Source organism: Notechis scutatus, chromosome 3 (assembly GCF_049901735.1).
Source record: "Notechis scutatus isolate UNSWTSFEM ecotype Mainland chromosome 3, rNotScu1.2, whole genome shotgun sequence".
NCBI classification, from domain to species: Eukaryota; Metazoa; Chordata; class Lepidosauria; order Squamata; family Elapidae; genus Notechis; species Notechis scutatus.
This window is the reverse complement of record NC_142011.1, coordinates 192,632,876-192,704,964: the sequence shown is the minus strand read 5'-3', so window position 1 is coordinate 192,704,964 and position 72,089 is coordinate 192,632,876. Positions and strand designations below refer to the sequence as shown.

General features: G+C 39.6%; 1 protein-coding gene across 6 annotated transcripts; it reads right to left on the bottom strand.

The window, feature by feature from the left end:
* Positions 1 to 18,132: 18,132 nt before the first annotated feature.
* Positions 18,133 to 44,522, bottom strand: MED30 (mediator complex subunit 30). 6 transcript variants are annotated; one of them, XM_087962116.1, is made up of 5 exons: positions 44,401 to 44,522; positions 43,084 to 43,258; positions 41,629 to 41,787; positions 40,610 to 40,744; positions 18,133 to 18,694 (listed from the first exon to the last, which is right to left on the bottom strand). In XM_087962116.1, exons 2-5 carry the CDS (start codon positions 43,255 to 43,257, stop codon positions 18,599 to 18,601), a joined length of 564 nt encoding a protein of 187 aa, XP_087818242.1. In that variant the 5' UTR covers position 43,258; positions 44,401 to 44,522; the 3' UTR covers positions 18,133 to 18,598. The 6 variants fall into 6 exon arrangements, with proteins under 6 accessions (XP_087818242.1, XP_026545414.1, XP_087818241.1 ...); XM_026689629.2 differs by having other exon boundaries at positions 40,610 to 40,720; XM_087962115.1 differs by having other exon boundaries at positions 43,084 to 43,279; positions 44,401 to 44,519.
* Between the last annotated feature and the right edge of the window lie 27,567 nt (positions 44,523 to 72,089).

Below are 72,089 nucleotides of genomic sequence, written 5' to 3'. Positions count from 1 at the left end.
TTTGATAGCAGAGATAGATAGATAGATAGATAGATAGATAGATAGATAGATAGATAGATAGATAGATAGATAGATAGATGAATAGATAAATGGATTGGATGGATAGACAGACAGACAGATAGATAGATAGATATTGATTTAAGAAAAATAATCATCTGATTGTGCAAAGGTAAGATTAGGTTAGATAAATAATATAAATTCTATAACCACCACCATTTTATTTTCATTGTTGTTATCTCTGTTACCTTTATTACTTAAATTTATATCTTCTAGGAGTTCAAGGGAGCTTACATGAAAATTGCCTTTATTTTATTCCCCCAATAGCAATTCTATGAAGTAGGTTGGGCTGAGAAAATGACTGGCTAAAAACTACATAATACGTTTCCTTGGACTAGAAGTCCAGATCAACCTTTTATTCCTTACATTGCATTGTCCTCACTGTCACCACACCCTCTTCAGAATGTATCAATCTATCATTGAATAAAAGCAATAACCAATAAACACAAACTTCCATAAAAAGCAATAAAACAATGGAAATAAATGCCTTTAAAAGCAGGACTAAAAAAGCAGTTGTGGGGCGGTTCTAACCATCCCCATTGATCCTTTGTTCCCAACATAGCAACTCTTCTTACCACCCAGTTCTCAGTTCAATCAGTGAGTTTTTTCTTTTCTTTTCTAAGCTGTTCCCAATTTTGCAGCCAGAAATAAATGAGCAAATGTATGTGCGGACGCACCTACTCCCTGGAGAACTTATCAAATGCAACATCTGGATTTTTACGATCAGAGAGCAGCATTTTTATTTGTGCCTGTAAGTAAATAGCATATGAGACAACACATTTAGTGTAATAAATCAGGGATATGAACACTCAATAAGGGTGTGCTCTTTGCCCTTTCCATGTTTATATAAAAAAACATCACACAGAACCAGATCATAATAGAAACTGTTTTATTGTATAACATACACCCAGTTAATATTTTAATAACAGCAGGCTCTGTCAAATGTTCATTGTGATAAGAGTTACTGATTCTCACTGATTTCTTTTCAACTTTTACTATTCTCATCATCCCTGTTCTTATATGTTCATTGCAAAATAACACATAGCTCATTGATTGGTCTACTCCGTTTTTTGTTTTTTGATTTATTTATTTATTTTATTTTGTCAAGTGATTATAAAATAACAGGTATAAGTATAAACATAGTTATGAATACATGAAATGGATACATATAAGGGGAAAAAAAAGGACAGGGATGGTAGGCACATTGGTGCGCTTATGCACGCCCCCTACAGACCCCTTAGGAAAGGAGTGAAGTCAATAATAGACAGTCTGTTAAAATTTTTAGGGTTTGCGGAAGAAACCACAGAGTCAGGTAGAGTATATTTATATTTTAGCATATGTTAGCCAGGGTTCACCAAGGTGGCTGGCCGCCTTGGTGAAAGGAATTTTTACGAGTGGTGTTACCTTTACCTGCAGGACGCCTGAATGCTGGTTAGGCAATCGGGGGAGGCTCCTTTCTTGTCCCTATGTGGTTTATTCGCTCACGGGAATCGAGCCACCAACCTCATCAGTGCGCAGGCCCAGCGTCTTACCAGCGTCTTACCCAGTCTTGGTATCCTACCGGTTTGGCCCGGTTCGGCCAAGTCAGTAGCGCCAATGAGCAGTGGAAAATAAACTGGTTGTCTCAGCCACTCTGCTGTTGGGTTTGCCCACCCGCCCAGGCTCCCATACTTACCTTTATTCCCTGCTTTTGAAATGCAGCTGCTTTGCGTGGTACAGCAGAGTGCTGCACAGCAGTTACTGAAACGACAGGGAGAGTGCAGGCCTGCAAAAGGTGAGTTGGAACGCCTCTGCGCATGTACAAAGTGTGCATTTGGCACACAAGCGCAAAGTGCACCCACCAAGCAATGCCCACCAAACCGGTAGTAAAAATCTTTGAATCCCACCACTGATCTTACCACTTGAGCCACCGTGGCCCCCTGGTCTACTCCGTATTTGCTTTTCAAACAAATGGGTTGAATTTTGCCAGGATAACTCATATCTCATTCCAGGCACATGGAATTCTGTCCATGGCACAGAATCTGGAATCCCAAATCACTCGACTTTCATTTTGAAAAAATCAATATAGCCCTCATGATAGTTCAAATGTATTTGAAGATATTCAAGTTGTTCTAACAAAAAGCTCTACTTTTACAAAGATAGCTATTTCATCATCTTGGCCTCTAGTCAAGGGATTTACAACTCAAAGAGGTCTTTTAACAGCTGCACAACTGGCCAAAATCAACATTTTCCTGGCATGAAAACCATGCTTTCCAAGCACAGAGATGCAATAATGAGGGTTTCATGGGTCTAATTAGTTCTATGATATTTATATTATATATCTATATTCCTCCTTCTTACAACCCATGCCAGGAGAATCGCAACTCTGTTTGTATTGAAAAATAGAGACTGACAAAGGCTTTCTAGAGATCTTTATTGGAACTTCTCAATCATATAATGTCTATTGATCCAGTATTCCACCAAATATATTTACTTCCACTTTTCATGAAGCTGCATTAGCTTCAAAGCTGTATAATCATATTCCCTCCCCCTTTCTCATTCCATTGAAAGCCTTCTATAGTGCAGAATCAGGACACATTGGACAACAATGACCAGGACTGAATCTGTCCATCTGGTCTTCTCATCTAAACAGGCCCTCTTCAAACTTCATGGGGTTTGGAAACCCCTGTGTGGAACTATCCAAATATTCTCCCAAATGTGCTGGAATATGTCTGCATTCAAAATGTATGTTAAACCAATAAGTCACATTTCCTATCTCCAAAAGATTGTTAAGTCCAGAATAATTGCAAATGGTAGGTTAAAATATGAAGAAGCTTAAGTCGTCCAATAAAGTTGGGAGAATATATATTAGGAGGTAGAAAAATGGAACTGAATAAATTGAAAGATATTTTTGGAAAAAAGACAGAGGATTTGGCAGACTCGTGGGTACATAGGTAGCAAAAAATAGTGGAGATGGAAATAATGGTTGGGTTGAATACGAAACATATAAATAAGGATCCAAGGGAGGTGAGTTAAAAAGAGAAGAAGTGAAACTTCCAAGAGCATGAGAGATGATGGATAGAAAGGATCTTTTTTAAAAGCAAGATTGTCTATACTAAGAATTAGAATAGATTAAGAAATTAGGAATAGGGGGAATATTATTATACATATTTTTGCATAACACATTTAAAGTGAATGGTGCAGGTTAAGATCAGATTTTGAAGAATAGTGTGTCAGGTATGCTCAAGAATAATGTTACTATTATTAGAAGGATGTAGCAAATATTGAATAACTGAAGAATGAAGAGCTATGTGCTGACACAAATATGTATAATAACATTAGAACCACATATGTTTGATTAATGAAGTAATTTTCATTTGTATCAATATGATTTTTGTATCAAAATGAATGACACTCAGATGCTACATTGTCCATGCAATAATACTGATGTATATTTAAAAATAAAACACTTAAAGCTTAAGTTACTCAATAGGCTTTATAAATGACCAGAAATCTGATCTTGGGTAACTCTGATCCATAAAAATTATCAGGCCAATCCAATGAAAATTCATCTTTGCATCCCTGATTTAGAATCACTTTTCAATCTGGATTTGCAGGATCTTGAACCTTAGACCATTTGCAATTAGGGTGCTGCTTTGTGAAACAGTGGTCCTTTATTTGAAATGTTCTCTGCCATTTTGAGTCTTTGGTCAGGCAGGTTTTAAGTCCCATCCTTCTGCAAGCGGGCCGACTTAAATGTTTGCAAAATAGACATGAACATCCAAAAGGCATAATTACTTTCAGGAAGGAATTCCCTTTGAGTTTGTATATATCTATGTGTGTGCATAGCTCCTACACACCCACCCTCCCACACCCTAGAATTACAGCATAGTCATAATGACCCCAGAGACCCCTTCCAAGTGTGTGAGTCTAAACAGAACCATTGATTGATGCTTCCCTCCCAAAAAGCACGGCTCAGACAGAAATGAACATGTCAGCAATGCCGACCTCCTTAACAGTGCATAATGCACATGACAGAGCCCCATCAATGTTAAAAAATGTCTCACAGATTCGGTTCTCAACAATTCTTAACCCCAGCAAATTTAAAAAAAACCAAACAGTTTAAACAGGAAAATTCCAAAAGATTTTGCTGTGGGAAGACAATTCTGTTGCTTTTCTTTTTGCCAAGTTCCCTCCCTTATTCTATTGGATAATGACTTTTCTGGAGGGTGGGGGGTGGGGGGGGGAAGAAGGGTAGCATTACACTCAAGGCATGCTCTTCCACAATTTATGGGAATTTAGGAAAATTCCAGAATGCAGGAGGAAAGGCCGTTTCTTGAGCATGTCAACTTTCAATTTTGGAAAGCAAGTTTCTAGCCCTTATGATTGGGAGAACAGGTTGCAAAATAAGGCCGGCCAAGTTTCCAGAGAAATGGATACATAAGGTTTTTTTTTTTAGTGGTTGGAAATATAAGAGGTTTGCTTCACAGGAAAAATAAAGAACATTGTGAAATTTCTAATCCATTCAGGTTGAATCATTCATTCTTTCTCAGGGAAGTTTTCCCAACATCCTTCTCCTCTCTTTCTTTATCTTTTCTCCTGATTATTTTTAAACAGAATGCTGGCATGGCAATACCTAAAACCATTTACAGATTACAGTTCAGGCCGACTTTTCAGAGAAGCCCATAAAGAGAGCCAGAAGTCTGGCAAAACACCCATATCTCTAGAGCTGCCAATTTCACATGAAAAGGAAAATGAATGCATGGCACACACACACACACACACACACACACACAGAGAGAGAGAGAGAGAGAGAGAGAGAGAGAGAGAGAGAGAGAGAGAGAGAGAAATTTCCAAAGAATAATGTTTGAAAAAAGGTTATGCTTTGCGTTAGGGAACCCTATGTTTGAAAAGCAAGTGGAAGTAATAAAATTGGGGAAATCTATCAACCTGGTTTGTGCTTAGAAATACTTTGACCCAAATTGGGCGGATGAGAGGTTATGGATAGATTGTGTCCTTCCTTATTCAGAGAGAAAAACATTGTGTGTGTATGTAGCCTTCCCCCCTTTCAGTTCCCCAGGAATGGACCTGGACATCTGTTGGATACAAGCATGTACAAACAAGTTGCAAAAAAAAAAAAAAAAAAACCCCCCACCAACAAAAACCAACCACAGAAGGATTTAAAACAAAAAGCAGCTAAACATAACGGAGCTCCCTCCTTGCCATTCAAGGTCTGATCAACAGCAGATTGGCTTGTTGTGGGCGCTGCTCAGCTTCTGAAATTGGCACAAGTTCCATTCATTGGATCAAGCAGGGGACTGAGCAGATAGATTCATGCAACAAAGGATTATTGAGTTGCAATGACAGCTTTGAAGAGAGCCAGACCTCCTTCCTTCCTTCCTTCCTTCCTTCCTTCCTTCCTTCCTTCCTTCCTTCCTTCCTTCCTTCCTTCCTTCCTTCCTTCCTTCCTTCCTAGATGAAGTTAAGATAGAGGTGAATAGTTTTTCTCTTCTTTCTTTCTTTCTTTCTTTCTTTCTTTCTTTCTTTCTTTCTTTCTTTCTTTCTTTCTTTCTTTCTTTCTTTCTTTTTTCTTTCTTCTTTCTCTCTCTATCCCTCCCCCCTCCTGCCCTCCCTTCCTTCCTTCCTCCTTCCTTCCTTCCTTCCTTCCTTCCTCCCTTCCCTCCCTCCTCCCTCCTCCCTCCCTCCTCCCTCCTTCCTTCCTTCCTTCCTTCTTCCTTCCTTCCTTCCTTCCTTCCTTCCTTCCTTCCTTCCAAAAGAAAGTTAAGACAGAGGTGACCAATTCATCTCACCGTTTATACTTGGAATTTAAAGACTGAGAAACACCCCTCCCGAAGGTTGAGTCTTATGTGGATGCAAAAAACACAAAAACCATTAAATCCAACTGAAAACAGCAACAATAGTTAGGAAACTAACAGCCGCTGAAAGACCTCACTGAAGCTGCCATTCAAAGCTGATTTTGGTCAAATAGCTGTAATCTGGCACCAGCATGAATAAAGATGAGTGCCACCTGGATGCCCTAGAGTAAACAATTGTTCAGGGTAGGAACTGAGAAAGAACCGTCTCTAATACTTACTAATACTTACTTCTCCAACTGTCCAAGAAAGGGAACAGTAGGTGAGATGTTTAGAGTAAATATCTCTACAGTATAAATAGAGAAGCCCACTGAGGCCAAAACCAGGTCACAGTTAGCTCTCTACTCACAACCATTTGTTCAGTGTATTGTTTAGCACAAAAGCACTGAAAAAAGTAATTTATGACCATTTTAACACTTATGGCTATGACAACATCCCCATGGTCACAGGTCAAAATTTCATCTTGAGGGTTGTTAACCAGGTCACCATGTGACTGCACCCAATTTTATCTTTCTTGTGGTGGTTTGTTAAGTGAATGTGGCAGTCTTAAAGTGAACGGTGCAGTCATTAAGTGGATACCACAGTTGTTAAACAAACCCATTGTTTGCTATGGGACGTTTCTTGTCGGAAACTAGAAGAATGTCTTTTTCAAATTATTTCGGAATACACTTTTGTTTACGTGTAGGATTAATTGGCTTTTTGACATGAAACTAGACTTGAGGAGAGAGGATTAACCACAATTAGTCAGCAGAAGAAGAGACTTTTCAGGTATATTTTAGCTGAAGGATTTGAGCTTTTAGAAGATAAAATAAAAGTTGCCAGTTCTCTAATCTAGGACCTTTCTTTTCCTCTTCCCCAATTATACCAACCAAGGATGTCCATAAGGCATAGTCAAAGGGTGTCCAACCTTGGCAACTTTAACACATGCGGACTTCAACTCACAGGATTCCCCAGCTGGCCTTGCTGGCTGGGAATTCTGGGAGTTGAAGTCCACAAGTCTTAAAGTTGCCAGGGTTGGATACCCCAAGCATACACAAAAAAATCAAAATGGCAGCTACTATGGTATGAGTGTTGTACTTTTTTAAATAAAGCAGCATGGATTGCTCTATTGCAGTTCCCATTTTTGACTTCTTTGTCCACGCTCTGTGGTTACCATAGAATCAATTCAAGGAGGAGAAAGCACAAAGAAGGAAACATTTTAAATACTCTTATTAGAAGACATTGATATTTAATTAGGCTAGTTCTCTCTTTGAATCCTCCATTGACAGATGGCCTTTTTATACCGTAGGTCTTCTTCTTTTTTTTTTTTGAAATACCTTATTAGTGTACCTCAGAACATTTTTTTAGAGATCCCTGTGCTATTTGGAAAATATTTTCCATTCAAGCAGAGATCCTGGAAAATTGGTGCTCTGTGACATCTACTGACTAACAGAGAGAATCACAGGTTTGCTTCCCACTGATCCTTTAACCTAGTTTCTGTTATCAGGACCTATCAGCTTCACCCTTCTCCGGGAGGGCATATGGAAATCTGGAAATGAAGTATGGAAAGCAGGGAATATATGTAAATCACTGAGTAGATTGCGTACAGGTACTACAAGATCCAGAGACACTCTGAACAAATCCAGTGGCTTCTGCTCTTTGTGATTGTGATGACATGCAGACAACAACACATATGTATACTTGCCCCTTGTGCCCAGATCAGGGTACATTTAAGGACCTCATGGCCTTAATGGACCTCATTAATGTTGCTAGTTTCTGGGCAAGGTCTGTTTAATTTGTACATATTTTAATCTTGTATATCTTAAATTTTGTGCCATAGAGGTAAAGGTAAAGGTTCCTCTCACACATACGCACTAGTCGTTTCCGGCTCTAGGGGGTGGTGGTCATCTCCATTACAAACCCAAAGAGCAGCACTATCTGAAGATGTCTCCATGGTCATATGGCCGTCATGACTAAATGCCAAAGCACGGAATACTGTTACCTTCCCAGTGGTCCCTATTTTTCTACTTGCATTTTTAACATGCTTTTGAACTGCTAGGTAGGCAGAAACTGGGACAAGTAACGGGAGCTCACTCTGTTAAGTGGCGCTAGGGATTCGAACCACCGAACTGCCGACCTTTCTGATCGACAAGCTCAGCGTCTTAGCCACTGAGCTACCACGTCCCTCTTGTGTCATATGGTATGCCTTATTTTAATTGCGATGCTTCTGATACAAATAAACAAACCAATATCTTTTCAGCCTTATAGAGCAGAAACTGTGATTAGGTATAAATATCCTGAATGTTCTAAGTGTCTGTCAGCTAAGTTGCTAATAAGATGGATTGTAACCCCACACATCTCTAATCACTTATATTTTGCATTGGCTGGGAATGTTGTAAATATCACACAATCTCCTAGAGATTATTCTTTAAAGCAATACAACGCTGCATCCCACATTAAGAAAAAGACATTTGATCCATTCTGCTGGTGTTATAGTCACTGGAAAACTCCCCCCCACCAAATGAAAACGGCGAGGAGGTGAGAAGGGAGAAATGGCTCCAGAAGGGGAGGAAATTCCAGTCATCCTCACTCCTCCTACCATCCAGCTGGCTTTTGTATTTCTTTCTTCTTCTTTTTTTGGTAAGAATGGCAAATTAAATGCAAATATAGATTTAAAGTGACCTCCAGTCTGGCTTTAAGAAGAGCTTGTCTCAGCTGTAGGGAGAAGAGAAAGATGACGCGTGTTGTTTACAGTGAGTGAAGCAGCTGGCCTTAAATGAAATCACTTAAGAACTGCTGATCAAGTGCGGTCAATTTTTTAGACACCCAAAACTTTGCAATTAATCAATTGTGCATTACTTAAATTAGGACTACTGATTTCTTGTCCTTTTTTTTTTTTCCAGTGGCAGGCACAACAATGAACATGAGACTCAACGAAGAGGTGGGATTATATTTTCAGCAGTTCTGCATCCCTGTTTTGGGTGAGATGAATCACATTTGTGGGTGTCACAGTATTTACAGTTTTTTTGTGTCTGAAAGCTGAGGTATTTGTGGATTTTTTTTTCAATAGCATGTTTTTTTTTTAATGGGCTGCCAAAAATCATTCAGAGGTGACCTGTGATTTACAATCTGTCCAATCCAACCTTAAACCTAATTAAAAGTCGGTCCCAAGATGCTGATGAATTTGGATAATTATTCTGAAGCTTCTTAAGAATTTTCCTGTAAATTTAGCCAGGGCTACAAAATTTGGGGAAAACACTAGATGGCAGCAAAAAGTTAGTGGTTTGTGATGTTTCCCTGCTGCCATCTTGTGGTCATCCCAAGCTTTTCAGACCAGTATGCCTTAAATCAGGAAAGTCAAACTCCTGCCTCGAGGGCTGGATGCATCATATGCTGGCCACGCCCATGCCTGGTTTAGAGAAGGGAGAAAAAGTCATGATATGTCATGCAACACTGCCATGATGATGTGAGTTTGACATCCCTTCCCTTTCTCCAGTGTTCATTGGATATCTGAGTCCAATTAAAATGCTACTTTTAAGCAATATGCCTTATTAAATGTCATATTTAAAAACTTGGAGGACTGTCTTTATTCATATCAGCCCATCTACATGTTTTAAGGACTATAATAGAAATACTTCTCACTTACTTTATCTGAGATTTGTTGGGTTCAATTTGGGAGAAAAATATCAGCCAGGGACCATAAAATAAAATAGGATTAAAAAAAAAAACTCTAAAGGTTATTATTTTTTTTGTTGAAAATTTGCTGAGATTTTGAGAATTATATGATTGTAATATCATTACCATTGATTTTTATTCATCTCTAAAGTATCCTGCTAGTATTACTTATATTTAATTCTGGAAGCTATCCTGACAGAGTTTTCATCCTTCCAGATGGATCTAAAATATTCAGTTATGGATTAAAATATTTAAAAATCACTTATCTGGTATGAAAGTTGAGACACAATTGTAAAAAAAAAAACCAACCCAAACCCCACAATACAATTAATTCACAATAAAATAAGGGAGAAGCAAAATGGTTTAGAAGAAGCTCTAAGCAACATCAAAATCCTTTGGGAGCCATCAAAGGTCACATCACAATGATGTACACAGTCCACTTTCACTGACAAAGATACAGATGTTAGAAAATGTCATGCCCCATGTATGACAATTTACAACACAATAATTTTTTGTCCCATGCTCAAACTCACTTTCTTCAAGAAGAGGTCCAAAGTTGGTCCTTGCCAACCCTCTGAAAACAGAGCAACCCTAAGTTGCCTCACAACTTAAATTAAAATGGATGGCTTTTAGCCTTCTTTGAGATTTCATCAATTGTTACAGCTAAAATCTCTGTTTTTGTCAGCTTCTTCTGAAACTCTAGGCTGTGGCCCAGGTTGGCAACCAAACCCTGCCATTCAGAAAGGGAAATATGAGTCCAAAGTAGAACTTCCAGCTCTCCATCTTCCATGCCACCAGGCTGCCAAGTCTTCCACCCACTTTAAGCCAAGAGAAGTGACTAATGTGTAGCTTTCCTTCTGTTGGAAAGGTTGGCAGACTGACATAAATTAGAAGGCTGTGGTGGGCAGATCTGTTCCAGCTATTTTTTGCCTCCATGCAAATAGCACTGTGCCGAATGCCAAGCAGTCATGGCATGTGACTGACAGCACTGACAATTCCACATTGCACTGACATTTGGGAAGGCGGAACAAGAGAAACCATTTCCTTTAATGGAATAGATAAAGGGCCGCTGTGGAGAAAGGCAGTGCTGCCTCATGTTGCAGAAAGCAGTTCCAGCAACCCCGTGAGGGGTTTATCAAATCAAAGAGAGACATGCAGCATGCATTTCCTGCCAATGAGAAGCTGTTTCAGATCACCTGGAGCTAACCTAAAGTCATGACAGCCATGAATAATAGGAGTTGTGAAAGCATTTAAATGGTTCCATGTTGGATGAGATCTTTGACTCATGGACATCCCAACTTCTGGACAGCAATAGCAATAGCAATAGCACTTAGACTTACATATTGCTTCACAGTGCTTTACAGCCCTTGTTTAGAGTCAGCCTATTGCCCCCAACAATCTGGGTCATTTTACTGACCTCAGAAGGATGGAAGGCTGAGTCAGCCTTGATTCGGTGAGAATCGAACTGCTGAACTGCAGCCAGTTCACAGTCAGCAGAAGTAGCCTGCAATACTGCATTCTAATCACTACACCACCACGAGTAGCCGGATAAAATAAATACCCCTTTCTAAATCTAGCGGGAGCTCTTTAAATATGGTGGAATGGGATAGAGTGGGCTATCTGGATTTCAACAACTAGTGCACCCCGTCCCCAAATAATTTGAGTTTGTCAGTGGAATAAAAGAAAGAGAATCTAATGCAGGAGATTCTTTTATGCCTTTATTTCTTAGGGAAAAAAAGATACCAAAGGTTCTGCAATCAAATTTATTAAAAGTAGGGAACAAAAAAAAGAATTTTTTCTGCAAATGTATCTCAGCCTTCTACAAAAATTCAAAACATTCTATAAGATTGGAGAAAAAATGGAATAGTGAGCTTGAAATTAAGTTATTGGATAAGTCCCCTATACTGATGGAGCTTAACTTTTGTTTTAGCATATTGACTAAGTCACTTCTAGGTATAGTTCAAGGTTATACTAATGGTTATATCCATGGTTTATGAATTAGCCCAATGAATGAACATGTTATTCAGCGAACAATAGCTTAGCCCTTAGTTAAGTGGATGTGAACTCCATGCTCCTATAGTTCACATACAGTTACTTATATATGAGTTTCTTGGAAGAATCTTAGATAAGATATTTTCTACTGCAAAAATAGGAGGTGAAGGTATCAGACCCTTGACTTTTGCATCAATTATTGGCAAAATCTTGTTTTGTTGCTAGACATGGCATACAGTACCTGAGCCAATGGGTTCAGCAGTAGAGTTTGCCCCATCATTACCAACTTAAGCTAGGTCAAATAATTATCTAGCCCAGACATGAAGGATCCTGCAGAGTGTTCAGCCTGGGCTTGAATACTTAAACTTAAGGGTCAAAGTCTGGCCATTTGTTCCAATGCCCCTCTAAACCAAGAATTCTGTTAACATGGCCATTGTTTCCAAGGTCAAAAGCCTTCTTTGATTTCTATGATGAACTGGGCTGCTTATGCTCCCCTGCTGGGCATCCACATGGTCCAAGCCTGAAGCCAACCAGAACCCTTTCAGTCCTGAAATGTGTGTTTGTAAAATCTCATCGTAGCATGGCTTGCAAAATGCTAAACAGAGAAGCATCCAGCTGAGGTTGGGCTCAGACTGCCTATCCAGGTCATACTATTCATTGCTTTCATTTCCATTTTTTTTTTTCAAGTTCCTGATAGAGTCGAATGAAGACACATCAAGTGAATGAAAGCTTTGTAGACAAATTGGCAATGCAGATTTTCAGGGCAAAGGCCCAAGCACCCCAGGTGTATCAACAAAAGGTAAGAGTTGTGCCATCGTTCTCACTGAGGCTCTTGTTATTTTTAGCATCTGGGGAGAGTCTACACTCCTTCACGGTATTTTTTTTTCCAGACCTTTATAAGAAATGTAAAATCCAACCAGCGTCTTGAAAGATCAGACAAGAAAGAAACCATGTAGGTATCTTTTCAGCCTAGCAAATCATGTGTCAGACAACAGCAAGACCACACCTAGAGTACTGGTTTTGATCACCACGCTATAAAAAATGTTGCTGAGGCTCTAGAAAAAGTGCAGAGAAGAGCAACCAGGATGATTAGGGGACTGGAGGTTAAAACATATGAAGAACAGTTACAGGAACTGGGCTTGGCTAGTCTAGTGAAGAGAAAGACCAGGGGAGACATGATAGCAGTGTTCCAATATTTGAGGAGCTGCCACAGAAAGGAAGGGGTCAAGCCATTTTCCAAGGCACTTGAAGGTCAGACAAGACTTAATGGATGGAAACTGATCAAGGAGAGATTCAACCTAGAAATAAGGAGAATTTTTCTGATAGTAAGAACTATCAATCAATGGAACAGCTAGCTTCAGAAGTTGTGGGAGCTTCATCACTTGAGACCTTCAAGAAGAGATTGGACTGCCAATTGTCAGAAATAGTGTAGGGTCTTATGCTGGGGTGGGGAGTTGGACTAGATGACCAACAACTCTGTTAATCTGTATCTGTCAGGGATGAGGAGGTGGTGGTAAGAGATGTGTATGCCACCAGGATCCTCTTAAAGATCCAAACTGAACTAAGCCATTTCTAACTTTTTAAGAAATATCTGGTGTTTTTTTTTAAAGGAATGAACCCAAGTCAAGAAGAAGGGAAAACAGAATAGAGATAAAAATAAAGAAGTTCAGGACTAGACTCTTTTTTTCCTAATAATTCATGACATGCTTTCTGTCATATCCCATTAACCCAGCAACAGGGGAATTTGTATGATACAACAACAAAAAAGCAGACCAGCTGAAGGAAAAGACAACATTGCTTTTTGAAATTGTCATCAGTTGAGCCTGTCACCTTTTCACTCTTTAGTTCGAAGGGACTGGAGCATCTAAAATCTAGATGCACCAAGAGAAAACATCCTTTTCTGCAGAAGAAATGCATTGGGACATAGAGAGATGGACAGCTTTGTTGCAATGACAGTGGTGTTAATAGTCTGAGACAAGCAGCAAAAACTATTTTAGGTTTTAAAATTATACTGAACAGTACTGACAGCATCCCACTGACCAGTACAGGAGCTAATTTGTACCTTGTAAGTCTTGCAATGACTTCGTAGATCTGACTAGACAATGAAGCACATTGCAAAACCCTCTGGAAATGCTGTTAATTACTTTGAATTTTCATCTCTTCCTTTTCAACAGTAGACAGTAATTTCCAACCTTTTCAGATCTAGGAACATTTCTGAATCTAGTCTCCTGTGTAGCTTCTGAATTACGTGATTCGTTCTGGGTCCCCCCACTACTCCTGCCACCTTTTATCCTTTCCTAAGTATAGGAAAAAAGGGGGTTTCATGCAGGGGTGGGATTCAAATTTTTTAACAAATGGTTCTGTGGGTGTGGCTTAGTTGATGGGCGTGGCTTGGTGGTCATGTTTTTGGCTGAGCATGGCCAACTCAATATCACTCACATCAAGGCTTGCATCTCTTCGCCTGGCCTCTCATGACTGTGGGGATGCTGCAACAGTCGTAAGTGTGAAAAATGGCCATAAGTCACTTTTTTCAGTGCCATTGTAACTTTGAATGGTCACTCAACACAAGTAAAGTACCAGCAAAGGAGGGGAAAAAAAAACTCCAGAGAAGTTCCTGAGACAGGAAGTCTAGTCCTGCCAAGAATGTAATAAGGGTTAATGGAGAGGCAGTTTCTGTAAGCGACACCAGAATGTTTCCTTCCTGCCTTCCTTACAGGATTAGGCCAGTAATTCCTTCTAACAACCAGTTCTCCAAACTGCTTAGAATGTTAACAACCGGTTCTAGAGAATAGGTGCAAACTGGTAGAATCCCATCCCTTGTTTCATGTTAGTGTCAGATTTAGCTGGTCTAAAATGTTAAGAAAACTGGGCCATTCAGTGGAAAATCATGGAGTGGCTCTTCGCGAAGTACCTTTATATATTTCTTGGAGGGGGAAAAAACTTTCAATAACTGCTTCTCAAAATGGCTATATGTTATGTCGAGCATCAAACAGGGAAAGCTTCTTGATAACCAGTTGCTAGGGAACGCAGAGCTTGCTGTCAGATCCTGCTCTTGGGCTTTCCCTAGGCAGTTAATTGGCCATGGTGGAAACAAAGCCTGGACAAGAATGTCCTTAGCATGGACTGCCTGAATAATAGAATAACAGAATTTGAAAAGACTTTGGAGATCTTCTAATCCAAGTCCCTGCTCAAGCAGGAAACCCTATACCATGCCCTTTGTGGTCTCTTATATTTTGAGTGTGGAAATAAGATTCATTTCCTACATTTGTTTGAGAACAGTCCTCTGTTAGTTCTGAAGAAACCAATGGCCTGCTTTGGCTACTTCCACATGTGTATGAAACTCTTCAACATTGGTTGTAGCTCAGAGGTGGTATTCAGCAGGTTCTGACCAGTTCTGGAGAACCAGTAGCGGAAGTTTTGAGTAGTTTGGAGAACCGGCAAATACCACCTGACTGGCCCCTCCCCTATCTATTCTGTGCCTCCCGAATCCCAGCTGATCGGCTGGGTCTTCTTTTGTTGCCCTGCACAGGAGAACAGAGCTGGAAAGCAGGTTAGTGGGGTGGGGAGGGAATGGAGTTTTACAGTATCCTTCCCCTGCCACTCCCACTAAGACACGCTCACCAAGCCACGCCATGCCCACTAAGCCAGGCCCACAGAACTGGTAGTAAATTTTTTTGAATCCCATCACTGTTGCAGCTGCTATTTGGTAAATAGCTTGCCTGTGTGAATAATTGCCTTCAGAAACGATATTCTTCGCCTTAAAGCAGACTGTCCACTATCTGTAAGGCTTAGGGAGATTGATTTGATGGCAGCATCCAGAAGGGCTTAGAACCAATCAGAGGAATTTCCATAGGTCTTAGCCTTCAAGTTTTACAGAGAGGGATAGAGGCTAGTGCTGTCAGTCAGATGCTATATCCCAATTGCCACAAAACCTCATACATTAAGAAAAGAAAAAGTTTCTGGAGAAAAAAGTCCAGATCATAACTTAAGGTTGTAATCTTACAAGACTTACCTGAAAACAAGACCCACTGAGTTTAATAACTGAAGACGCATTCATCAGATTGCATTATTGCACATTTGGCATAAATGACGGATTGAATTACAGGTCATGAGCCCACAAATTATCCATTCTTTTGTAACTGTTTACTACTGACCCGAAGTATTGTTTTTAGATATCCATAGGTAAAATTAATACAAAATACAGACACTTATGTCTTTAGCTTCATTTGTTGAATAGAAGTTGAAATTGTGGGGTCCTGGGTGCTCTCTTGAGTTTGGGTTTTTACTTATAGATGAGTCATTACCTGACTAGGCAACATCCTAAGTGCTGATGAAGTTACCTAGTTACCCAGTTGGATAAGGATACCTTAGAAAGCAAACCATCAAGCTCAGGGGGCTATAAAAATCTGGATTTTACATAGCCCTCTGAGCTTGATTGTTTGCAATGAAACATTTCATTATTCATAATCATTGCGTTGATTCAAATCACAAGGCCTAGAATTCTTCATTAACGAGCCCCTTTGTTGCGTAAGAAGGGATGTTGAGAGCCAGAGTGAGATAGGGATGGAGGTGTTGTACATGGTCTGGAAAAAACCAGAATCAAATCCACTTTGGGCTATGGAAGCTCACTGGGTGAATGAACTAGTCACTTGCTCTTGGCTAGCGGAACCCACAGAATGGGTGTCATAGGGAAAACTACAAAACGAATGTTGCCTGGAGGGAAAAGGAAGAGTATAGATGAAACAAACAAATAAATGGATGCACTTGTTCCAGATATATTATGCTCTTTGTGCAAGCTTATCCCGTTAGCATTTGAAACATAAAATGACTAGGTGGAAATGCATAGCTCTTTGTCTAGTAAGATCTGTGCCTTATGAATAAACAAATGAAGTCAAATTCTGCTCCTAGTTATGCTGCTATAAATCCAAAACCTTGCAGTGCAGTGCTTTATTAACATTTTGAGTTCTGCCCTAGGTGATTCTTTCTTTCTTTCTACATCCTATTAAAAGTGAATAAATATGAAAGTCGTCCCAAACCAGCACACTTTCTCTAGGTGTAATCCCACCAGAATCAGGGAGGCTTAATTCTGAGTAAATAATTGTAGGCTTAAATAGCAAGTTACCTAATGGCAATTTTAAAAGAATCATTTATTTTTGTCTGCTGTTTCATTACTTCCTTAGCCGTTTCAGATTCCATAAAATTAGTTGTCAAGAGGGTTTGTTTACAAATTCCCACAGCACTTCCAGGCATAGCATCCAGACAGCTTGATTTGTATATACTTTAGTTGCAAATAGAGGGAATTTTTTCCCTGATCACACCATCTGTTTTAAACAACTGAAGAAATATATCAGCTGCCAGTTTTCACCCCCAAACAAGATAAAAGGTTTGTCTTGGCAAATTAACTGCTTGGCTTCTTAGGCTGTGAAAGCATCGGTACAAATCACAGCGCCTGATACACAATAGCTGGCGTTTGGTTTGCTTCAACTTGGTGCATTCCACAGGGACAAGACTATATTTCCCACCATCCTTGACAGCTACTTAGGGAGGGCAGTGATTGGACCCCAACACATGCAGAACAGCATCTCAATGAATTATGAGTTCCAACAAATGGAGGACACATGAATGGAATTCCTACATTCCATAAGTCAATAAACTTGGGGTTTTGGTAACAAGGGAAAACAGTGAGATGATCTCCATGCCACACTTGTACTGTCCAACTAGTTTTCAGTCTCTATATCTCACCAGTCAAAAGAAGATCAGTTTCTGATCTAACCACACTTTAAAAGGAAGCATTCTAGCTGGTTTAGACGCCTGAAAGAAAGTTATTAGAAAGGACCAAAAAGAAAAAGAAAAACCAACAGAATCACGGTAAAAGATACATAGCAATATTTTTCCCATTAGGTGAAAAGGGCTCAATGCATTAAAAAATATATCAAAGACATTCCATTTCCAGAAAGTTCTACCAAAATAGTGTTAGGCACTTTAAAAGGCATCCAATTAAGAAGGCAATCTTGAATGTATTTATTAAGGTCAGGCAGGATGTCATTAATCAACTGTAATGAAAAAAAAAATCATTTTTACAACGTTAAGGTGGTAGGTTGATGAGAGGCTAGTATTTTTTTCTGAAAGGTTTCTGACCATCTTGGGGAAGAGAGGATAAAAGGGGAGGTGGGGAGGCAGCCTCTGCTGTCGTGTTCTGATCCCATGGGTGATGCAACATGGCTGGCCTCTATAATTCTGAAGTCCTTAAATAAGTTGTGCTCTCGTGTTCATTTGCCCATTTTAGTTGCAACAAAGAAAGATTGCAACCGTTGGAAATTATTTTAAATTAAGACAAAATTCAAATCATATTCACCATTGCTAAAAATAAAACATTCTCCATTCTGCTAAAACTTTCAATGACATTTTCCTCTTTCCTGTTTGAGTGCTAGGCTTTCAATCATCAGCAGTTAAGTTGGTCATGCAGATTGGTGCATTCTAGCAGTGTATGAAGATGAAATCAGAATTACATGATTTGTTCCAGCTCACTTCTTGTTGAGAACAAGCACACATTCTCTAGGACAAACTATTCTTTGGGTTTGTTTGTTTGTTTTAGAATAGAATAGAATCCTTTATTGGACAAGTGTGATTGGACACACAAGGAATTTGTCTTGGTGCAAATGCTCTCAGTGTACAAAAAAGAAAAGATACGTTCATCAAGAGTCAAGAATCATAAGGTACAACACTTAATAATAGCTATAGGGTACAATAAGCAATCACACCATTTTCTTCATGAAATAAACTTTATACTATTTTCATATGAAAGAAACAGTTGCCCAAACCTCAAAAATAAAAGTTGTCCATCCTGGATCTGAAAATTAAAGCTTACATTGAATTTATTCATTGCCTAGAACTTCAAGGCTTAAATATACATAACCAAAGTATAACAAACATATATATATGATTATTTAAAGTACAATTGAACGCCCATGGTCTTCTTTAAAAAGTTATTCTTCTGTAACAAATAACATCAAATATCATAATGAGATAGAAAGAAAACGTATTCAGTTCCTCATTGCCAACATGGCATTTATGTCCCAAATGAGATTCCTCAATTGATCCATGATTTGCTTCAGCTGTTGATTCTTCTGTTTCAGTTTCTGTGAAAAGAGATGGGGGGGGGGAATAAACTGTCAACAGCGCTGCTTGTTTGGGCTACACACTGTGAATTTTAATTGAGGAAATGGCGGTAGGCAGGACAGCAGAAAAGTCTATCGCTCAGTGCCAAATCAAGGTAGAAAGCTCTAGATTAATGGCCGATAGCCATTGTCTAGAAAGAGAATGAGTTAAGAGACAGTCAAAGAAGAAGAGCGTCTTTGGGCCTATCTTGATTTCCCAACTGTAGGCTGCAACTTCGATGCCTAATTGGAATAAAAGAGCACATCTTCTTCCTTAAAAAGATATTTCCCTGTTAGCAAGCTTATATCAGTATAGGGGCTACAGGAATAAGAGCAGTGAAAATAAGCAAAACACAGGTTCTGATCAGGTAGTAAAGAGGCCATATGAAGATGATACGAGAGGCAGTTTGGAATTGTGGTTAAGGAAAACCAAGAGACTGTGAGTTCTAGTCCCACCCCCCTTAGAGATGAAGCCAGCTGAGTGACCTTAGTAGTCATGCTCTCTTAACCCCAGGAAACAGGCAGTGACAAACCACTTCTGAAACCTTGCCAAGAAAACTGTAGGGATTAGTCCAGGAAGTTGCCAGGAGTCAACGAGGGCACAAAAAAAAGTGGGGGAAAGGATATGATAAACCATAGCCAATTCAGAGATAGAAAACCCTTTGCCAGTCAAATCCTACTGATCTAACCAGGTTGCCTCACTACTAGCCATGCAGGCTAAGAACTAACATTTAATAATATTTAGAAAGCAATACATTCCACACTGTTGATTTAACCCCCTAGCATGCACCTTTCCATTATTGTGGAATAAATAAGTACCTGGGAAATTCTTTAATTACCCATGAAGGGTCTTTGCAAAAGTTTAGCCCTTCCTTTTCCAGAGTTCTTAAATCATGCAGAGAATATATAGAGCAAGGCTGTCAAACTCCCGGCCTACAGGCCGGATGTGTCATGCGCTGGCCACGCCCACACCCTGTTTAGCTAAGGGGGGGGAAGTCCCAATAAGTCACGTGACGCCGCCATGATGATGTGAGTTTGACACCTCTGATATATAAGGGATACAGAATGATCCCTACTGCAGGAACTGGTTTTAAACATGGGAGCAAAACTTTGTGTTACCCACACTGCCTCTTTTCAGGAGAAACTCACTGGAGTTTATGACTAGAACGATGCTTACATCTTGGAAGGATTAACTAGATGGAGCCATGGGGTGGGATGGGGGAAGCCCTACCAGCTCTGCAGATAACTTTGCCAATCTTCTATATATAAATAAAAGCGAAATACCAATCACGCACCAATCACAAAATCTCCAGAACCATAAAGCCTACAAACTTGAAATTTGGCACGTATTTTCCTCTTGGCTTCTAGGTGCTCACTAAGAAAGGATTTTCTGAAATGACCATCAGAGCATTAGTATTTTGTATATTATTATTAATGCTCTCTGATGCTAAGGAGTTCTACTCTCCTTCCCCACCTGAAAAGAAACCTGTTCCAAATGCAAAACATAAACAGAGGAGTTTCAGTTTTACAGCACCAAGCAGCTTTAGTACAGAACAGTTGAGCGAAGCCACGTCCAGGCTCCTTGCTGTCTCCTTCTTGGTCACACAGCAAATACGGTTTCAGTTTCCAAACAGCCCTCAACTCTCTCACACACTGACAGGATGCTAGCCAGATGAATACTGATGGATGCTGGTAGGCAAAGGCAGAATTTCCCCCCCTTATTTTCATCCCCAAAAACTAAGCCCGACCACATAGATTCATAGTAAAGCATGGGTATCAAGTTTGTGTGTGTGTGTGTGTGTGTGTGTGTGTGTGTGTGTGTGTGTGTATAAAACTTGATTTCCAGCTGAGACTAATCCTGTTGTATGAAAATGAATAATCAAGCAGAATTCTATTAAGTTTGAAAGATCTACCAATAAGTCGTTGGAACTAGAAATAGGCACCATTCTGCTCAGCAGGGATTTTACTAACAAAGAAAACTTTTACTTGCATTTGCCCATCATTTTAAGAGATGGTGACTAATGTATTCGAACCTAGCATGTATTTATATATTTATTTATTAATTTAAGTAGGTTTGCCATATCTACACAGAAATTAAAACCCACTGACTTCAACAGCACTTCATCCCAGGCCACAAGTGCTTGGATTTTACCCTCAATATTTAAGGAACAAAGGAAAAGAAAACCATAGTAAGTGAACGCAAAGCTTAGAAAAACTGAAGGCAGACCCAATTTAAAAACCATCTGTTTAACGCCACAAAACCAGACTGCCTCTGCAAAGCTTTCTACAAATAGATTGTATTAATGACTGGCATAGAGATGAATTAAGTTACTACAAAGTTCTGTCAAATGTGGTACTGAAGCAGTTTGATTTTGCCAAGGCCAAAAATTATAGCTTAGTCTGTGCTTTCTCTATGATTGAGAACTGAAGCATTTGCAATTTCGGTCTCACAGTGTGATGTCACTTAGATCTCTCTGCATAAAGAATGTAACACTCATTCCCCACCCCACCCCCCAAATCCATTTTACATTCAGTCCCAAAGTAATAATGTTCAATTTGGTTCGGCTGCATAGCATTTTGCCTCCTAGGTTAGCAAGCTCAATCTGAATTTGCAGTTAAAGAGGAGCCATGCCTACTCAAGCATATTTTTATCGGATGAATGTTTTTCCTGGGGTTCAGCTCTTTAGATTTTAGTGCTACACACTGTGTGGCTTTCCTTCTCAACTGCCCCATGGGGTTCTCTCCAGACTGCAAGAGGAATGCCATACCATGCTGTGAGTTTTAAACTAGATAGCGCTCAATGGATTTTGCTTTGTGTTGTTTGGCTTCTTTGAGGAACTCGTGACGTAGTTCAATACCTCCAAATATTGCAATGTATTTCATGTATATATTGAGTTAACTGGGCTGTACTACACCTTTCTAAAACCATTCCATATTATAGATCAGTGCTTTTCAAAGCTACAGAATAACAAAGTTGGAAGGTACCTTTGAGGTCATCTAGCCAACCCCCTGTTCAAACAGGAAACCCTATACCATTTCAGACAAATGGTTGCCCAGTCTTTTCTTTAAAGCCTCCAAAACTATTCCACTTGTTAATTTTTCTCCCTGTTAGGAAGTTTCTCCTTAATTCTAGTTGCTTTTCTCCTTGATTAGTTTCCATCCATTGCTTCCTGTCCTGCTCTCAAGAGCTTTGGGGAATAGCTTGACTCCCTCTTCTTTGTAGCAGCCCCTCAAATATTGGAACCCTGCTATCATGTCCCCGCTAGTCCTTCTTTTTTCTAGACTAGCCAACCCCAAATCCTCCAACTGTTCTTCATATATTTTAGTCTCCAGACCCTTAATCATCTTAGTTGCTCAATGTCAGCCTTCAAGATCTTTTCTACTTTTCTACTGCTTTGCATCTTTCGGCTGCCATGAGTAAGGGGGGGGGGGAGAGGAGGGGTTGAGTCTGGGAAGAGAGCTGGAGGTGTTACATTCTTGTGTTGTATAAATGAGGAGTGGGGGAGGGAGTATAAATTCCTGCTCTTAAGTTTCTATTTCCTTGCTTAGCTTTCTTTCCTTTGCGCAGCTACGAATCTTTATCAAAATATGTCAAGGTCAACGGACAGAGGCCTCATCACCACCTGAAGATGCCCACATGATCATATTCAGAACTTTTAATTGGAAGAATCTTTTGGACTTTGTGGGGTGGGAACAATTCCATCCCTTTGTATATGTGATCTGCGCGCCTAATTCCTTAGATTCAGAATTCTACCTGTAGCTTCCACTTCGAATTTCAGTAAAAGTTATCTTTGCTCTAATCTATGGAGTCTAAGTATTTCTTTCTTGGATTTTGAATGGAGCACAGACTGACACTCTTTTCTGCACTTTTTCCAAAGTCTCAACATCTTTTTTATAATATGGTGACCAAAACTGAATGCAGTACTCCAGATATGGTCTTACTAAGGTTTTGTACAGTGGTAATACTTGTCATAATCTTGACTCTATCTAAATTTGGCAACTTTAACATTGGAACTTCAACTTTCTAGCCCAACGGGAATTCTGGGAGCTGAAGCCCACAGATCTTAAAAGTTGCCAAGTTTGAAAAACATTGTTATAGATCATAAGATATGTTTTTCTGAGGAAACTTTAAATATTTAGCAGAGTATTTCTCTTCCCCACATTTTTCAATGAGTTAAATGTGAGAAATTGTTGAATTTATTTCATATCTGGTGAAAAGTCCATTTCCAACTGCTAAACTTAATTACTTTTCAGCTGCTGTAGCTGTAATAAAACCTCTGCAATAAAGTTACAATGAGAAACATACTTTATTTTTACAGCAGAGAGAAAAAAAATAATTGCATATTATGGCTGGTGGAAAATAAATTCAAATTATCTGGCCAACCTTTTTCTTTCGTATTTTAGAAGTGCTCTAAAGAATGAAATCCTATAAAGTTTACTAGCTCTTCTTTTGCCAGCCATTTGTCACAGGGACAGCTGTCTGGAGAGATGCTTTTTAAACATGTCAAACAATAACAGGTAAAACTTGAAAAGAAAATCAAGAAGACAACGAAGTAATCTAGAAAGCACACATTAACAAACAGCTCAGGCAAGAGAATGATTTCAGAACTTCAAATGGAAAAGCAAGGTATGTTTCTATATAAACTAATATTATAGTTATTGATTTATGGTTTTTTTCTGGTAGAGGCATTAAAACTTTTTCCTCTACTGCTAGTTTTAGGACCATACCCACTGAAAACTTGTAAACAACATTTGGCTACATAGATCCAACCATTTTGTTTACAGCTGCTGTAATGCCAGCCTTGCTATCTCCTCCTTCATAGAAGTGCACTTCTATGATTTACTAGCACCATCAGTCTTCACTGAAGTGATCAACTGCATAACCATCCCTGCCCCATTACATCAGACCATCCTACTGGTCAGGAAGGGAAGGATCCTGAAATTAAAGGATTTTGACTGGCCAGGATCCAGAAAGAGTACCTTCTCTGCCTTTAGCTCTAGGAATATCCTACCCAATCACCCCAAAGTGAGGTGGTTCCTCACTCTCCCGGCCTTTCAGAAATGTCTGAAGAACTGCAGTCTTGCTTGGGGTTCACGCGGGGGCCTGGAAAACTCTCCCCTCAACCCTCACTTTTTAAGTTGGAATTACAACTCTCTTAGCCTCCTAATAAAAATATTATATACAGTTTTTATGCTTTTATATTTTATTTGCACACTGCTTCTGTGTTTCTCTGTGAAGGAGACAGGCAGTCTCTAAAATAAATAATAAACAAATGGCAGAACAGAATAGAATAGAATAGAGTAGAACAGAATAGAATAGAATTCTTTATTGGCCAAGTGTGATTGGACACATGGAATTTGTCTTCAATGCATAAACTTTCATTGTACATAAAAGCTGTAAGTGATAGATCATGATCATAGTCATCCTAAAAATACATTCACCATAAATCATAAGATACAACAGAGTGATAGAATCAACATATATCGTACTAGGAAACTAAATAAAACAATATAAATCGTAAAGATACAAGCAACAAAGTTACAGTCATAAGTAGAAAAGGTAATAGGAAAGTTGAAAAGAATAATATTAATACAGTCTTACTAAATAGTTTGACAGTGTCATGGGAATTAATTGTTTAGCAGAGTGATGGCATGGGGGAAAAACTGTCCTTGTGTCTAGTTGTTCTGGTGTGCAGTGCCCTACAGCGTCGTTCTGAGGGTAGAAATAATAAACAAACAAACAAATAAACAAGTAAGCAAGCAAAATAAAGAAGTCACTAAGGTCCAGTCGCTAACACTAGATAAACAGGAACCCATCCATCTGTGTTCCTCTTGTTTCAAACAGCAGGCCTTTAAAAAAAAAAAAATCCAAGGATTTGGATTCAGAAAGAGAGGGAGGGATTGGTACCACAATGCTCAAATATCCCTTTCCTTCTTGCTGCGACCTGCAAATTCACTGATCAAATGTATGATTTTTCAGCCCAAAGTGCTTTGCTAGTTGATAAACATCCCATTAAATGTTCTCTCACTTTGAAGAGTGTTAGTAGCTCAAGACATTTTAGAAGGGTCTACGCTCTCCCATGATGACTTTATATGGTGGGAGGGCTCGGTAGCTTCAGCAGCTTCTTGAGAGCAAGGTAGATTTTAAACTTGAGGTCATCACTGACAATAAGGTAAAAAGGAGAGAATCAAAGTGAAGTATAGTTCACAGAAGGGAGACGAGAAGAGGTCTTCGCAGGGATGAAAGAAACCAATCCACTAGAAACTTCAGAATCAAACCTGCAACTCATATAACTATAGTTGCAGGCAAAGACTACTTTGTCTTTGTCTGCAACTACTACAGGCATGGCTGAAATATCTAAACAAGTAGGTGATGAGAGCTGAAAGGACTTCTCTAATCACCAGAGAAGAATGCTGAATTTTTCACAATTTGGAGGTGATATTGCCAACTTTAATAGCTACCAGTAGTGATTATGTCAGAGCAGTTTTACCTCTCAAAAGGATAGAGAGCAGGGAATGTAAAAAGACCGAAGCAAAGATGAATTGTAACAGCTGAAGCAAGGCACATTGGATGTTTTTTAGAAATAAGTGAAGCTCGGAGAAGTGGAAGCCTTTTAAATCAGGAGGTTGCGCAAAGCATTAAGCCCATTGCCAATAGAATGATGTTCCAATGGGCGTTACTAATTTGACTGTGCAAGTAATTCTGAGTTGATTTCAAAAAGGTATTTCAGAGAGTATAAATTGCAAAGTATCTGCAATCTTTTGAGGCAGATGCATCTTTTCCTGGCATTTCAGAACAGCTATGGCAAGCAGCCATGCAATCCCAGAAAAAGACACAGCTGCTTTAGACAATTGCTAATGTTTGAACTCTTCTGAACTCCAAAGTACCTCTGGGGAATAACATCTGAAAAGCCATAATAGCTCAATATGTGCTTGGTTACAATCCAATCACATGGCACTCGTGTCAGAAGCACCAAGGCGTTTCTGGGTTGAAAGGATTAACCGGTGACATCACCATTGCTCAGGACACGCCCAGTTGGGAGCTCCTTTTCATGTCCCCATCAGGAGCTGGAGCAAAGGATGAGAGCTTACCCTGCCCCATGGTAGGACTTGGGTCTCAAAAGCAGGCTTGCTGCTTGTCAAACCAGTATTCTAACCACGTGAGCCACCATGTTATTTACAATCCAATAGGACAATATTTATTACAATTAGTGAACACCCAATGGACATCAAGAATATGTGCTTGCTACAGATATCAATTGTAAGACTGAAAAAAATCTATGAACATTTAAGAGACGTTTAATGCAAGAAAATATATTGTAATACAATAGGCAACTAGAATACAAATTGGCCAAAATAGAGGCATGGGAAACCAAATGCAGATTAGAGTAATAGTTTGCTTATAAAATGCTAACAGGTTTCAGGACATCTATAATTCTGTAGAGAGAGAATGTACAAATTAAATTAAAAAAATAAAATAAAAAAGTAAAAAAGTAAATGAACCAGCATTTGACTTGCAGGCCATATTTTTTCAGAATATAAAATCAAAGTAAAGAACAGATTTGGGGTGCTTAATTTTCATGTGGAAAAAAGAGAGCTACTGAAGGGATAAGATCTGTGAAGTGGAAAAGTATTGTCAAAATTTCAAAGGGAAAAATATCCAACTTGTTTTTAAAACAAGTTATCATGATAACCAAAAAAAATAAAAAAGGAATATGAAAATCTTGAAAAACAAGAAGGGATTGAGGTCGAGTATGGACACAAAGAAAAAAACATAAGGAAACCAATGAATGCTAACAAATAAAACAACAAGAAAGGAAAAATAAGACAATTTTTAGATGAAAGTACTGAACAGTAACAGCAGAAGAGACTTAATGGGGGCAAATAAAGCTGAAGAAAGACGGGAAGACTTTTAAAAAATGGAAATGTAGAACAGAAATATTCAAAGAATGCATACATATAGAAACACATAGAATTGAACAGGAAAGCAACCTGTGCAAATAAACCACTTGAAGCTGCAGTATATCAGCAAAAGTGCTCACAGCTCTCTTGCAACAAATATGGAACAAAAATGTGTGGCCTAGATTGGAAAAGATTAATATACATACCAGAGGTGGTATTCAGCAGGTTCTGACCAGTTCTGGAGAACCGGTAGTGGAAATTTTTAGTAGTTTGGAGAACCGGCAAATACCACCTCTGACTGGAGATTTTACAGTATCTTCCCCTGCCATGCCCACCAAGCCACACCCACAGAACCGGTAAAAATTTTTGAATCCCACCCCTGATTCATACCTATACCAAGGAATGGAAATGAAATGAAAAAGTATGAAAATTAACATTATATGAGAATATGTAATGAACAGGATAGAGAATGTGAGGAAGACCTTTACCTTCCTATCATTACCTACAGCAAAGCTTTCGTATAGACCCTATCAGAATATATAATGCATTTTAACATATTAAACTAATGATAATGATGACAAAATGTGGCATGAAATCACAACTGCCATTTTGTACCTACTTTCTGACACTGGATGCAAGTATGTTAGTTAGACACACCCCTTTACTTTACCTCTAGATAATCTGCCTTTGCATTATGTAAAGAACTATCAGGTCTTCTGGCTAAGGTAAAATAATATCCGGTTATAATAGTTCTTCTAAACACTTGATTAATTAACACTTGATGGGCCAGATGTATCACACGCTGGCCATGCCCATGTTTGGTTTAGTGAAGGGGAAAAAAGTTCCAATACATCATGTGACACCACTGTGATGACGTGAGTTTGACACCCCTGATCTACTATAAGAACTGAATTAGAAAACACGGAGCGATTCACAATTGGAAGTGAGTGAGACAAAGTAGGTTAAAAAACTGCCCTTAAAAATCTAATTGCTGGAGATAATTCAGGACAGCAATCCCTTTGTCCATGTAGTCATCACCACCAGCTGAACCAGACTTTGATGACACTGAATTAAAAACTTTATGCACCCACAAGAAATATAGTCTGTAGTGTGGGTAAATGTATAAGACTTAGTTTCTATGAAATGGTTACAAGGCGTTCAAAATATCAGAAGTATTTTGATTTCAGATCAACTATGTTTCAAGTTCAGGACCATTGAGAGTTTAGACACAGGATAGGTTGGTCCCTTCAATATTGGACACTCCATTCATAACTCAAGATACTCTATCCTTTTGCATACAGTTGATATGTAATAGTTAGTTAAAATCCAGGGCTCACGCAGTTAGGAAAGAAGACAAGTGAAGAACAATGTGGAAGGTCCTGCAGCTAGTTCTGGCTAAGTTTATAGGCTGTCATCAATGCTACTTTCAACAACTGACTATCCCAGGGTGTCAAACTCACATCGTCACAGCATCATCATGTGATGTATCGGGGCTTTCTTCGCTAAACTGGGTGTGGGGGAGGGGCCAGCACATGACACATCCGGCCCACAGGGCGCAAGTTTGACATTCCTGGACTATCCAAAGGCAAAAACCAGGCCACTGACAACATTATACTGCGTCAAACCCGTTTTTACACAATTGAAAGACAACTTTTCAACTTTGCCTTGGTTCTCTAAAAAGTGAAACAAGAGAACGGCAAAATAAATCTTAGGAGTTGCAGCAAAAGGCAAGCAGCATAGTATAAAAGAGACGGCTTAAACACAAGCACATATACATATTAAAAGAAAAGCCAAAGATTGGAATTCCAGAAATATCATATGAGTAAGAAGGAAATGAATCCAGAATGTAATTTGTACCAAAAAAAAACCCCACCCAGTAAGTCCTTTTGGAAAAAGAAACTTGACACATTTTAAATTATTCAGATGGCAAGAATATCTCAGTGGCTTCCAGATTTCTCTTCAGATTATAAATGGGGTATAGAGAGGGAAGAGATTTGCTCATGAATATTTGGTATTGCAAAGTGAGCTTGCTTTTTTTTCAAGGAAACAAAAACAAGAGCCTACCAACAGTAACAAACCGTGAATGTGCTAGCACAAGTGCATAATGTTCTTGGTATAAAGGTGACTTGCACTAAGCCATTGAAAAAGGAAGGGGAAGTAGGAGAAAGGATAGCCTTCAACAGAAATTCAATGTGTGAAAACATAATTTGCTATGATTATGCAACTAATTGTGCAGTTTTCCCCAGGTTGGGACCTTCCAAATGTCCTGCGGTTCAACTTACATCACACTCAACCATCTCTGCCAACAAACTGGCTGAGATTTGATGGGAATTCAGATCCAACCATCTAGATTGCCACAGGTTGAGAAAGCTGGTTTAAGGTGACCTGATTTGAAATGTAGCACAAATACTAAAAGGCTGGTAAAATGTCAGCTTCAGACTGCGTAGGTTACAGTGAAAGGCAGCCTTGACTTCCAGCCAATTTAATTCACTTCAATATATGTCTGCATCATTGACAGGGAAGTGCAAATTAAATATTGATTCAGAAATGGTACACACGGTTCATACTGCCTACTTCTGCTGGTCCTCCACAGAGGGCAATGAACAGAGTGAGCCTCGGTGCCCTTCAAAGAATCAAATGCTGACCCAGAAAAGTTTCCATTCAGATTGTGTCTAAGGTGAGTCTTAGTTCAACCAAAGCTCAAGTTAGCAACCCCAGTTAAAAGGTTTGCAAGAGAGATAATGGTGCAGCTAATACTAAGGAAGAAATGAAATTCTCCGTGTGGAGAACAACAAAGCAGCTTTGGAAGGCTCATTCTATCTTTTTAATTATTACTCAGGAATCAAGGAAAGCGTTCTACCTTTTCAACACTTCAATGCCAGTGAGCAAGTTATAAGTGAGCTGGAAAAAAATTGTTCGTTATCTTGTGATAGATCCCTTAGGTATTGTACTTCACACGTTCAAAAACCCGTTTTGGTTTTTTTTGGAAGAATGTTTGAAAGACAATCAGGGAAAGTTACCTGATTTCATAAATTAAGTTTTCCCATCATAACTTGAGAAGAATGTTGGGTTTAATTTAGACTGATAGAAATGGGACCATGGCATCTTTTTCAAGAAATTCATTATTGGAACTACTAATATTTGGTAAGGTCCTACAGCATTTTTTATGTGTTTGTTTTGTTCAACATGAAGCAACTGACATACATTATTCATGGGCCCATCAATTCAAGACGCTGATGATATATCCCAATTGTGAATTACCACCCTGTGTTGTTCTGGAAGTCTGAAGTCTCTTCTCAGCACCTGGAGGTTGTTGGGGTCTGCAGAAGAGTAAACATGCTGAAGTTAAGTTCAAGCATGACAGACTTGTTTGCAGACTGAGGTTCTCTGCTGTCTTGGTCTTATCTCTGGAAAGGATGGAACTGTCTCTGAGAAAGCCTATCTGTGACAGGGCTCATCCTTATCCAATTAACGTATCCAATTAACGTTGGATAAGTACGTGAAGGCTGTTAACCAGGACAGAATCAACGCACGCTGGAGTAGTCCAATGAGCTTTACACAGATCACTCAGAAATGGCACCTGACGCGAAATGAAGCAACCTGCTTACAGCTAGCAGTAGAACACATTATACCTGGGTCCTTCATCAGTTATCAGTAGATCTCCAAGAACAATTTAAAATGCAGGCTTTACTCAATGAAATCCTTTACAGGTAGTCCTTGCTTAAAGACCACAATTGGGATTGGCGACTTCATCGCTAAGACATAAGCAAGACGTCATGTGATTGTGATAGTCTTACACCCTCGCTTCCACTGCAGTCATTAAGCAAATCACCTGCAGTTGTTAAGCAAAACATCACCATGACTCGCAATTTTACTGTCAGCTTCACTATTGACTCTGCTTGTCAGAAGATGGCTGTGAAATGTGCAGATGACAATCGTGTGACTGGGGGATGCTGCCACGGTTGCAAACACGAGGACTGATTGTAAAGTTACTTATTCAGCACCATCATAATTTTGAACAGTCACTAAACAGAGCAGATGTCAAGCGAGAACTACCTAAATAGCAGTGGCCCCCAACCTTTTGGGCACCAGGGACCGGTTCTGTGGAGAGAGGTTTTTCCACGGGCTGGAGGGGGCGTCGTTTAATTTGCTGCCTGCATCCCATGTATGGGGCTTTGATTGTTTGTGCGGACTAGTTTCTGGCATGTTGCGGACCAGTACCGGTCCACGGACTGGGGGTTGGGGACCCCAGCTGTATAGGATTTTCAGAACCTTCTATTTCAACTACATTTGTTTGATACTAATATCCTGGAATAAAACTGTTTATGACCCGGAACTCCTGGGAAATGGAGGATGCTCAGGTGACTGACAAGACGATGAGCTGCTTCATCATGGAGCAGCCTTTCCCTGGAAATAAAATTTTGCTCTGACATTGGTGGCCTTGAGCAATGGTACCTACAGCTCAAGGAAAAGCTTTTTTGAAAAGCTTTTTTTAATTAAATAACATCATAGGAGTTCTTATAGATAGCTCCGCTTGTAAGTTAATATTGATTTGATCAGTCCTGTTCTTTTCCATTATATTAATTATACCGTGATTGTTTGTATAGTGCCAAGAGTCACACGATTATGGTAGCATAAAAATCCAATAAACAAATAGCGACTGTCAGCTAAGGAACAATGGGGATGATTTACATCTCTTAAGTACTTATTCATTCACAAGTTTAAGCATTATATTTTCTTCAAATAGATGCAAAAGCCATGTGTGTGATGTGCTGAATCCATCTGCCTGTAATACTTATCCATAATAAACTAAACATAAGAAAGCTATTCCAAATTTTCTATGCAACCTGGGAGGTGGTCAAACAATCTTGGCTCTCTCCCTAGAAAAATATGGCTACTCTGGGGGTACCATTCCCTCCTCTGGCAGCAATTATTTGTTATTAACTTTCAGTAGTCCTCAAATTACAACCACAATTGGGACCGGAAACCTTATCATTAGGCAGTATTGTCATTAAGTGAAGCATCATGTAATCATACCCAACCTATGTTGCTGTAGTCATTAAGTGAAGCATCAGGTCATTTGTGACCTTCCCTGCCAGCTTCCTCATTGACTTTGCTGGTTAGGAAGCCAGCTGGAATCCAGTGCAAACTGGAATCGCGGAATTGCAGAACGCTACAACCATGGTAAATGCCAGCTGGCTGCCGTGTGCCTGAATTGCAATCATGTGACTATGAGGGGTGGTGCAATGGTCATAACTTTGAGGATGGTCTGCAGGTTACTTTTTTCAGTGCTGTTGTAACTTTAAATCGTTATTAAACTAACCATCATTAGACTGAAGACTACCTCACAACAGGCACAGGCCTGTATCATCAATGAGCCGTGGTGGCACAGTGGTTAGAGTGCAGTACTGCACTTTGTCTGCAATTTGTCAGATTGAATCTCACCAGGGTCAAGGTTGACTCAGCCTTCCATCCTTCCAAGGTTAGTAAAATGAGGACCTCTGTGATCATATTAAGAGCAATTGCGTTCTCTTCGCTGATGATGTAAAGCTGTTCAATACCACAGACAATACTGCTACCCTACAAAAAGATCTTGACTATGTATCAGAATGGTCAAACAAATGGCAACTTCAAATCTCAACAAATAAATGCTCTGTCTTACATATTGGCAAAAAAAATCAGAAAATAAAATACAAGCTGAATAGTCAAGAACTCGTTGATGACCCAAGCTCTGTAAAGGACCTTGGAATACTCACCTCTAATGATCTAAGTGCTAGAGCCCACTGCAACTACATAGCCAAAAAAGCATTAAGAGTTGTTAACCTAATCCTACGTAGCTTTTTCTCTGGTAATATCACACTACTAACCAGAGCATACAAAACATTTGCTAGACCAATACTCGAATACAGTTCATCAGTCTGGAACCCACATTACGTATCTGATATTAGCACAATTGAGAAAGTCCAGAAATATTTCACAAGAAGAGTTCTCCACTCCTCTACTCGTTGTAGAATACCTTATGCCACCAGACTTGAAATTCTAGAACTAGAAAACCTTGAATTACGCCGTCTTCGGTCTGACTTAAGCATGGTATATAAAATCATACATTGCAATGTCCTACCTGTCAGTGAATACTTCAGCTTCAACCATAACAACACAAGAGCACACAATAGATACAAACTCAAAGTAAACCGCACCAAACTTGATTGCAGGAAATACGACTTCAGCAATAGAGTGGTCAATGTCTGGAATACTCTACCCGACTCTGTAGTTTCTTCCCCAAACCCCAAAAACTTTAACCTTAGACTGTCTACTATTGACCTCACCCCTTTCCTAAGAGGTCTGTAGGGGGCGTACATAAGCGCACCAACGTGCCTACCGTCCCTGTCCTATTGTTTCTCTTATTCTTTTATTTTTCTTATATGTACCCATTTCATGTATTCACAACTATGTATACACTTATACTTATTATCTTGTAAACAATTGGCAAATCAAATAAATAAATAAATAAATAAATTGTTGGAGGAAATAGGCTGACTCTGTAAACAGCTCAGAGAGAGGGCTGTAAGGCACTGTGTAGCAGTATAGAAGTCTAAGTGCTATTGCTATCCAGAAGTTGGGATGTACATGAATCAAAGATCTCACCCAACATGGAACTATTTAAATACAGGATGGCAGAGCACTGCTCTGAGAACAGGGCAGCAATTTTCTTCTTTCCCTTTTGTTTTATGCTGGAAAATATTACAAAGAATGGTGTCATGTAACGCAGCGGGCCCCAACCTTTTGGATGCTAAGGACCAGTTCCGTGAAGAGAGGCTTTTCCGCACACCAGAGGGGGTGTGGTTTTGAAAGCTTCCTGCAAACCGTGGATAGAGCTTCGCTTGTTTGCATGGCTCGGTTTCTGGCATGCCACAGCCCAGTGCTGGTCCACAGGGGTTGGGGACCACTGAAATAACACAAAGCTGCTTTAGGCTTGATGATACAGGCCTGTGCATATCTGTTCAGTTTTACTAAGCTCAATGCACCTTACTTCCAGGTAACTGAGCATAGGACTGCAAATGAAGCCAAAGCCAAAGCAATAGTACGCATATGAGCTCTGAAGTTTCTTGCTCAATTATGCGTTTTGCATGTGATATCAGTCAGGCAAAATTTATTTCAAGCAGGGTTGCTCTGTAGAAACTAATAAATATTTATCCCAGGCTATTATTTTGAAAAAGTGCCCTTCCAAAATATATATTTTTAAAGGCAGGAGAATATAATGCAATTTTTTTTTAAGGGCAAAAAGTGGTTGGTGGTTAAGGTTTCAAGGCAAAAAACCATAATGCAGTGATACCAGTATACGTTTTTAAAAAGTGATTAAGTTATATCATAAACATTTATGAAATTCCTCATACAAGATCACTCCAAGGAGGATGATAAACAAATCAGCATTTGTGTACAACAAGGGCAAAACGTATAACTTCCTCAAAAGAGATTGTAAAATATATTAATAGTTAAAGAAAGCAAAGCACTCACATAAATTTATATTACAGTAAATCCTATGTAATGTTATACTATTAGTTTAGTCTAATACCCTGCTTTTCCAAATTCACACTGTGCTTTTTGTTTTTTTGCCTTTTTTAAAACACCTAGGCCCTCTTTATATTGAAATCCAATGCTTCTTTTTGCACCCTTTTTTCTCACTAATTGGCAATGACAGAAACCGAAATGTCAAACTGGTTCTTTTGAAAGCAATTTTTCACCTTTCCAAGATATTTTAATGATTGAAATAATTAAAAAAAAAAAAAAAAAGGACAGGGATTTTGTAGCTTTATTGTGGCGGGGGAAAAAGTCTGCAGTCAAAAGACTACGATATATAATGCATGAATTATACCTTTATGCTGGAAGAAAGGAAACAATGAACAACAACAACAACAAAATGCAGGCATTAAATTTCCTCAGGGTTAGAATTGCATGAGTACAGAATAGGGATGTGGCTTTGGGCTTCATTGACTATGCTGTACCTGGGTTGCCTGGCCCATTATTCTCCATAAATTTGAAGTTTTCCAATGCAATTTAGAATTCAACGCAATCAGGGTTCTTAATCATGCAGGGTGTCTGTCTATATTACTACACGGAAGGCCAAATGGCAGAAAGTGAGGCTGAGGGAGAACCAGCCAACACAGTCACATTTTATTCTTTGCATTTCTAATCAAACTTGAATTAGGGCTGTAGTCTGCCATTTCCATACAAACACTTCAAATTAGTTTTGCACAGGGATGTTGCAAATAAGACTGCTGGAGTTCAGAGCCTTTTAGACTCCCTGCTTACCGTTCATTTTTCTATATGTGTGCTTACCCAGAGCACTGAATGAGAATATTTAAGGCATCGGAGATAAATGACACAGTTAATCTGTTCCTTTTTCTCTGCAAGTCAATGAATGTTTTGTGCCTGGCCCTCGCCCACAGGGTAGCTACTCCATGTTAACCATTCTGGATTATGGCTGACAGAATCACATAAAAGGATCCCTACCTTTGTTCTATCCCAGTATTTTTCAACTTTGGCTACTTTAGGATGCTGGCTGGGGCATACTGGGAAATGAAGCCCACACATCTTAAAGTTGCCAAGGCTGAAAACCACTGCTGTGCCCTAATGGATTGCAGCCAAAGTCCTCTGGGCCCCAATTTCCTACTTTTCATTCAATGTTTTTTGTAACACAAGACCTTATATCATCTTATTTGTGCATTTATCTTTATCAACTCAAGGATCAGTTTCGCAGACAAATGGCTAAAAGACATCACACTTCAAGTACCTTAATCATAAATGCCAATTTGACAGCTGCATTAACTTGGAAGTTAATTTGCAACTGTAGATTTTAACACCAAAGCTGAAAATTTGATTCCATCTTTAGCATAAAGAGAGTGTTCCCCCCTCCCTCCTAAAGAAATTATGTCAAAAGACTCACACAATCCCCCTCTGTGCAAAACTGCACATCATTCTGCAGAAAATAATTCAGGGGCAGAGATGGAGTTTTTAATTCCTATCATGTTTCCTTTATCCTGACCATTCAATAATTATGCGTCTAACTTCCAAGGTCTCTGGAATCAAAGCCTTATCCATAGATGGACAAGAAGAGGGAGAACAGGGTTCCTCTGTCTGGCCTTCTATCGTCCTTGCTCTCTGAAGCTCTTTTTACTTCTATTGTAAGTTCATCATGCCACTCCTCAAACCTGCCATAAAAGATTGTTCCCTGCAAGTCTAACATTTGTGTATGCTTATTCCTACAAACTTTGTTCTGCGAGAGTTAAATCGGTGAACCAAGGAAAACTCTGCCCACTGCCGACAATTAATTTTAGGCCTATGTAGGTTAAACTGAATATATACTGAATTATAAACAGCTGGCATCCTTCTGCTGACAATGGCTGTTTGATCTTATGGCAGCTTCTGATGGTAGCATAGAGGTGGAAATAAATATCAGGATGTGCCTAAATGGTGATCCTTCTCTTCTCCGTGCAACAACACCTAATTATTCAGGTCCTTTAGAACAAACACTGGGGGAAACTAAGTAAGTAGGAGAGGTGACATGGAGATGAAAAATAATTTGTTCCTGAGATAAAAGCTTTCCCTTCAGGGGATAAAGAATTTTATTCAAGGATACCGGTTGAATACAACTCAGTGTGGCTTATTATTTTAAAGAAACACACAAGCTCTTTTTCATCTTTTAAATACCAAATGGAAAACATCTCTCCATCCCTATCTTTCTACCTATCTCCCCTCCATGCCTCCTTTTACAGCAAAACCAATCCATGCAAAGCTAACAGTCACCTGCTCCCCACAGACAAATACACTGCTCAAAAAAATAAAGGGAACACAAAAATAAGATATCCTAGATCTGAATGAATGAAATAATCTTATTAAATACTTTGTTCATTACATAGTTGAATGTGCTGACAACAAAATCACACAAAAATTATCAATGGAAATCAAATTTAGCAATCCATGGAGGTCTGGATTTGGAGTTACACTCAAAATTAAAGTGGAAAACAACACTACAGGCTGATCCAACTTTGATGTGTGGCCTCCACGTGCCTGTATGACCTCCCTCCAACGCCTGGGCATGCTCCTGATGAGGTAGCGGATGGTCTCCTGAGGGATCTCCTCCCACACCTGGACTAAAGCATCCCCCAACTCCTGGACAGTCTGTGGTGCAACGTGGCATTGGTGGATGGAGCAAGACATGATGTCCCAGATGTGCTCAATTGGATTCAGGTCTGGGGAACGGGCAGGCCAGTCCATAGCATCAATGCCTTCGTCTTGCAGGAACTGCTGACACACTCCAGCCACATGAGGTCGAGCATTGTCTTGCATTAGGAGGAACCCAGGGCCAACTGCACCAGCATATGGTCTCATAAGGGGTCTGAGGATCTCATCTCGGTATCTAATGGCAGTCAGGCTACCTGTGGAGAGCACATGGAGAGCTGTGTGGCCTCCTAAAGAACTGCCACCCCACACCATTACTGACCCACTGCCAAACCGGTCATGCTGGAGGATGTTGCAGGCAGCAGAACGTTCTCCATGGCGTCTCCAGACCCTCTCACATCTGTCACATGTGCTCAGTGTGAACCTGTTTTCATCTGTGAAGAGCACAGGGCGCCAGTAGCAAATTTGCCAATCTTGGTGTTTTCTGGCAAATGCCAAACATCCTGCACAGTGTTGGGCTGTAAGCACAACCCCCACCTGTGGACGTCAGGCCCTCATACCACCCTCATGGAGTCTGTTTCTGACCATTTGAGCATGCACATTTGTGGCCTGCTGGAGGTCATTTTGCAGGGCTCTGGCAGTACTTCTCCTGTCCCTCCGTGCACAAAGGCGGAGGTAGCAGTCCTGATGCTGGGTTGTTGCCCTCCTACGGACTCCTCCACATCTCCTGATGTACTGGCCTGTCTCCTGGTAGCGCCTCCATGCTCTGGACACTACGCTGACAGACACAGCAAACCTTCTTGTCACAGCTCGCATTGATATGCCATCCTGGATGAGCTGCACTACCTGAGCCACTTGTGTGGGTTGTAGACTCCGTCTCATGCTACCACTAGAGTGAAAGCACCGCCAGCATTCAAAAGTGACCAAACCATCAGCCAGAAAGCATAGGAACTGAGAAGTAGTCTGTGGTCACCACCTGCAGAACCACTCCTTTATTGGGGATGTCTTGCTAACTGCCTATGCTTTCCACCTGTTGTCTATTCCATTTGCACAACAGCATGTGAAATTGATTGTCAATCAGTGTTGCTACCTAAGTGGACAGTTTGATTTCACAAAAGTGTGATTGACTTGGAGTTACATTGTGTTGTTTAAGTGTTCCCTTTATTTTTTTGAGCAGTGTATTTACCTAGAGACATTTGATCACATCAACTGTTCCCTGATTTTAAAAAAAATGTCATGCAATTTCTCTCCAAAAAGTAAAACTGACAATCCTTTGAAGGAAACAAATAGTGGTGTCCAAATCTACTGTCTGGAAAAAAAATAAAACGCTTTAAATCGATCTAGGTTGTTAAATGATTGAGCACATTCCTGACCTTCTTTAAATGTCAAGAATAGAGACATACTTATGCATCGTCGAAACCTCAGGATCAGATGTTAATTTGGGAGGGAGCTGTAAACTTTCTGTCCCAAATGAGTCTTTCTTCAAATTAGCAGATTATATATACTTAACAAATATGGATACTTGGAAGTTCCAAATAGAAATTCTTATAAGCTACTGCATATAAATAGGCAGCAAAACACTACACTCGCTTGCACTGATGATGTTGCTTAGCTGGGTAATGAAACGTCTGCAAGCAAACAACCAAGCTCAGAGAGTAGCAAGAATTGCATAGAGTTTACTCTAATAAAAAAATAACTATTAGTGGGCAATAGGAGTTCAATGGAGAATAATGTAGGGCACTTGATAGAAGAGTCCAGTTAAAGAAAGAAAATAGGTCCTGAGTTTTTAGAAGAATCTACTCTTTTTTTTTTCAATTAGTGTCCCATGAATGAATAACCAGCCCCATCCTTATACAAATGGAAAGACCAAGCAAATGCCATAGTAAATTTATCAATAAAGCACCTAACAAAATTCCTCAAACCATTACAAGCCAGGAGTCCCAGCATATCAACTTAAACTGAAAAAGAGAGTAATTTTAATATTTTTAATTAGTACAAATCCAGACCATGGTTAATGTATGAAATGGCTACAAGGACTGAGCATGTACAGTGAGGGCACAGAACTAAAAAGAATTACAAGAGGAACATTTCGGAGTTAAGTAGAATTTCTAAAGTTTGATTGGTTTCCCCAGACACATAATTAATTTTCAAAACATAAAATGACAGGAATTAGCATTTAATAAAAATCAGCAACAAATACTAATTCGTGGACAGTTAAGGATATCTAGAATATCATCATCTCAAAATGTCTAAATAAGAAATTATTATATATAGCCCTAGAATAAGGAATATGTTTTTCTAATGTAACCTTTTAAGTAAATAAAATAGTGTAATATAACCTCCTGGAAAATTATTATATAACTAAAGGAGAAAAATGATATTTATTTGTATCCTGCCTTTATTATTTTTAGAAATAACTTGAGCCAGCAAATATATCCAACATATTTCTTCCTTCTATTTTCCCTACAGCTACCAATTCTGTGAGGTGGATTGGGCTGAGAGATAGTGACTGATCCAAATTCACCCAGCTGGCTTTCATGGTCAAGTTGGGACTTGAACTCAAACTCTCCTGCTTTCTAGACTGGCGCCTTAACCATCAGACCAAACTGGCTGAGACCGTGTAGCAAACATTTCAGACCATTCTAGGATTTTAAATGCATTTATACATTGTTTTGATGTGTTTGTTAATATGTTTGATAAGCTAACTTGGCTACTTTACAAATTAAAACAATTCAATGAAAAATTAAAAATTCTACAATGTTCTGAAATGTTTGGTTCACAATCTCAGTATAAGCACCTTCAATGACAGTTGTTCAAAAATTGTCTTTAAGACACTCTCACCCCTATAATTCCTTTTTCTACTACCCAATAATATAGATAGATAGATAGATAGATAGATAGATAGATAGATAGAGACAGACAGACAGACAGACAGACAGACTGACCAACCCCTCACATAAACTGCACATAAACTGTTTCAACTTCTCCCCTCAGAATGCTGCTATAGAGCATTGCATGCCAAAACAATTAGACACAAAGAGTTTCTTTTCCCATGCCATCACTCTGCTAACACCTAATTCCCACAGCACTGTCTACGCCTAAGGATATCTAACCATGACACAGGACTGTGTTACTATTATCCTCGTTTTTCCTATTACCTACGCCTATTGGTATTTTATGGCTATACTTTGTTGGTTGTATCTTATGGTTTATGGTTGTATCTTATCATTTATCACTTTGTTGCTTATTTGTAAGAGCTTATGCACCAGCACATTCCTTGGGTGTCCAATCATATTTGCCAAAAAAGAATATTCTATTTATTTCTTTTTCATAACTATAAACCAGGGGTGTCAAACTCGATTTCATTGAGGGCCGCATCAGGGTTGTTTGACCTCGGGGGGCCAGGCTGGGCATGGCCAGCTCAATGTCACTCATGTCAGGGGCACCTGTGGTGGCCCGAGAGCTCTGCCAGCAAAAGTAGGAGCTCAAGCTCCATTTTTGGCTACCACGGCTTCCTGCAACCCTCTGGCAGCAAAAATGGAGGTCGGGACGGCTGCATGAGCTGTTTGCGCTGGAAGAAGCACCGTGGGCCAGTTTTCGCTGTTTCAGAGCTGCCCCAATCTAAGTACCCCGTGGGTTGGATCCAGCCCCCAGGCCTTGAGTTTTGACACCCCTGCTATAAACTATGAAATTTCATACATGACCCAACATTTGTATCCTGGGGTCTACTTACTAATCTTTGTTTTCAATGAGTCAAAAATATATATTTGGCTTACAATTACACAAAAAGGTACCCAGAAATAGAACACAGTCTACCTTGATAACTTCCATGATTTCCCGTCTTTCTTCACTAGCAAAGAGTAGCTGGTTGGTGGCTCCTCGGTCATCATGTTTAAAGCCATCCTCTTCCACATAAGGAATGAGCTGCTGTAAATTTGGGGGAAAAAATTCCTATATAAAGATGGAGAATATCTGGTGGAATCTCGCGTGAGAAGCTATGTCAGAATAATAATTATGATAAATATGAAATTACAGAAATGTTTCTTTTTCTAACAGCATTTATATTATACAATCTGTTTTGGGACATTTTAGGAAATTTAAGATGTCTCAAAGCAATAAAAATATACTTTGCCTTTTACCAACTTGCAAACTCCCTAAAACTTTTTCAACCACGATCAAAAGGCATAAGCAGAAAATACATTAAGTTTCACCATCTGGAAATCATGATGGATACCGTATGTAAGCTGATCTGGATGTTCTGGTAGATCCTTCAGTGATCTGCAGTATATTAGCTCTCAGTAGTTTCACAGTAAGAGCAATTCAATAATTTCCCCTCTTTTTGTTGTGGCAATTGAGAAACCATGAGGTAAAGAAGGAGAGTATTTTTGCAGAGAGAATTATTGTAAACTCTTGGTTTAATGGACCTCAGCTGAGTGGACTTCAGATATAGTGGACAAAGATTTCATTTGGGCTTCATCCCATTTAACAGACAAATGTCTATTCAATTGAGGATTTCTCTACTAAATTGAAGTTTTAGTGCTAATGGTGCTATTTGCATCAGTTAGGTAATTATGCAAACAATATAAATGGATGTAAACAAGATAAATTTGAACTTTACAGACATTTGTATTTAATGGAACCCCTCCTCCCCCAATGATCCATTAAGTCAAGGTTTTACAGTACTTTTATTACTAGCATTTGGGTGTATCCATTTTAGTCCAGGTTTCACATGAAGAATTTTGGGATTTTAGAATAAATGAGAACTGGAAACAAATCAGTTTCCCTCTTCTTCTGGTCTAGATATTTGTGCCTGTCTCCCCTCCCATTTCACTTACCTCTATTGGAATGGGTTCAAGTCCTGCACAATTTTCATTGCATTTATCATATACTAATCTCAGTTTCCGAAACAGTATTGAGAGTTGGCGCAGATGTTCTTGCAGCTTTCCTAATCTGTCTTGATATGTGCCCGTATGATAGGTGACACCATTTGGAAGCTGGAATATTCAAATATTTAATAGCAAGAAATCAAATTTCAGCTACCCTTGAGAATATACAAAGACAAAAGGAAACCTGACTCATTTCTTCAACAAGCATGAAAAGTTTTTGACAAAAACTTTGTTAGTTTCCAATGTTATCTGAACTTCATTCCATTTATTTAGAATAAATATTATCCAATGTCTATATAGTACTTCCTTTCACTGAAGCATATAACAAAACAGAAAATAATAATAAAAGTTTAAAACACCACCATAAAATTATGACATGCCTACAAAATATGTTTTTGAATACTGGTTGAGTTTCTTCTGGAAAAGAATTCTATAAAGTCAGAGATATTTCTGAGAATGCTGAAACCGGAACGTGAATGCAAAAAGAGCAACTCCCCAACGTGAATGGGCAGGAGCGCCGGAAACCAGAAGCTTAGCTAGCCAGTGTGCACATGCACGCCAGTCACCTGCTCTTCCGGTTACTAAACTTCTAGTAATGAAGCACCCACCATTATTATATTTTTTAGAATACAAGGGGCTGTATACTATGTTTTTAAAACAGTCTGTAAAAACTCTAAATTGCTAAAAGAATACTGGCTGAATTCTCTAGAAATTCAGTGGAAATATGAATTACATTAAAAATAATCCTAAATAATCAAAATAAAAGAAGTTAGGATAATTATTTTAGAATTTAAAGATAAAAAACTGGGGAGGAATGTTTTAGAAGAAATGAAAGTGACTATGGAAAAATCCTACAAATTTACCAGCTATGGAATAATAAAGTGACATTTACCAGCTGCTTTCAAGGTACACACAAATAAGCAGAAGCAAGGTTATATACTACATTAAGGGGGGAAAAAACAGAAAGAACTTACATACCCACTATTAGCAATTTATAAATCACTTACCTATATTTTAACTAGAATATGCAATTGATCTGTTTTCTTCATAGCAGCACATTTTGTCTAAAAAAAGCCTTGAACTCAAAATGAATCCTCTCAAAATGAACCCTCTCCAAAGGCAGATTAATTAGAAAATAATTATCTGCCTTCTTTACTATATTCCTAGTGAAGCTAAGATTCTCCAATTTTAAAAGTAAATTATCTGGGGAGAAAGGCAGATAAATCGTTAAAGCAAGTCTTTTTTTTTTTTTTTAATGAAAATATGTGGCAGGCAAAGACTTCCTTTTCTGAATGCCAAAGTTGTTTCTGCTTATATGTTTTTTACTGTGCACTTTTTTCAATTTAATTCAGGTTTTCTAAAAGAGATAATAGGATAGCACTATTTGGACAGGTGATTCTTTACCTGCATATTTCTTAACAGCTGGAAGATTTCCATAGTGCGGAATACAATGTCCTGCACAGTCTCTTGACCAATGCGACACAACGAAGCTGTGTTCACTTCTCGTGCAGCCTGACCCTGAGGCCCAGAAAATGGACCAGGAGGCAATCCTGGCCCTGCTAGAGGCGGTGTAGACATCCTGAGTTGTAAGAGAATTAAACTATTAAGGTACAAAAAGGAAAATGGGTGTCAAAGAGTACACAAATCTGTTGGGTACAGATATTTCATATATTAATGGTTTGCTATTGACATATTAAAGTTAAATTACATTGGGGCCCTCCATCTACAAATTAACATCATGCTCAAAACCTTACATTTCACAGATTTGTAAGACTACAGAGGCAGAAGAGTTCATTTTGGCCATATAACTTGATCAGTGCTGGAGTCGTTAAAGAAGCAAAGACAGTGGTCCAATTTCTACCTAAACATGCTGAGTTCCTTTTAGAGTTGCACATTTTATCATGTTGCCATGCAGCTATATTTAGGCATATATAAATATTATGCTTTTGTTTCTTATTTAGAAAAAATGCATTTTTCCTCCCTAGGCCACTTTTGCATATCCTAGCTTGCAACAATCGTCTGCCTACCCTTGCCCTTTCCTATACATGAACCAACCACTGGATTAAACCAAACTTTAAAAGGCTGCTCGAAGATCCAAAGCCAATTCAGAAGAACCAACACCTTTTAGTCTTGAAAGTTTTGGGAGCTGACTTTCCACAATGTCCTTGCTTCTTAAAACCTCTGCTTTTTTTTTTTTTTTTTTTGTAATCTATTCTTGGATCTGTTTCTTTTGTTCCCATAAACCCAGGGTTGAGAGGGATCTTGAAGGACTTCTAGTCCATCCCCATACAAAGCAGGAATTTATCCATTCTGGATAGATAACTCTTCAGGTTGGAGCATCCACAACTTCAGGCGGCATTCCCAGGACCAAATAAAGACAGGCACTCATGATCCTTAAATTCGCTCTCAGCTCCAAAAGGACAGAACCCTGAAATATCTCTGCCCATCAAGTCCAGATTTTCCTTTTTTTAAAAAAAAAATCAAACAAACCCTAAACTCCCAGTCATCTTTTGGAGCAGCCAGACAAACGTCAGGCACAAAAACGGGTCTTTATAACATTCATAATATAACCTCAGCCTTCCTTCGCCCGACAACCTACAGGGACACTGGACTACAGGGCCCATCCTTCCCAGCCACTGGACCAGGGTTCGTAAAGGATGTAGTCCAACTGTCTCCGGAGGTCCCCGGAAGGGGGAAAAAGGACGATAGACCCGAGGGTACCTAGCCTTCGTCGTTGCCCAAGTAACAAGCGCCTTTTTTACGTCCCGTCCAGGTTAGTCGACTCTCCGCGTCGTCAGCGTCGCCCTCCTCCCAACGCGCAAACCTGTATTGGAACGTTGAACGGCGGGACGTGATGACGCCACGCGGTACGGACTCGGGGCGATGGATGCCTTCTGTGCATCGGCAGGGCGTAGCCATTTTTTTTCCCTTCCGTACAGGGACTCCTTCTCAGAAACCCCCCTCCCTCCTCCTCAGGAGAAGGTGGTCCGCGCCGAGTTATTTTCGTCAGTGTTTCGGTTGCGTTTTGATGGGGAGGACTACAGTCCCTATTGTCCCCAGCCAATATAATGTAAACGATTTCCCTTTCGTCCTCCCCCTCCCCCACTTTCTCCTTTGCTGCCGATTCTCCCTCCATGGAGAAGAAGAGGGCAAAATCGGGGGCGATACGTTTTTTTTTCTCGTTCTGTAGCTTGTACGCAAAAGGCAGCTTTTTTATTCTTGTAGAAGTTGAATTAGAAGCTGAAGAATAGGGTGAGGGGGGACTCAGCAGGTTTAATGCTGGTTGCCTTTAATTCAGTGCTTCTCAAATGTGACTGCTTTAAGATGGATGGACTTCAACTCCCAGAATTCCCCAGCCATTTTACTTGAGAAATAGCAATAGCACTCTAGACTTATATACCACTTCATAGTGCTTCACAGCCCTCTCTAAGCGATTTACAGAGTCAGCATGTTGCCCCCAACAATCTGGGTCCTCGTTTTACTGACCTTGGAAGATTGTGTCAACCTTAAACCTGTCAGGATCAAAGGAATCGAACTCCTGGCAATGATGGTCATACACTGAATGAGATGCAGAAGAAGTTCTGGATAGGAGCTGAACTGGGTCCTTTTAGTTGATGAGATACCAGAGTTTTAAGATTTACTCAGGATGGGATAAAGCAGAGTGCAATACAACCAATGGAATAGCTTGCCTTCAGCAATGTGGGTGCTTCATCACTGAAGGCTTTCAAAAAGAGACTGGACAACCATTTATATGAAAACAATATAGGGTCACCTGCTGGAGCAGGAGGGTGGACTAGATAACCTCCAAGGTCCCTTGCAACTCTATTATTCTGATCAGGGGTTTTCTATACCCTGCACCCCTAGAACACTTCTGATATATTCTCACACCCCTTAAAAATAAATAATAAAGTCAGGGGGAAAACCTAGAATAAAATTAAGCTCCTTACAAGATAATAGATGCCAAGGTGGATTTGGGCTTCCTGCCTGGGAACTATATTATAAAACGGCAATTTTAACATGGATTAAGGATTGGGCCAATTTGAGAAACAAAAGAGTTTTAATTCTAGAAGGGCATGATTTGGAAGCAGGGTGGCATGCCTTCATGTGGAACCCTGGAAATAAAAGTTACATACACTTTAATAGGCAGATAATTAGATGTTCATTTTTAAATGTATGGAAAGAAATTAAACACAAGCATTATATAAAGATCCCAGGATGGGTTTCCATCATAGAGGCATTGGTCCACCCCAAACGCACTAGAAACTGGAAGAAATATTACGTATTATGATATACTATATTCCCAAGGAAGATTAATGACTAATCAAGAAATTAGAGAACAAGGGATGAAAATAGAGTGGTGGCCATATTTACAACTCAAGGCAAGATATAAAAAAGACATGGAAGAGTTTGGGATTGAGATAAAACCGAATCAATTAGATAAAACATTGGAGGGAACAGATGAAAAATTAATCTCAAAAATGAATAACTACCTGTTAGGATATGAAATGGTGGAAGAAATAGTTAAAGGCCCAATGATCGCATGGGCAAGGAATGTAGGGCACAATATTAATTTGGAAGATTGGGGAAAAAATTGGAATCAAAATTACAAAATAACAAAATCGGTGATCTATAAAGAAAATCAATATAAAATGTGTTACTGGTGGTATCTGTCACTCTCAAGGTTAGCTAACATTTATCCAAACATGAGTCCAATGTGTTGGAAATGTAAGCAAACGAGGGGCACCTTCTTCCACACTTGGTGGCTCTGCCCAAAAAATAAAAAATATTGGAAAAAAATTAGACTGTGGATAAAAGAAATTACAAGTATTCAATTAGAATTAAAACCTGAAATATTTTTGTTGGGAATGTTAAAAGGGGACTATACAGATGAAATGAAATATTTAATTCTCCATATAATCACAGCGGCAAGAATTGCGTTGGCACAATGTTGGAAGGGCGAACAAATGCCAACAAATAATTTGATTACTCAGAAAATACTTGACTGTGCTGAAATGGACCTACTTACACAAAAACTTAGGAATAAGGAAGACTCAGGATATATTACAGCTTGGGATAAATGGTATAAGTGGATTAAAGAGAAAAAAACAGGAAATTAAAAGATATGTTTTTGATGAATGGAGTAGTTAAATTAAGAATGTTTACCAAATAAGAAATGAATAGTAGTAAAATTATTACCAAGAAAAAAGCACACCGTCTTAGTTGATTAGAAGCATATGTTTTATATGTTTATTTATTATGTATTTGTATATATAGATTTTGTCTACACGTAAGGTTGTATTTGATGTATTGTACATAGTGTTTTTCTTTTTAATCTCTAATAAAGTTTTCTTTTAAAATTAAAAAAATAACTTAAGCATGTTTATATACCATGCTTAAGTCCGACTTAAGCATGGTATATAAAATCATACATTGCAATGTCCTACCTGTCAATGAATACTTCAGCTTTAACCATAACAACACAAGAGCACACAACAGATACAAACTCAAAGTAAACCGCACCAAACTTGATTGCAGGAAATACGACTTCAGCAATAGAGTGGTCAATGTCTGGAATACTCTACCCGACTCTGTAGTCTCTTCCCCAAACCCCAAAAACTTTAACCTTAGACTGTCTACTATTGACCTCACTCCTTTCCTAAGAGGTCTGTAGGGGCGTGCATAAGCGCACCAACGTGCCTACCGTCCCTGTCCTATTGTTTCTCTTATTCTTTTATTTTTCTTATATGTACCCATTTCATATATTCACAGCTATGTATACACTTGTACTTATTATCTTGTAAACAATTGACAAATCAAATAAATAAATAAATAAAATAAAATAAAAATAAATAATAAATAATAATATGCATACATATACACTATAATTTTGAAACTTCTAAACCCAAGTTTTCGTACCCCCTGGAATATTGCCAAGCACCCCGGTTGGGAATCCCTGTTCTATGTTCTATATTCTAAGCTTGAATACAGGAATTGTGCCTAATATATTCATTGTGTTCTGCAGTAAGCATCATGAAATGACTTTCTTTAAAACTCTGCTTGAATGCAATGTGATGTTGGCCTGTGGTGATGTAGCTCAATGCATCTGGCAAGTGCCAAGTTGGAGATACGGTCCAGGCGGTGCTTTAATTTGTTCAGGACAGTTTCCACCCCACCCACCCCCGCGCTTCCTATAAACTGGTCAGTATTGTTTTATGTACTTGTGGTATAATGACTTGTTCAAAACTTAGGCAGAATGATTTTTATATGTATCATAATATGATTTCCTCCCCTTTGCACTTAGGTTTCTTATTCCCATTTTCTCTTCATTCCTCCTTTTTGTATATTTAGGGAATTAATTTTAAAAAAAAAGTTATGAAAGAGCATGAACATGTGAGTCCAGATTGAAATACTTGGAAGTATATACAGTATTTGAGCAATGGCTGGAGATTCAATGAACAGGCAGAGCTCCAGAGATGCTCTTTGTTCCCCAGTACTATTGTTTTGGTGGAATGATAGACACAGAGAGAGAGACTCTTGAGTGGTGCAGTGGCCTGGAGGTAGAGCTTTCGCCTTACCAGGAGGCTATGAGTTTGATCCTAGATAGAGGCAGATATTTCTCTCTGGGCACAATGAGAATATATCTGCTGTGAACTCCGCATTGGTGACAGGAATGGCATCCAGCCAGTAAACACTCAGCTCCATTCAGTGGCCTGACTCCACCCTGATGCATGGGATTACGGGATCATTAAAACACAATAAATTGAGAGATAGACTGATAGATAATAGACTGATAGATTGAAAGATGATTGAAAGATACATAGATGATATTTAGACAGAGACAAATAGATTATAGAAAATGGAAGATGCATGATACATGGATAGATGGATAGGAGAGAGAGAGAGGCAGATATAAATGTAACATGAAGATAAGCTTAACTGTGATCTGCTCAAACTGCCTGATGTACCTGGGAAACTGGGCCCCGCTAAAGCTTGCACATTTGTCATTGTCAGAGGCAAAAGTGCTTGAAGAAATACAGCATATAATTAGCAAGGATCCCCTACTGCAGCTAAGAATAAACAATGCTAACAAGCAAGGCAACAGGAGCATCAGGTGCCAATAGCTACATCCTGGGCAGTTGGTATCACAGTGATGCTTGCATTTTGCTACTGATGGTATTTTGCTTAACTCAAATGAATTCAGTCTTCGGCTGGAATGACCTAACGTCAAGGATTTTGCCACTAACACGGTGTAGAATTTGTAATCTTGTACGCATATTCTGGAAATCAATTATTTAGTTCTCATCCATCCTTTTTAAAGGATGACGCATTGTTTATGTTCCATATGAGGTATATTTTTGGTACCTACAAATAGTTCTATAGTTCATTCTGCTCTGACTAAAAGCCTTCCACGTGGACTCCTTATTTATTATCTCTATTTTTATCCCTGGTTTTTGTGCATAGGACATCATCAAACATCTTGCTATGGATGATGGAGCTTGTAGTTTAACTGAACTAAAAGGTTCAAAACCTCTCTGAGAATGAGAGGTTTCTTTTCTTTCTTTCTTTTATAAAAAAAATCTCTTTCCAGAAAAATGGAGGATAGATTTTAGCACAAGATTAATTCATGACAGATACAAAGCCTTTCCTATTGAATTATAAGTTTTGAAAACCATGGGGGTGTGTCAAATTTGAGATACAGTATTAAATCCATGCTGTGTAGAATAATTTATTTTATTAGTGATGCCCTGAAGAATAGGCTATTTCACTCATAAACCCTGCAGAAGGCTTAATTTTTAGATAATTCTTGAGCAGTTCTTAATGTGCATATCTAGAAATATGGAACACCACTTTTTACCTGTGGTGCATTTCGTGGGTGAAGATCTCATATTATTATAACATTAAAAAGCATCTATAAATATCAAAAGGACTTAAAACATAGCTGCCAAACTCTTCTTTTTTTACTGTCTTGCTTTTGAAAACCAAAATCCTGGTCTTGAAACCAACCTTACAAGTAAAAGCTTATGTCCTGTTGTTCCTTCTGCAGGAGAGATATTTTTAAATTCACCTGGAATGCTTGAAGATCTTGGATACTGGGTGTCTTGCATTCTTGCCAAATGATTGTTTACATTCAAAGCTGAAAATACATTTGATCTGTATAACATGGCTGTTTGGAAAATAAGGGGGTACCTTCTTTCGGATAGTTCTCTGCCTTCTAAAGAACGGCTGCAGGATTTGGATTTGGCTAGTCTAAAGAAAAGAAGAATTAGGGGTGACATGATAGCAGTATTCCAGGAACTGCCACAAAGAAGAGGGGGTCAAAGCACCGGAGGGCAGGGCAAGAAACAATGGTTGGAAACTAATCAAAGAGAGAAGCAACCTGGAATTAATAGCAATAGACTTATATACTGCTTTACAGTAGTTTATAGCCCTCTCTAAATAATTTACAGAATCAGCCTATTGTCCCCAACAATTTGGGTCCTCATTTTACCCACTTCAGAAGGATGGAAGGCTGCGTTAACCTTGAGCCTGGTGAGATTTGAACTGCCAAATTGCAGGCAGGCAGCAGGCAGCAGAAGTAGCCTGCAGTACTGTACTCTAACCACTGCACCACTGTGGCTCAATTAAGGAGAAACTTCCTAACAGTAAGGACAATTAACCAGTGGAACAGCTTGCTTCCAGAAATTGTGGGTGTTAAGTTCTGAGCATGGGCGCAAGGAACGGAGACGAGGCAGAGAACTAGTGAACTTCAACTCTTTATTAACGATTAAGAACAAAGCGAAAACCCTGGGCAGCAGCAGCTCTTTTATAGAGCTGGCTGCTGACCCGTTAACCAATGATTTGCGTTCAAACGTTTAAATTGTACCCAATGAGAGATGTTCAGCTAATAGCCAATCAGGCTGCTCCGTAAGGACCAATCCCAGCTCGCTATCCATGGGCCAATCAAAGGTGCAGGATTACGAGCCTGCTTTCTCGTAAGGTTGACAAGTTTTTATTAAATAGTTTTTATTAGTTCATAACAGTGGGCGCTCCATCACTAGATGTTTTTAAGAAGAATCTAGACAGTCAATTATCTGAAATAGTAGATGGTTCTCCTGGTTGAGCAGGGGGCTGGACTAGAAGACCTCCAAGGTCCTTTCCAGCTCATTCATTCTATTCAATCTATTCTCACAAAGCAGGTGCCCTTAGTCCTTGAAAGTGGAAGCCTGGGGGTATCAAACCAGAACCTTTAGCTCTAGACTACACATCCTGCATTCAAAGATTTGCCCCAGAACAAGACAATAAATCTCTCTCTATAACTGTCAGCCAGTATTCAGTAACTAATGGTGGAAGAGTCAAGGATGAATCTTGGACAGATATCAAAGTCCTAATAATGAAGATCAGCTGCTATAAGATACAGCAACCCAGCTTGTTAAAATATATCAGGTCCTGGATGGAAATCTTATATCTCTTATCTTTACCATAATCTGACTTCTGGTTTCTGTCTTGGTCTTGGATGTGGAGAACACTTGAATTGTTCACCTCAGGCTATTCTTGCTTTTATTGTGTTGTAAGCTGCCCAGAGTTGCTTCAATAGTAAGATGGGTAGCATATACATTTATTAAATAAATATCAAGAAAAGTGGGAAAGCCAGGGTAGTATAGGGGCTTGGAAGTTGGTGTAGAAGGGATAATAGAACTTGGGGGTGAGATGAAAAGAGGGATGTGCTTAGAATTCCTACATAGCCACAAGGGAACTAAGATCACGCCCTCATGAATACTGCTAACCCTTATCTAACTCTATGCAGCTGCCAACAATTAGTTGAGAAGATTCCCATGCATAGACTTTTAGCAGGAAGTTAGTTTAAGTGAAACCTTCATATGTGGACCTGGCCTTTCATGCCAGACAGTTGGACTGGAACTAAGCGGGCCTAATAAAAAAAAGTTATTAAGTTATAGAGTATTATAAAATACAAAACACAAAAGTACATAGAAGGACAATGGCGGCGGGGAGGGGAAAGGAGGAAGTGAAATGAGGAAAGATAGGGGTTAAAAAAAAAAAGAAAAAGAAGCATTGACTTCCAGTTCTCTTTGTTGCAGTAGAATAAGGCATTGACATCAAATCATAGCTTTTTGCTTTTCCATAATAGTATGAACAAGTCATTTCTGTAAAGATCTATCCATCTAATCTGTAAAACCCAAAGTCAGAGTTGCATTCTTTTCAACATCGAGCACAAAGTTCAGAAGAGGCTTCCACGTGAAAAACAAAAGATGTGGAGGCTGATGTTGTGATGTTATGTTCTTTCCTTTAATCAGAGTAGTCAGTTTACTCATTTCTGCCAACTTCATCGATTTCTGCAACCATTCTTCCATGCTAGGAATCGAAGTGTCTGTTATGTTTGGAGAATAATGGAGACCAGACATCTGACCAGTGACTTCAACTCTTTAATAACAGCAAATAGAATAGATCAGAGCAATGCTATGGGCAGCAGTAACCCTTTTATAGGGTTGGCTGCTACCCTATTAACCAATAATAAGTGCATAAGGTTCAAACCAATAACCAATAGGAAGTGTCCTAAGTTTGGCCAATCAGGGGGCTTTTATGAACCAATCCTTGTTCGCTGTTCAAGGACCAATCAAATGTGCAGGCTTCCAAAACCTACTTTGCATTTGGGCTTATTTACTTTATTCATTCACAACAGTGTCCTTCTGTTTTTGTGCATAGAATAGTCTTTGCTGCTGTCAGCATATATAGTAACAAAGTGCCATTTCCTCCCCTCCCCCGTTCTTTTTCCATGGGAGGCCCAAGTTCAAAATATGTGCATGTCTATGAACCTGACTGGCTGACCAATTTAGGCCTTTCAGTATCTGTCGGCCCAAATAACTCACAATTGTGAGTCATTTCATGGATAAAACAAGAGGCAATACACATGCGTTCTATCTTGAAATCCAATAATAAAAAAAAGAAGGGAAGAAGTTGTAACCATAAATATTTCTGATACCAGACAAAACAGCCTTGGCAGCTTCAGCCTCCACATCTTACTCTGAAAGATGCTAAAATATCTCATGCCTTGATTGGATTCGTGTCTGGTCTTCCTTGCCTGATAGCACTACACCTTGACCTCATTTCAATCCTCTTTTTTTTCCTTCATTATTTGGAAACGAGGAACATTTAAGGAGGGGAGCGAAGGTGTAAGCAATCAGTTTTATCCTTGGGATTTTAGGAAGGTAGATATTAATCAACTGAAGCAAAAGGTTGGCCACTCTCCTGGCTAGAAACACACACACACACACACACACACACATAGACACACATATATATCTCAATCATGGTCCTCCATCACTGGAGGTTTTTAAGAAGAAACTAGACAGTCACTTATCTGAAGTGGTGTAGGGTTTCCTGTCTAGGCAGGGAGCTGGACTGGAAGACCTGCAACGTCCCTTCCAGCTTCTATTCTATTCTATTATTACCTTTATTGTCAGAGCACAACATGTGTACAATGAGATTGGCTGAGCCTCTCTTCGTGCACCCCCCCCCCAGCACAACTCACAGTGAGGACAGAAGTCCCTAACCCACTCCCAATCTTATTACACTATGTGACCTCTGCAAGTCTATCATACTACGTTGACATGAAGTTATTTTCCATTCAGAAGTCTTGAGAGGCCACAGGTAGAAACTGTTCTTCAGCCTGTTCGTGCAGCTGGCTATGCTTCTATATCTCCTACCTGATGATAGGAGAGTGAAGAAGTGCTGACCATGATGTGAGTCATCCCTGAGAATTTTCCTCACTCTTCTAAGGCAGCGAGCCCTAGCGAGGTCATCTAGTGGTATCAGGGAACAGCCCATTATGTTTTGTGCTGTACTCACCACCCTCTGTAGTGTCTTTCTATCCATGGCTGTCAAGCCAGCATACCACACCGTAATGCAATATTGTGAGGACACTTTCTATTGTGGACCAGTAAAAGGAGGTCATCAGTTGTTGTTCCACTTTATTCTTTCACAAGACCCTAAGGAAATGGAGTCTCTGTTGGGCCTTTCTGGCCACCTGGGTTGTGTTGATTTTCCAAGTAAGATCTTCGCTGAGTAAGATCTTAAACTCCCAGGAATTTAAAAGAGGAAACTCTCTCCACACAGTCCCCCTCGATGTAGATGTAAAGTGGGGCGGGTTCCTCTCTCTTCTTCTGGAAGTCTAACACCATCTCCTTTGTCTTGCTGATGTTTAGGTACAGGTTGTTTTCTAGGCACCATGAGGATAATTTTTGAACCTCCCCCCATATGCTGTTTCCTCTCCACCTGTAATGAGACCCAATAAGGTAGTATCATCTGCGAACTTAATGATCACAGTGGATGGGTCAGATGATACACAATCATGTATTTCTATTCTATTCTATTCTATTCTATTCTATTCTATTCTATTCTATTCTATCCCATCCCATCCCATCCCATCCCATCCCATCCCATCCCATCCCATCCCATCCCATCCCATTCTATTCTATTCTATTCTATTCTATTCTATTCTATTCTATTCTATTCTATTCTATTCTATTCTATTCTAAACATGAATCTGGCTTCGTCATTGAGCTTGCTTATCCAAAAGTCGCTAAAGGCGATTCCAGGACCCTGAAATGCTGCAACCATCATAAATACGAATCCACTGCCAAGTGTCTGAATTTTGATCACGTGACCATGGGAATGTTGCAACGGTCGTAAGTAGGAAAATGGACATGAGTCACTTTTTTTCAGTGCCATGGTAACTTTGATCACTAAATGAACTGTTGTAAGTCGAGGACTACCTGTGATGAAGTCAAGGAGGGCGAAAAAATCCTGAAAAACAAGATAGTGAAAGCACAGGCACAAGGGATTTCCAAGGAAAGGAAAAGCATAAAAGGGCTTAGATTTTAAAGAATTGCAATACCAATAGCACTTAGACTTATATACCGCTTCACAGTACTTTACAGTTTACAGAGTCAGCATAAGGGGGGGCGAGCTGGCTTTGCAGCAGAGAGAAAGACTAGTGACTCTTCCTGCAGTATCATCTAAGGCTGTCTCCCTTTCCAGAGCTACCTTGCAAACATGCGCTGCAACAGCAAAGGTTCAGAGCTGTCAGAATCTGCCTGCCTGCGTAGAGCACCAGCTCATCTCCCTCACTGAAATGGAACCTATCTATTTACTAGCACATAACATACTTTCAAACTTAGGTGGACAGGACTGTAATCCAACTAATTTGCAACAGGCGGCCCAATCACACACATTCAGAGAACACTCATAAATGGCTGGGCACTGTCCAGGAGGAAGACACTGAGTGGCATTCCCCAAAGGTTCTGTCTTAGACCTAGTGCCATTTAGCAATTTTTAAATGCCCAGAGCAGTGGTTCCCAACCTTTTCAACTTTGTGGACTGGTGGCTGTGGTGGTGGCAGAAGTAGGAGGGTGAGAGACGACGATTCTGCACAAGCAGTGAGCAAATGCGCTCACATGCACAGTCCCATCTGTCCAAGCAGAGCTGCACCCGCTCACTTGTTTACCCATTCCTGGTTCTGAATCCTCTGACCTAGAAGATGGAATAGAAGGGAGACTTATTACATCTGCAGATGAGTTCTAACTTGGGGAATTGGTTAGTACCTTAGAGGACAAATTCAAAAAAATTATGACATGCTTGATCGTTGGGTCCCAACTAATAGGGGGCGTGCATAAGCGCACCAACGTGCCTACCGTCCCTGTCCTATTGTTTCTCTTATTCTTCTTTTATTTTTCTTATATGTACCCATTTCAAGTATTCACAACTATGTATACACCTATACTTATTATCTTGTAAACAATTGGCAAATCAAATAAATAAATAAAATAAAATAAAATAATATGAAAGTATTTAACAGATTATCCTACCATATATCTAGCTGGATAAATTTTTTAAAGTGCATAGGAACAAGTATATAATCGGCAGTAATCCATAGAATGTGGACTGGATGGCATAATTATATGGATGCATAACTGGCTGAAAATCATTAAAAAGTCATCCTCAATTGTTTTTTGTTACTTTCGAGAAAAATATCCTTATATCTTGGAGTGCTACAAAGTTCAGTCCTCGGCCTGCTACTATTTTTACTAATGACTTGGATGAAGAGGTGGAGAGAATCCTTATCAGATTTGTAGATGACAAAGACTTGTGTTTGCTACCTTAGGGGAGAACTTTAACTTTGTTTAATTTTATTTTCAGACCAGTTGTCTCATCCATCAAAATCATTTTGTGTTTTGTTTTTGCTTCTATTCTTCAAATACCTGAACGTATGTCTCACAGGAAATAGTCCTCTTGTTTTTCTAAAGTTCAGGATTCTGAGTAATGACTTTACGTTACAGGGAGGCAGATTTCAATGAAATATTAGAAATATCATTAGGAAAAATATAATTAGGAAAAGAAAAGTGCTGACAGTATTGTATACTATTTGATGATTGAAGCAATGAGTTGCATGCTTTCTTTCCAAGAATATTTTCAAGTGGTGGCTAAGCAGCCATCAATGTAAAAAAAAAAGTCAAGGTAAAAATTTTCTCGGTCCTATTTTGTCTGACACTAGGGGCTGGTACTCATCTCTGCTTCCTAGCCAAGGAAGCCAACATTGTCTGAAGACACTTCCATGGTTGTTTATGTGGCCATCATGACTATAGGCCAAGGAACACTTACTTTCCCATCAAAGTGGTACCTATTTATCTACACACATTTTCATGCTTTCGAACTGCTAAGCAGGCAGGAGCTGGGGTAGGAACAGGAGCTCACCCAATCATGCAGTGCTAGGATCACAAACTGCTGACCTTCCAGTTGACAAGCCCAGCATCATAACTGCTAGGCCACCAAGCTTCCTTCTGTGTAGGAAGCTTAATTCAGATTCCTGAAATGAAGGAGAAGTTAGATTTCAATGGCCCTTTTCAACTCTAGGAGTTAATGCTTTTACACCTAGAGGTGGTCTGAAGGTGTTCTGTGGTTTCATGTTCATTATTTATTAAAATGTCAATGCAGTCCCGGACTATGGCAACAAAGGGATAGCATCAAGATCACAAGAAATAATAGTACTACTCTATATCACATTGGTGAGGCCACACTTGAAAGACTGCATCCCCTTCTGATCACTATGATGCAAAAAAGATGTAGAGACCTTAAAAACAATGCAGAGAAAAGAAACAAAGATAGCAACTGGTCTGGAGGCTAAATCCTAAAAAGAACAGCTAAAGGAACTTGATATGTTTAGCCTAACAAAGAGAAGGCTTACAGGTGGCATGATCACTATTTTCCAATACTTGAAGGGCTTCCAGGAGAAGGTTGACTTATTCTCCAAAGCCCCTGAAGGCAAGAAATGAAACAATGGGTGGAAGCTTGTCAGAAATCCAACCTGGAAATAAGGAATTTCCTGATTGTTAGAATGATTAATCAATGGAACACCTTGCCTCCTGGAGTTGTAGGTGCTCATCACTGGAGGTTTTCAAGAATGGACAATTATTTATCAGGGATGGTATCATGCCTCCTGCCTTGAGCAGAGGTTGGACAAGAAGACCCTCAAGGTCCTTTCCAGCCCTATGATTCTATAGGCCACCCATCTCAAGTAGAGGTGACTCTAGACCAAGGGTGTCAAACTCAATTTCATTGAGCGCCGTCAGGGCTGTGGTTGACCTCAGGGGGCTGGGCAGAAGGAAAGAAAGGAAAGGAAAGGAAAGGAAAGGAAAGGAAAGGAAAGAAAGAAAGAAAGAAAGAAAGAAAGAAAGAAAGAAAGAAGGAAGGAAGGAAGGAAGGAAGGAAGGAAGGAAGGAAGGAAAGAAAGAAAGAAAGAAAGAAAGAAAGAAAGAAAGAAAGAAAGAAAGAAAGAAAGAAAGAAAGAAAGAAAGAAAGAAAGAAAGAAAGAAAGAAAGAAAGAAAGAAAGAAAGGAGGGGAGGGAGGGAGAAAGAAAGGAAAGAGAGGAAAGAAAGAAAGATAATGTTTGGTACTGATTTCTGAATAAAAGAACAAATATATGGAGCATGGAAATGATCCTGATATTCTCAGCAACCAGATGTCAGATTCTAAGTACAAAGTGTAAACCTTACTCCATAATCTTTTTTCCTTCACTGTGGGCAATTACTTTTCTAATACACAGTAATATATGATGACATAAGAAGAAGGCCTTTTATAGCTTTTCTCTAATGACTCATAACTGTGGGTCTGGGAGACACATAAGAGCTGAACCATTTGGCACCCAAAGAAGGGAAAAATGTTAATGTTTTTCTCATCTGATGGAGATTATGTTTACATTGCCAAGCCAAATTCTTCCACTGCACGATGGGAAGGCTACTGTATCAGATTTATTTCATGGTTTTCTGGCAGAATCTGGTTTTTAGCTAGAAAGGAATCCCATTGTCTAGATAACTGGTGCTCCGCATTAAAAAAAAAGGGCACCATGAGATGAAAACTTGATATCCCACAAATAAACTTGAGATGATACCCAAAGAGTGCGTGAACTGGTTGCTAAACAAAATCAAATGGTATATTTACATCAAATGGTAATGAATATGTGTCGTCCATACTGTTTTCCCAGTTAAAATCCCCTCTGCGATTTTTCCAGAAGGAAGAGGAACTATAATCCTAGCAAGCAGCCTTCCCAATGAAATCTCTTTCCAGATCAGAGGTGGTATTCAGCAGATTCTGACCAGCTCTGGAGAACTGGTAGCGGAAATTTTGAGTACTTCGGAGAACCAGTGGTAACCTTCCCCCAGGAGTGGGAAGGGAATGGCAATTTTGCAGTATCCTTCCTCTGGAGTGAGGTGGGAATGGAGATTTTACAATATACTTCTCCTGCCATGCCCACCAAGCCATGCCCACCAAGCCATGCCACATCCACCAAGCCACTCCTACATAACTAGTAGTACATTTTTTTGAATCCCATCACTGCTCAGATGTATGAATGTCAACTTCTGGAATTCTCAACAGTAGGATGAACTACCAAATTGCAGGCAGCCGGCAAATCAGTACTGTACTCTAAAGACTGCACCACCATGGCTCATGGATGTCATTGTCCAGCCAAGCATCCAACAAAATAGAATGCTAGACTATTGGACCAAGAACCTGATCCAGGATAGCTGTTCTTAAGATAGGGTTGATTTTTTTATTATGATTCCTGACTAGAATTACAAACAAAAACACTTTAAAAATAAAAATCAAACCAGATAAAATATTGAAATTGGTGATGGGTTCATCAGTGAAGGATCAAAGTCTGTCTAAGTTGATGGGCAATATAATAAAATTTAGCTAAGTGGAAGGAGACTGATTCTTTTCATACGGATCCGATAACTAAAATTGTACATAACAAAGATCAGGATTTCTGAAGTATTTTACCAGCTTGGATTTTATAAACCAGGCTCTTGAATTCTTAAAAGGATACACTATAACAAGACATAAACTGCAGTTTCAACAGCCTCTTGTCCTCAAGAATACAATCTCAGTTTATAGGGGGACCTTTTTGTATTGGGCTTCCAAAATTGTGGAGAGAGTGTTGAAGCATCTAAAGTTAGTGCTCTTCAGAACTTGGAAACGAAGTGGTACCTCACTGGTAGCAGTTCTTTTTATATCCTTACATAAATGTAGGTTGAAGTATTCAACACCACTACAATACTATTTTTGTCTTCCACAAGGCATGTATTGATTGATTGATTTCATTTGCACTGCCCTCACAGAAAGTGCAGGACACATCAAGGAAATCCAAAACAAAGGTAGTATCAAAAGCAAAAATCCATAATTACAATATAGTTATTGATGGTTCTCTCCTGAGGGGAACCAAGGTCAAAAGCAAGCTTGAGTATCACAGTCTGGTAAAATGCTAGCATAGTTAGAGCCATGTGGAGTATTTCACAGTGTGTCATTTACCCACTGAAAGGACTGTCATTTGGTTCACGCTCTTTGCACCCATCATGAAGACAGCCACTGTTGGCAAATCATCTTCTGATATATTTCTGTCCTGTATCATATAGGACTTTGTAGGTGATAACCAGTACTTTGAATCCAGAAGACTTCTGGCAGCCAATGCAACGTGCCGAATAGCTGTTACTCTGCAACAGTAGACTGACTATTAGCAATCACGGCTGTCACTTTTTCCACCTTGTCAGACCCAAACAACCAGAACAATCCAAGGTTTAGGTCAAGATGTTTCTTTATTGATGTTTTGCTTCTCATCCAAGAAGCTTCTTCAGCTCTGACAGGATAGTGGGGAATTGAAGGATTTATATTCCTTGCAGACAACTGGTAATCTGAATCCTTTTAGAGGGTCGTAGAAGCACTTGGAGCTTTATCTGTGTCCTCAGGGTCACCAATTTGAGATGAACACCCTTTGAATGGTGTGGGAGTAGGAATGGATTTCCAGAGGAAAAATTGCAGACTACAGGAACCAGGAGCACCACTCAGGTGACTCTGAGGACAAAGATAAACCTTCAAGTGCTTTAACAACCCTCTAAAAGGATGCAGATGACCAGCTGTTTGCAAGGAATATAAATCCTTCCATTCCCCACTATCCTGTCAGAGCTGAAGAAGCTTCTTGGATGAGAAGTGAAAAGTCTTCAAAAGAATAAAAAAACAAACAAGAAAGTCCAGTTGCCTCCCGAAAAAGCACTTTTGGGACAACCATGACCTGGATAACTGAGAATCTCTACAGACTTCCCCTACCAAAGTCTCCTTCCTTTCAGTTGTTGTTTCCACCACACACCTGCTGCTTGCAAGTCATCTTCAAAGCTGACTCCAGAGGGTGTTGAAGAAGTGATCAAGGCAGCAGTTAACTATCACCAGATTTCTATGTCCAGGTGGGGCTGTAAATAACACGTCAGCCAAAGCTAAGTGGCGATCCCACTGATATGGCTTCTATCTCTGGCTTGGGACTGCTGAGACCCTTGGGGTGGGGCGTTATCTCACATGTGCCTCCACCTAAAATAATTACTGGGAGTGATGTTAAGAAATAGCCAGATGTTTACAAATAGCAATTCCATCTTGGTTAGACTTACTCTAATCTTATTTTTACCTAACCAATCCTAACCACTTACAAACACCTGTGCTATTATGTGCAATGGCTTTAGTTAATAGATTTGTTTATCTGAAACCTTGATAGCCCACCTGCTGTCTAGAGGATCTCATAAATTTAATGATTCAGTTACCCTGCCAATTAAACAATAAGTGAACTTTAAGCTTCTGATATACTAGCCTTGGCCTTCTCATCCAAGATCCACCTAGTAAGAATTAGTTCCAGGTAAATATATCAGAAATTGCACTAGGAATCTGTATAAAAGCAAAACTATTACCAAAGAACAAAAGTGTATGATGCATCAGCCTTTCTAGAATATTCCATGCACCCACATCTGTGAACTATGGTTCCCAGGATTCCTAAATCAATATAGTTATAGTCCCAGCAAATCTGGAGAATGTCAGGTTTTTTATTATTATGTGTATATCTGTTGTAACAGGCGTTAGGTTAAAAATATATTAATTTTGTTACTATTACTACTAGTAGTACTACTGTTAGAAGTACTACTATTAATTATATGTTGTTGCTACATTTACTGATACTGGTACAATTACTAGCAAAACTACATCCAGTTCACCACACTATAAAAAAGAAGTTGAGAGTGCAGAGAAGTGCAACCAGGATGATTAGTCTGGAGGCTAAAACATACGAAGAACAGTTGCAGGAACTGGGCATGGCTAGTCTAGTGAAGAGAAGGACCAGGGGAGACATGATAGCAGTGTTCCACATTTGAGAGGCTGCCACAGAGAGGAGGGGGTCGAGCTATTTTCCAAAACACCTGTAGGTCAGACAAGGAACAATGGATGGAAGCTGATCAAGGAGAGATTCAACCTAGAAATAAGGAAATTTTTTCTGACAGTGAGAGCAATCCACCAATGGAACAGCTTGCCCTTGGAAGTTATGGGAGCTTCATCATTGGAAACTTTCAAGAAGAGATTGGACTGCCATTTGTCAGAAATGGTGTAGGGTCTCCTGCTTGGGTGGGGGGTTGGACGAGATGACCTACAAGCTCCCTTCCAACTGTGTTAATCTATAAATTATCTGTAAGCTTTACCTGGAACAGCTTATATCCCGTGATGATATCTTTAACATCATTGAATAGTATCTGCCTATCCCAGGTTCTTGGGAAGATACTCCACAGGTGGACAAAAATGCCAATTCCAGTCTAAGCAACTGGCTGACTATACAGTGAACCCAGTGGTGGGATTCAAAAATTTTAACTACCATTTCTGTAGGCATGGCTTGGTGGGCATGGCTTGGCTTGTGGGCGTGGCTTGGTGGGGGTGGCAGGGGAAGGATACTGCAGAATCTCCATTCCCTCCCCACCCCACTAACCTGCTTTCCAGCTCCATTCTCCTGTGCAGGGCAACACAAGAAGACCCAGCCGATCAGCTGAGACTCGGGAGGCAGAGAATAGATTGAGGGCGGGGCCAGTCAGAGGTAGGATTTGCCGGTTCTCCGAAGTACTCAAAATTTCTGCTACTGGTTCTCCAGAACTGGTCAGAACCTACTGAATACCACTGCTGAGTGAACCATAATAACAACTTGCAATTTTATGAGTGTTTGACTTAAAACTAATTGACTTTAAAAAAATAAACAAACCACTGTTTGCTTTATCAACTTGAACTAAAATTGTTTTAATTGATGATATTATTCCATGCTACATCGCAGCCCCATTTATTTTAAATATCTGTTCAAAGACCTATCTTCAATGCTCATTCAGCCTGTAGCAAAGCCGCTAGGCTGCTTACAGCACGATTAGTCTGTGTGAACAGAATATAGATCAGAATCTATCAGTAGATGCCCACATAATTCTCAGTAAATGAGGAAAAAATTCCAATTCTCAATCGCTTCATGATCGGAGCTACAAATGATTTCCCTCATCTCAGTCGAATGAAAAATGAAAGGTCGGAATACCCAAAAATGATTTTTGTGTGAAAGGACTGTAAACCGAATTTAGTTATAATACTGGGGGGGTGGGGGGGGAGAATCCCTGCAATCAGTTATTGGATTTGCATAATAGATTACCTAAGCTAGAATGGGACTGATGACTTGTGGTTTTGTATGTGGTTGAAACCCAGCCATTATCTTAACATGAGGGATACATCAGGCGATCACATTGTCTTAATGTTAATTTAATGTAATGTAAACTTAATGTAAACTTCCAGTTCCAAACAGGATGCAACCCAGCACTTGGGGAACCCTGTCATAGAATATAGTTGGAAGCAGCGGTGGGATTCAAATTTCTTAACAACCGGTTCTGTGGGTGTGGTCTAATTTGTGGGTGTGGCTTGGTGGTCATGTGACTTGCATAGCTTGTATGTAAATATTGTAAATATTTATGTAAATATTGAATGTTTTATTTAAAAAAGAACAACTTTTACCCAAAATCAGGCAAAGCAGTCAGTCAGATTGAGTTGCTTGCAGAATCACAGATTCACTCACAGATCTACCTTTCTGCAATCTGCTGCCTGAGTCTGTCACATAAAATTTGGTTGCACAATGCAGGCAAGTTGGATGGCGCGCATGCGAGATGAGGAGTGACTGGGCAAGGAGTGGAGGGGTGAGCAGGGAGGGCCGGGGCCAGCCAGTGACGCGATTTGCCAGTTCTCCAAACTGTGCAGAATGATAGCAACCGGTTCTATAGAACTGGTCTGAACTGGTAGAATCCCACCCCTGGTTGGAAGGGACTTCTAGTCCAACCTTCTGTTCGAGCAGGAGACCTTATACCACTTCAGACTTATGGTTGTCCAGTCTCTTTTTGAAAGCCTCCAGTGATGGAACACCCATTCATTCAGGTTTGAATGAATTTGGGTTCATTCATTCAAAGACATCATCGTGATTTTGAATGATCTTTATGTCCTTTAAACAAATTACTATTGCTAATATCATCTATTCGGTGTCTTATTAGGGACACTTCGGGCAATTTTCAAATGTGTTTTATATGCAGTAACCTTTAAGTCAATATAAATGTCCCTATCACAATGGGTAACGGGTTTCGTGTGTTGTTATTCAAAGAAGAATAATTTTTCTACGATTTTGGATAATTTCTTCAGGTTTGGAAAGCACTCCTTTGAAGGCCTCTCTTGAAAGCAAACCTGTGACTTCATATGGCTGCCTTGTACATTGATTGACAGTTTGTACTATCTGAAAGTTTCTCTTGATATCCAGGGGTGGGCTTCAAAAAATTTCAGCAACGGGTTCTCTGCCCGGTTGCTGGGTGGGCATGGCCTAGTTAGTCTCCTGCACCATGGCCGGGGAGACGTTTTCACCCTCCCCGGGCTCTGGAAATTTTCCTCAAGCCTCCGGGAGGGCAAAAACAGCCTCCCTAGGCTCTGGAGGCCCTCCGAAGGCCGGAACTTCCGGGAGTTGCCTGTTTTTCACCCTCCCCAAGCCTCCATGTGGGCTCTGCACTTACCTCACATCCAAAATGGGCTGCATGGAGACTCCTGGGAGGGGCAGGGCAGGGTGAGCGGGGCCAGCCAGGGGTAGGATTTGACGGTTCTCTGAACCGGCCATAACGTTAGCTACGGGTTCTTCCGAACCCAGCCGAACTTGTAGCAGCTCACCCCTGCTGATATCTCTTCTTCATCTGCTCCCTTGAGATTGTAAGCCATTTTTTCTGGCCCTACCCTTTGGGGCAATAGACTTCCTTCCTTCCTTTGGGTGGGTCTTTAGATGCCATATCTTCCCTTAGTTGTCTTTTCTGCAGGACAAAACATTCCCACTTCTTGAACTGTTCCTCATAAGACTGATTTCCAAACCCTTCACCAGACCCCATGTGGGGTCTGACCAGAACAGAAATACTATGGTTTTTTTTAAAGCAGGGTTGAGGTATTGTATGAACATATAACCAGTAATGGCTATAACCAGCAATGAACATAAAGAAGCGAAGGGTGGAAACTAATCAAGGAGAGAAGCAACCTAGAACTAAGGAGAAATTTCCTGACAATTAGAACAATTAACCAGTGGAACAACTTGCATCCAGAAGTTGTGAATGTTCCAACACTGGAAGTTTTTAAGAAGAGATTGGATAACCATGGTATAGGGCTTCCTGCTCAAGCAGAAGCTTGGACTAGATGACCTCCAAGGTCCCTTCCAACCTATTCTATTCTATTCTATTCTATTCTATTCTATTCCCAATCTGTGTTCTAAGTCAGTTTGGTCTTTCATATAAAATGTACACCTTTTACATTTGCCTCTTGTTAATAAACCTTGGGTGTGCTATAAAAAAACAACGTAGGTTTGACAAGCCTGATTTCTGACCCTCCGCTGTAAACAAGTATGCAATAAAAGGAAAAATAAACATTTCCCCATCTCTTTAGATGTGAAATTAATTTGTAACCTACCCTCCGCTAGTGTTCCTTCCTGAATTTCTGTTCAAATTTAGCCTGAGACAACAGATGAGTTCTGCCAGACGTTTATAACATGTATCAGCATCTGAAAGATTCTGCCAGCTTTGAATCACTTCAGCTCTTTAGTCCAGAAAAATCTTGGCTGGATTTCACCACTTGTTATAAATTGCCTTTTGTGGGGGATGATGGTCTCAGAGAGCCTTGGGACAGAAATGAATCAACCACAAAGAAGCTTCCAATGCATTTTAACAAGCCGATCTGGAGCAGCATTTATCCTGTCCACATGGAGCTCTTTTATGATTGTTAGCTAGGCCTGGCAGATTGACAGCAGAATCTGTGGAGCCCTGTGCACTGTTTCCTGAAGAGTAGCCTCACTGAATGCAGCGGGGTTACTTTTGAGAAAGGCAGCATTGGGAACATGCCATGAATCTCCTTCTGCAGATCTCGCCCCTGACAGGCAATTTCTATGAAAAAGCGTGAGGCCAAGGGAATCGGAATTCAGACAATCCTTTTAAAACACCATCTGATCCATGCTGCCATGTGCCCATCTATCACCCCTGGAAATTGTGTGCTCAGCAGCTTTTCAGCATTGCTGAATCATCACTGACTTTATAGGTTCTTTTTCCCCTTTCTCCCCTAATCCTAAATCTCTTTGCTGGGCTTTATTATTATTCATTGTACCAGGTATTATTTGTCATGATTTCTCTTTGCTTGCTGACTTGGAAGTTTTGAAACCCACAGGAGAAAAGAATAAGGGGTGGGAGGGGGAGGGAGGAAGACCAAAAGTCCTTTTCCCTATGAATTCACTGCCAGTTGACTCTAAAGGCTTGCCAAGTTTTGTTTTGCAAAACTTTTGACAGCTGTTCCTGAGGCACATGGAAGGTTTGGAGAGAGGCTCTAAGAGTGGCATACAAACCATATCTTGATTTCAAAACTCCTGAAGCAAAGTGTTCATAAGCTCATATGCAATGCCCAGCCCATTGATGGGAAACCCAGTTTGAATTTTCTTCACTAGCATCATCCCAAAGCTTCTCTTGTGTGTTATACCATCACTTTTTAAAGAATCACAGAAAAACAGGACAGGAATACATGTCGATTGTTTCCTGAAGAGTGATAGCATCTCTCTTATAGGTTGTCCTTGATTTACAACCAGTCATTAACAATTGTTTGGTGTTATGATAGACCTGAAAATGGGGACTTATGAACTGGATCCAAAGTTCTGATGGTTGCCCCCAGCGGTGAATTCTACTGGTTCAGATTGGTTCTATAGAACAGGTTGTTACAATGCAGTTTGGAGAACCAGCTAATCGTGCCCCTTGCTGGCCCTACCCCTCTCCACTCGCCCCTCCTCTCCCCACCCAGTCAGTCCTTATCACGCATGTGCAACATTGCGTGCATGCCCGACATCGCTGACTGCATTCTCCCCCACCCAGTCACACCTTAAGGTATTTCTTTTTTTCCCTCCCGGCTATCAGCTGTTCCGATGATCAGCTGTTCCGGGATCCTCCTCGGTGTCTTACTGCTTCGCCCAGGAGGCTTCCCTGAGGCCCAGGAGGCCCAAAAACGGAGCACGGAGGGCGGGTGTTGCAAAAAAAAAAAAAGAAGAAGAAGAAGAAGCCACATCCACCTAGTCACATGCCCATGCCCACCTAGCTACACCCACCTAGCCACGCCCATAGAACCAGTTGTTAAAAAATTTGAATCCCACCCCTGGTTGCCCCTTCCCGCAAAGTCACATGACTGCACTTTGGGCATTTGGCAATATGGTTCCTTTTTGGCCATTTTCAGGATTCTGGGGTCATGTGATAACGTTTTATGATGGTTTTTTCAAGAACTGTCAGTTGCTTTCAGTTTTCAGCCAAGCTCTGCCCATGGGAAACCATTGGTTTGCTTAAAGACTGTGGCATTCATGTAACGACTGCAAATTCACTTAATGACTGCAGTGATTCTCTTAATGACCCCAATAAAAAACATCACAAAATTATTTAGACATCTGACCGACCTGTTTTATGGCTATTACAACCTGTGTGACCATTATGGAAACAGGCATCATTAGGATGGTTAAGTTGAGGGCTAACTGTATTTCCTTGCAAATTGACTTGGATCAGGCCTTCTAGGAATTGTCACTTCCAACGTGTTTGCAAGTTGATAAGTCTACCTAAAAAAAACCCAACTGCTTTGGAAGCTAGACCCTACTGTTGGGTTTTTTGTGGTGATAATTGCCCATCCCTATTTTGTTCAATGCAGTGCATTGCTGCATGGAATTCCATGGGTGAAAATATAATAATACTAAAATATTTCTTTACCTCTGTTGGTTGGATTTGAAGCACATTTTCTCCTCTTATTCACTGAGATGAGCAGATGATTGAAATCTCTCTCAATTGACACATTGACAAAAAAACCAACAACAATATTCACTCAGATAACACAAAATCTGTGAAGTATCCAGACCTTCTTTTCAGCTGGGAAAATGTTTGCCTGTAATAATCTGCCATTTTGCTTCTCATTGTCCAAACTTCAACCTTATCTGCTAAATGAATCATTTTCGGACATGAAGACATTGATTCTTAGAGGAAGACTTTCTGTGGTGCCTTCACCTGCCTTCCTTTTTGAAAATAACTTCTTTCTCCCTGTCCTGATTCTTAAAGATCCCACTGTCTTCAAAGAGCTCTAATAAAGAATGCTTTAGAAGGATGCTTTAAAAATACCCAGTAACTTGAAAGATTCCTTCTTTTGATGTCTTCACCGAGACTGTAATATGACAATACTAACTCTCCTCTTATTGCATTCTTTCCCCTTTTTGCATTTTATTTCCTTCACACAATGTCTGTACTTGCATTCTACTCCTGAGGAATTTTTCCCCTAAGCTTCACACATTTGTGATGAAAGAAAAAAAGAGAAAAGAAACTTCTGATTTTCACACATTTATAAACTGCAAACACAGGCATTTTAATCAATTAACCAGTTGACTTTTGACTGATGGAGCAAAAATGTTTATTAATTACATTTGCATATTGGTAAAAAAAATCTGAACCAAGAAACATATTTTTTTTTTTGTTTTGGGATAATGCAAATGTTGCCGCAGACTTTAGAGAGATGAAAGAAAAATGTGGAATGCTCTATGGGAACACTTATTCCCATGCACTTGTATTAAATATGCATATCATACCTGCTATTTGACTCACTATGTGCATCGCTTTGATTAAATATTTAAGTTTTAGGTTCCAATCCCATACTGATTCATGCACGAATCTAAAGGGATTTTCTTCTGAACAGATCTAAGTTTGCTCTGCTAATTGAGAAGTCTGTGTGGAGGCATAAGAAGCTGGCAAGATCTTTAAGTCATAAATCAGGATTCAGAAATGGCCAACCCAACCACCAGGAATGGAGAGAAGACATCCTCAGGTGGGCCGATACTGAAAAATGGCTTCAGGTTGTTAGAGAAGACAGCTGTGAACTATGCACCTCCTCTGCTATAATATTAGAAGCTATAATTAATGCCCTAACTGTTTAAATGAATAAAGGAATTTCAAATCTAGTTGGCTTTTGGACATTTTCAGGCCAGTCCAACTGGAGAGCTGCACCTGGATTAAGAACCAGCAAACTACTGCACTGATGGACATTGTTGGTTGCTCAAATGATTTTGTTTTTACCAATAAAGGAGACTATTTATAGCTCAGGGTTGAAATGAAGGGTCCTTGGTGCTCTCTGACCTTGCTTGTTTTCTTGCAGACATTTCATTATCCTAATTCAGGGGTGTCAAACTCACGTTGTTACGGTGGTGGTCACATGACATACTGGGACGTTTCCCCCCTTTGCTAAACTGGGCGTGGGGCGTGGCCAGCGTGTGATGCCCATGGGCTGGGAGTTTGACAGCCCTGCCCTAATTAGATGACATCATTATTGTCTAGTACTAATGATGTTACCAAGTTAAGGTGATGAAACACCTGCAAGAAAACGAGCAAGCTCAGAGAGCGCCAAGGACCCCTGATTTTGATTTTATTTTGTTTTTGGTGCAAGAATCAGTCTGTTTTTGATAGTACATATTTCAGAGAGAAGTTGCTCCATATGTTTCTTTGGAGAGAAATCTCAGTGAAGCAATACCCCTATCTGGCTTGATGCCTATTTACTGCGGATTTTATTTTTTTTAATTTTATTTGCGTACAAAATACCTGAAACTGCCTAACAATAATCTGGAGAGATGCCAAGATTATGATTCTGCCATACTGGGCCAGTGGTTTGTGGCAGCTGCCAAAAGAGCTCCTGCAGCCTTGGGTTGCATCAATAGAGATGTAGTGTCCAAATAACAGTGAATGATCATTCTGCTCACCGCAGCATCGATCAAACTGACCTTGGAATACTGTGTCCAGTTTTCATGGTTGCAATACAAGAAGGTGCTAGGACATTAGAAAGAGTGCAAATAAATGTGACAAAGCTCACCGTGAAGGGTTTGGAGGCTTTAACCTTAGACTTTAACCTTAGACTGTCTACTATTGAGCTCACCCCTTTCCTAAGAGGTCTGTAGGGGGCGTGCATAAGTGCACCAATGTGCCTACCATCCCTGTCCTATTGTTTCTTTTTATTTTTCTTATATGTATCCATTTCATGTATTCATAACTGTGTTATACTTATACCTGTTATCTTATAATTGCTTGACAAAATAAATAAAATAAAAAAATAAAATAAAAAATAAATCCTTTGATGAATGGTTAAAGGAATTGAGTATGTTTGCATAGAAGAGAATGGGATGTGCACTTATTTCCCATTGTGGGAAAGAAGTAGGGGGGAAAAAGCAGAAGAACCAACAAATATAAGATTTACAACGGCCACTCAGATCCAAAACAAGGAGGAATTACCTGCCCATGATGGTCATTAATCAATGAAACAGCCTACCTCCTGGGGTCATGGAGATGTTTAAGGCAAGATTGGTTGGCCATTTGTCTGGGATGGTATGAGGATTTCTTCCTAGGGCAGATTAGAAGAGATTAAAGGATTTTCCAACCATATGATTCTATGGTTCACCTGTTCAAAAGGGGGAATGACACACACACACTAGGAGTCAGCCAGCCAGTATCTCAAGACTAGAAGGGGGCAAATTGTAGATCACAGTTTGTAAGTAGTCTTCCCAAAAAATCCCCAATATACAGCCACCAAAAATTGGCACTGACCCAACCAAAATTAGCAGCCCAATTTTAATTTTGAAAAGGCAAATAGAAGGATTAAGTCTTATAATGACTTTATATATCTATAAATATATATATTCCTCCCCAGTTTGCATCAGTCAGGAAAAAGATGGCTGGGATGCCTGTAACTGGTCACTCTTCTAATCATATTATGTCATCACCCTGTTTCCAGGAGCCCAGTAATTTTTGTTTGCTTCTTTATTTGAATACATCTTCCAGCTACTGAAGGGTTGCCTTCTCTTGATCAAGACTTCTCCATTTCAAGACACATGGCATGGTGGGGAGAGAGAGAGAGAGAGACTTGTAAGTATAAATCAAAGCATCTTCTTCAAATAAAACTTTTGGACATTCAAAAAAGGATAACATTCCTGTGCTGTGCTAGTTTTCTATTGTTTGGAACCAAGGCAAGCTGGAACAGATTCTGCAATATTCTGCTTCTGAATCCATTCTTTCTATGTACTTCACCAAGCCCTTTCCAAGCTTAACTTGTACAAATATTGCTGGACTATATTTCTATATAGACTTCTAGATTTCTGTAGATTATGACCATAATCTATGACAACAGCACTATGCTATAGTTAGGAATAATGGGTAATTCAGTCCAACAATTCTTGAAGGCCACACAAAAGCAGGAAAAGAGCTGCTTTGAGGTCAACATGCTAGCAGGGAATTCACTGAAGATTAATGTAGACATCCTCATTACTTCCTTTTCCTAGCTCTGCCTGAAGACATGCAAAGGAAATCTAGACAGTAATCTTTTTAGAACTTCACAGCTTCAATAGAGACCAACCACAGATCTACAATAAATCAAAGCTAGAGTCTCAAAGTAGCATTCAGTTTCTGAGATTGTGCTGAAGCTGTTTCTAAGAGCATCTGAGAGAGAAGTTGTGGCAATATAAAAATAGATTCCTCACCTGGGCTCTGTCATTGATTCTGCCAACATAGGTACTACTACAGCATTTTGCTACCTGTGGAGACCAGCTGCAAACCCACACATGTGTAAATTGAATTGATGAACAAGTACACTTTTAAAATAATTGTGCAGTACAGTGTTAGTTTTGCACCTGGTTTCTATTTCTATGCTAAATAAAATTATGGTTTGTTTAGCCATGGTTTATTAAATAAAGCACAATCAGCTGGGGTTTTATATCACACTGAGATGCAGACTCTGGTTTACAAGAAGTCTGTCTTCACATATAATGCTAGGCGAAAATTCAACAAAACATGCTATGATTCAGTATGAAATGTGAACCCAGAGAATCTTAATTTACACAGCAGTGGTTCTGTTACTTTATACAGAAACTTACTAGTTTTCATGTCTGTACTTACACCCAGATAAATCTGATCTGGATTTTATTTTTATTTTATTTGGTTTGTCAATTGCTTACAAGATAATAGGTATAAATAAAAACATAGTTATGGCTACATATAAGAAAAATAAAAGAAACAATAGGACAGGGACATTGGTGCGCTTATGCACACCCCCTACAGACCTCTTAGGAAAGGGGTGAGGTCAATAGTAGAAAGTCTAAGGTTAAAGTTGCAATGTATGATTTTATATACTATACTTAGATCGGACTGAAGGTGGCGTAGTTTTAGGTTTTCTAGGTTTAGAATTGCAAGTCTGGTGGCATAAGGTATTCTGCAATGAGAGAGGAGTGGAGAACTCTTTTTGTGAAATATTTCTGGACTTTCTCAACTGTGTTAATATCAGATACGTAATGTGGGTTCCAGATTGATGAGCTGTATTCTAGTATTGGTCTAGCAAATGTTTTGTATACTCTAGTTAGTAGTGTAATATTACCAGAGAAAAAGCTATGTAAGATTAGGTTAACAACTCTTAACACCTTTTTGGCTATGTAGTTACAGTG

Excerpts from the sequence above, each read along its gene's own strand:
- MED30 (XM_087962116.1), bottom strand. The coding sequence starts at position 43,257 with ATGTCTACACCGCCTCTAGCAGGGCCAGGATTGCCTCCTGGTCCATTT. Across the intron at positions 40,745-41,628 it reads TTGAACCCATTCCAATAGAG|GAATTTTTTCCCCCAAATTT; the intron begins GTAAGTGAAATG and ends ATCTTTATATAG. Across the intron at positions 18,695-40,609 it reads AAATCATGGAAGTTATCAAG|AAACTGAAACAGAAGAATCA; the intron begins GTAGACTGTGTT and ends CTCTTTTCACAG.